Source organism: Glycine max, chromosome 1 (assembly GCF_000004515.6).
Source record: "Glycine max cultivar Williams 82 chromosome 1, Glycine_max_v4.0, whole genome shotgun sequence".
Lineage (NCBI taxonomy): Eukaryota > Viridiplantae > Streptophyta > Magnoliopsida > Fabales > Fabaceae > Glycine > Glycine max.
The window spans coordinates 47,728,393-47,789,340 of record NC_016088.4 but is presented as its reverse complement, the minus strand read 5'-3'; the positions used below and the strand labels follow the sequence as shown (position 1 = coordinate 47,789,340).

The 60,948-nt window shown below is 33.6% G+C and overlaps 3 protein-coding genes and 3 pseudogenes across 7 annotated transcripts; 4 read left to right on the top strand and 2 right to left on the bottom strand.

Annotated features, from left to right (window-relative positions):
• Positions 1-781: 781 nt before the first annotated feature.
• LOC100306594 (uncharacterized protein ycf20) lies at positions 782-3,620 on the bottom strand. Its single transcript, XM_003516988.4, has 3 exons — positions 3,423-3,620; positions 2,563-2,768; positions 782-1,886 (listed from the first exon to the last, which is right to left on the bottom strand). The coding sequence occupies exons 2-3, from the start codon at positions 2,751-2,753 to the stop codon at positions 1,484-1,486; spliced, it is 594 nt and encodes a 197-aa protein (XP_003517036.1). The 5' UTR covers positions 2,754-2,768; positions 3,423-3,620; the 3' UTR covers positions 782-1,483.
• A 3,663-nt stretch (positions 3,621-7,283) lies between these two features.
• On the bottom strand, positions 7,284-10,445 carry LOC100787144 (uncharacterized). 3 transcript variants are annotated; one of them, XM_006573362.4, is made up of 3 exons: positions 10,118-10,445; positions 9,221-9,639; positions 7,284-8,289 (listed from the first exon to the last, which is right to left on the bottom strand). In XM_006573362.4, exons 2-3 carry the CDS (start codon positions 9,607-9,609, stop codon positions 7,635-7,637), a joined length of 1,044 nt encoding a protein of 347 aa, XP_006573425.1. In that variant the 5' UTR covers positions 9,610-9,639; positions 10,118-10,445; the 3' UTR covers positions 7,284-7,634. The 3 variants fall into 3 exon arrangements, with proteins under 3 accessions (XP_006573425.1, XP_003517035.1, XP_014630610.1); XM_003516987.4 differs by having other exon boundaries at positions 9,221-9,647; positions 10,118-10,275; XM_014775124.3 differs by having other exon boundaries at positions 9,221-9,647; positions 10,013-10,235.
• Positions 10,446-16,869: 6,424 nt separating this feature from the next.
• On the top strand, positions 16,870-20,196 carry LOC100786595 (uncharacterized). Of its 3 annotated transcripts, none has more exons than NM_001361244.1 (3): positions 16,870-16,975; positions 17,262-17,319; positions 18,640-20,196. In NM_001361244.1, the coding sequence occupies exon 3, from the start codon at positions 18,676-18,678 to the stop codon at positions 19,933-19,935; it is 1,260 nt and encodes a 419-aa protein (NP_001348173.1). In that variant the 5' UTR covers positions 16,870-16,975; positions 17,262-17,319; positions 18,640-18,675; the 3' UTR covers positions 19,936-20,196. The 3 variants fall into 3 exon arrangements, with proteins under 3 accessions (NP_001348173.1, NP_001348172.1, NP_001276243.2); NM_001361243.1 differs by having other exon boundaries at positions 16,870-17,013; NM_001289314.2 differs by lacking the exon at positions 17,262-17,319.
• Positions 20,197-20,515: 319 nt separating this feature from the next.
• On the top strand, positions 20,516-21,487 carry LOC100812445 (receptor-like protein 57; annotated as a pseudogene).
• Positions 21,488-24,546: 3,059 nt separating this feature from the next.
• Positions 24,547-30,417, top strand: LOC100811895 (pectinesterase inhibitor 9-like; annotated as a pseudogene).
• An 11,566-nt stretch (positions 30,418-41,983) lies between these two features.
• LOC100786085 (pectinesterase inhibitor 9-like) lies at positions 41,984-43,175 on the top strand (annotated as a pseudogene).
• Positions 43,176-60,948: the final 17,773 nt, after the last annotated feature.

Here is a 60,948-nt window from a genome sequence, read left to right as displayed (position 1 = left end):
TGCAAGAAAGAAAAGGACTACCTATATAAGCATGAAGTTTAGCCGCTTCAAGAAGCTGGGACTTGGCTTTGATATGCTTATGAAGGATAGGGACACAGGCTAGTAAAACTAGTGTCGAGCAAGAGTAATGTTATAAACTATTGTGCAGATTATCTTCATGTATTCATTATGAATAGAAAGGGTTCAATCCTTAGTGACACCCTGATATTCGAATATTTGAAACGTGTAATTTGCTAAGATGAAATTCAATCGTCACGATATTTCATCTATGCAGTAGTTTGTGGTATGTTATGACTTTGGTGATTTGATCGGTAATTACACTAAAATGGGGGAGGTTTGTTGGACATTTTAGTGTAATTGATCTCTTTATTGTGTTAAAATAAGAGTGCACGCTTGTTTTAATGTAATAACGAGATGTTCGGTTTAGGCAAAGGTTGGAAGTTACATGGAAGTTACTAAAACTTCCATTAACGGTTGGAAGTTACATGGAAGTTACTAAAACTTCCATCAACGACAATTTTTTAAAAATAAATAACTTCCATCAACCGCCAATAACCACCTATTCTTTGATTATAAATAATCATCTTGGTTCAGAAAGCATAACATGTGAAAAAAAAAACTCACAAGACCAAAACAAAACTCTTGAATTATAATCTTCTGATTTTATCCGATTGAACAATTTTGGTTGAACCCCGAAATTTGATTCAATCTGAAAGTGTTTATACACGACTTCAGATTTATCCAGGATTATCTCGATTTTCAAAATTAACCAACACAAACAAACCAATAAATCAACAAATGGCATTATTCGCAGTTCTTGATGGAGCCTGGAACACATATATTGGTGACAATTTGCATTATTTTGTACAGAACTTAATTTAGTTATCACCGGTCAAGCAGCAGTCTGAGTTTCCTTGGTATGGAAGAGTCAGATCTTTCATGTTGTACAACAGTTCCATATTTTTTGAAAAAAGGCCCATAGTTCCACATCAATGTATACCATTATCTCAAAAGTTAACTTCTCTATGTTACAATTCCAGCAATTCCACTACTAGCAAGGATCTGATGCCAATACAGATGGAAGTATGTGAAACATAGGAATAAGGGGCTGAAGGAGCGTAATGTTGTTCAGGAAGGTGCTTGAACAGAAGTCAGTGGAGGTTTTTCTAAAATTTAAATTGCTGAATGTTTCCAAGTTCCCTAGTCAAAACTAGTGTTAAGTTGATCATAAATATGTATGATTCACCTCATAGCTTGAATGACATAGCTTCTGGATATGAGAACTGGCTTTCAAGGATTTTAACCTTAGAACTTGAACTAGCTCCAACTTTCATGCACTGAATTGTAACTTCTGCCTATATCAAACATAGAGAAACTGCAATGACAATGAGTCAATTGCATAAAAAATGCCAAGCATCATAAGAACACTGAGAAATTTCAATTTCACATGGAAGGGATTGCTGCATCCAATAATGAGATCAAATCAATATTTGAAGGAATCTAAGAAAAGTCCCAGTGTAAGACCAGCCTTCCAATAATTAAACAAGGAAATAAGGCTCCTACTCTTGCTAACTAAAGGAAGAGAAGCCCTGTACATGAGAGCCCCAATGCCTTCCACAACCGCCACAGCCAAAGCAGCAGACAGAATATCCCAGTCACCAGTTTGTCCAATAACAGTGGCAAAGGCCGTTGCGCAATAAAATCCAACCAAGAAGAAAAGCAGCTTCATCGGAAGATTTTTCTTTACCTCCTGAATTTTAGAACCTAACTTGGTCTGAAACTCTTGAATCACTCTAATTATGCGGGTCCTTCCATTAGAGCCATTTGAAGTGGAAGGACTAAAACTGCTGTCATTTAAGCTGCTTCTAACTGACCAAATCATCCTCCTGAAGAGGAACAAAAAGACTTAATATCCTAAGAAAAAGTTTAACAATAAAAAATGATTCTCTTTATATAATTAACTTGTGATATTTACCCCCGAGTGTTTGAAGTGTTTCAAACAGAATGCATTTGCGTCCAGACATGTACATGTTTCATATTTATATCTCAAAATAGCTGAAAAATATCAGCTTTTTTTATGATAAAGCAACATTTACCTACCCTTTTAGAATACAATCTTTGGAAGAATACAGATGTTACTTTATAATTTTCTCATCAAATTAAATCTATTAAGATTTTTGTAATGCAACGCATTTCATCGATCTTATGAAGATAACTGCACCATATCAGAAAAAAAAAAAAAAAAAAAAAACCTCTTCTCATCATCTGTTAAAGACCTTAAAAAGATCCTTTCTTATTACTTTCAATTAATCACACCCAATCAAAGAATTGGAAAGTCTAACCCAAAAAACACTAGAGTAGAACTGTCTAACAACAAAGACAGCTTTATAATATAATCCTGTATTATAATTTATAACTATGCATCTGAGCTCCATGTCAGCATTTATTTGGTAATTGGTACAGAAACTCCAACTATGCAACATATATCTAAAGTCATCTCATTATATGTCCTAGATTCTCTCGAGAATGGAATATCATAAGCATAAACTGCTGCTGACTTACTTGAAATTGACAGTTAAACAAGGTTGAGCAAAACCGAAGAAGCTTGGACAGCATTGCTTCTGGCCAAACGTGGTTTTGTAAAAGAATACAGCAAGACCAACTTTAGAAACTCCTGAACCGACACAATCGAGAGATTTAACTTGTGCACGAGTCATACAACTGGATGACCTCATTCTAGTTGCGAACAACATGTAAAGTCCTCACTCCTGGAGATAATACAAGATGTAAGAAACAAGAATAGGCAGGCAGATTACCACCAGATGCAGAGAATGACAACATACATAATCACAAACAACTGAAAAGTTCCAAATCAACTATATTGGATACACTGAATGGAACAATATGTAATTGGGAATTACCATTTTCTCGTGCGAGATTTTCACACAACATTACATAAAAAGAAAGATAGACACAAAGAACTTAAACAAGAACCACAAACTTTTCACAAGACAAGTTCATGTAAAACTCACATAAGAGAATCCCTTCATGTCAATAAAGTGCCAGGAGATGAAAATTTAATATACAGAAAATATGAAATACAAATAGTCTTATGCAAATCTTTGCTGAACATAACACAATTCAACAGCTACCGAACAGTGCCTTTCAATTTTTGGATTGGGTATTTTTTTCTATCACCTATGTATTTTACAGTAATCTGACTCAATTCAACTCCTCTGTAAAAGATTTTAACAAAAAAGAAATACATCCTAATTTGGGTTATGTTAATTGAAAATGAAGATTAAACTATCCAAAAAAATATATACAATTTTGAAATGGAGCCGAAATCATTGAAAGCAAAGAGCAAAATGGGTGTTTGAGTAATGAAAAGTTGAGGCTTAAAAGTGAAGTTAGAAGCTTACTGTGTGTATTGTTGGTGAGAGCAAAGTGAGAATTCAGTGTGAAATTAGGGTACGAAGTTGTTTCAATTGAAGCTCTTATCATTTCCGAAGAAAACGTACACTTCGGAAAGGAGTGTGTGAATACTGCCACTGGCGTGTGGTTTGGCCACCGGCCATCCCCCTTTCCATAATTCTTTAGTTTTTTTTTTTAATTAAGATAAATTATGTTTGTGGTCTTTGACTTTTTAACATTTATGGTTTTGGTCCTTCAATTTTTCCATCATATATTTTAGTTTTTGTTGTTTATTTTAACTATTAAGTAATAACATGACATTAAATTTATTATTATTTTATTAAATTTTTCGTGAGGTTTTTAACCGTTAGAAATTACTTGCTTAGGCATACAAAAAATTCTTATCTACAAATATCAAACCTAGAGACAACATTTTCAAAAAATTTCATCTCCATTGAATTGTGACTTAAGATCTATAGATCTCGTGAGAATGGATGTTGTAAGGGGTCGGATGTGTTTTGACTACAATCACCTAAAAGTCACTCACTCTTCTTCCTTTACACTCCACTTCACACACCCTTCTATCTCTCCATTTCACACCAAATCCTTCATCGTGTTGGAACACTTTCCAATCCTTCATCAACGAATTCAACCCCAACATCAACAATCGCACCTCTTGTAGTTTCAGAACCAAGTGGATCTCCAAGTCTGCCTTTGAGGTGTATAGTTTGTTTCTCTCAATGTGTTTGTGACGGTAATGTCATCTCTGATGCAAAGTGTCGCAACCTAAGCCACCACCACCTTCGCAGCCACCAAAACCAACCACCGCGCGCTAGACACCACCACCTTCATGACATCATAGCCACCAAAACCAACCACCACGCGCCAGACACTGTCACCTCTGTAAATGTGTGCGACCCTTCTCCCTACACCATTGTAATCGCGTGTGACCTGTCCCCTTACACCAGCATTTGCATGTGCCACCACCATCACCACCCCTCCGTAAACCTCAAAAGGTACTTGTGCGTGTGTTTGAATTTTGATTTTTGGTATAATGATTTGTGTGCTTGAGTTTGAAGTGGTTACATGGTGAATTTGGATTTGGGGATTTTGTGTGTATGTAAGTGTGTTCGGTTCTGAATTTTAAACTGTGTATGAAATAAATTTGGATTTTAGAATAATCAATTTTGGGATATAGCAAAATTTGACAGCTAAAAGTCACCAAAATATGTCTGACCTTTCAAAAAAAGTTATCTTAGCAATTTCTTGTGATTTTTAGTTGTCAAAAAATGATTCATATTAAAATAATAATAAAAAAGAGTGACAAATCATCACTTAACAGTCAAAATAAACGGCAATAACCAAAACATTAGATGGAAAAAAAGTTTTAGGACAAAGATTAATCTTAAAAAAGTTAAAGGACCAAAATCACAAAAGTTGAAAAGTTGATCAAAAACATATTTTACTCTTTTAATTATTTTTTTAAGTGTATCTCTTTCAGTGTTTTTAACTTTTTATTTAGAAAATTAAGCTTGGTCATAAAAAGGTTATTTATTTATTTTATGATAATGTAGGTGGATTCTACTAGGGCGGGTTTGTCATGGAGTAGTGTAAAATAATTTAATTTTATATTGTTATCCAATTATAAATTATCATTTGTACAAAGACAATTGTTACAATTTATAAAAATTAACAAATTTAACATACATGGTAATAGTTTGTGATTTGATTGATTGTGTAAAACTATTTTACATTATCACTATCACTATCAGTATATAATCTTTTTTCTCTTGGTATAAACATTAAAACATAGTTTGTAATGATATTATTGAATTAAATGCATATCTCATTAACCCAAGGGTTAACGCAATGGTATAAGGTCCCATTGTGTTCCCATGAGTCGAAACAATCTATTTAGCGGGAGAATTCATGTTCGATTTTCATTGTGTGCAAAATTTTATTGGACCAGTGACAGTTACACATCACAACCGAGATTAATCTCTGATTCAATAATACAACTAAATTGCCCTAAAACTTAGTCTATAATAAAACCAGTCTAACTAACTAAGCCTGTTTGATCTTGATAACTATTTAATATAACATGATATTATATTAATATTATATATCTTAAAATATATTAACTAAAATGAGGAATGCTAGCAAAATTATCATTCTGATAAAGTATTTAAAAAATATCAGAAAGAGTGTCGCTTATAATTTTGTTATGTACAATGTTAAAACTTATATACTAATAAACTAGGTTGATATGTTTTTATCTCTTATTATTGAGTCTTCATCGGATTGACTTTTAGTTTAAATTAATGGCTTGATCAAAATTTTAGGTCAAGCAAGAATAAAGATAAAAATGTCTTGTCTGATTTCAAGGAACACTCTTATTATGAAAAGGAAAAACTTCCCTAGGACATCTCCACCGATGTTATTCCTTAATCTTTCCAATAAGCACCACCACCTCTTAAAACACAATCGTTCGAGTGCAATCTTGTCAACCATCTAGCAATTCTACAAGCACCAATACCTTATTTACTTTTATGGGCCATATGTCGGCTTATGTCAGCTTTTGTGATAAAAAATAAAAAATAAAACTATATGTAGGGATATAATACACATTTAATAAATTTTTTATAGTTATCAAGTTGGAGATTCGTGCAACATAATATTCTGGTGATTCTAACATTATGTTTAGATTATTTAGATTTACTTTTTATTTTATTTATTTAATAAGTTTACTAATGAGTTGTTCTTTTTTTTCTTTCATTTTTTTAAATTTTGGTGGATCAATCTTATCTAACCCGCATCTCACCATGAATTAGATTAGATTGGGATTTTTAACCCAATCTTAAAATGGATTCAAACTCAACTCATTTTTTAGGGGATTAAAGCCAGATTGAGTTGGATTAGTTCATTTGACATCCCCAGACGCACGTCTTGATCCAAAACTTGAAACCAAAACTCCTTAGGGTGTGTTTAAATAAGCGTTGGATGTTCAATAAACGCAAATCCTTCAAATTTCTTCAGTCACATCTTGTTTCTAGGAAAGTGTGGAACGGAAGCTGGAACAGTAAAAGCACACTTAGATATAAAGGCTCGTCGTATCAGATTCTCTGTTGATAAAACTCAGTTTTGTGGAAGAAAAAAAAATATCATTCTATCCAACTAGGTTGCTGATTCGTGCTACAAAATTTTGGTGTTAAATATGAAGTTTCAAGTTCAACAACAATCGTTGCTTCAACCAACTATATAGTACTTAAAGGCACTCACTCGTCTCAGATTTCTCCCTTTGTCAGCAAAGCCTGCAAACCCGGGAGAGGGAAAGATTTGGAGAAATCTTTTGGGTCCCTTTGTGACAGTCTTTTTCCCCCACTGAGTGGTATATGCTCATTGAATTAAAATATGTCCAAACTAATCTCAACTATAGGTTTTACATTGAAACATGTGCCATAACAAGAAGAATTATGTATTTTTCATTCAAACAATGAGTTCGAACAGAAGATTTGATTTGTAGGATAAATCATGCTTAGGATGCAAAAGTAGATTAATTGATTTCGGCTGCATATGGGACTTTTCACCCTTATGTTTTGTCCACATGGAACAAGAACAAGGGTTAAAAGCTTAAAATTGCATAAATTGTTGATGTTGGCTTCCCATTTAAATGAAGGCATCACTAAAATTATATCCTCCAAAAATGCTTATTTGATATATTTCAATTAATGGAGAGGATATTTTGAAACATTCTGCAAAATACTTTTGTTACAACATCTAAACAATGCAAGTATTCAACATTGTATCATCATTGCACATGTTAGATAGCAGCTAGTGTAATAATGGTCAAAAGTCAAAACAACAATCGGTTGCAAGATAGTAAGACTGCTAAATACAACTATAATATGAGAATCTACATAGAAACAGAGTGAAAATGTAAACTTCAAGCTAGCACTATTACAAAAGGGCCCCAAAAAATAATACAAATCTCCTTGCCTTTGTAGAGTCCTCAATCAAAATTACATATGGTTCTTCTCTCTTTAGAATTAAGATTTCTGGCACGAGATGAACCACTGAGTAAAAAAAATGCCACCTCTTAGAACTCAAAGCAAGGATATCATCGAATTGCTGAAGATTTCTCGTGATGAACAAAGCACATTTAGTTCCATGAGGACATTTAGAGATGTTTCTGATGCCTCTTTATAGAATCAATCCAGATATTATGCCTTTGACCGTCTAAATTCAAACCATATCTCATAGTGATTGAATAGTAAGCTATCATGAGTATGCTTCCCAAGATACTCAAGCCCCAAACTTGCAAGCCTCTTTGTGCATTCCTCTCCTCCCAACCTTGAACAGAACTTTATATTATGTGATACAAAGATTCGTCCATCATAAGGTTTCAATTTAGATGCTAATCTTTCCAATCCAGTCCACACGAGTTTATCAGGCATGTGAAGAAATACAGCACTAGCATAAATCAAATCATACATTATGCCAGAATCAAACCTGCTGAAATCCATGTCATCCCCCTTAACAATCGAAGGCCGTTTGTATAAGAGGCCTTGGGCAGGAAGCTCATACCTAAATACAGCCATCAAAGAGAGCTCATCCCTTTCAAGACAATGAAAGTGTTCAGGATTTAAGTATCGAATGAAATGCAAACCAACTCGAAGAGTGCCACAGCCTATCTCTAGCACCTGTGAGTCTGATCTAAGTTGACTGGCTTCAGCAAGAAACTCAAACACATCTCTTCCCCCGGCCCAAGGTTCACCATAGTTGCTATGGTGCTCTTCAACTAGTAGTTCCCCAGGGCATGGCAAGGCTGTGTGATTATCTGAATCAGGTCCCTCATAGTGAGATATGCCCTTAAATCTGTACTTGGAAGAAATTGAAATTAGAAAACCCAAATGGACATTTATACATCCATGCTAAATCAAAATAAAATTAGAAATTACAACCAATCCTTTAAAAGTATATATATCTCCAAAGAGGCTACCAGAATACTGAGCCCCTTTATTTGGCATGTTATCAAGAGAAAGAGACAAAGACAGGGATAGAAACAAGGAACAAGAGTTCTAAAGTTAAAAAGGAAAACATAATGCAAAAACATAGCATTCTATAGTTCATTCATTATGATAAAAGGTTTGCTCTCCAAAAAAGAAAAGAAGTTTTTGAAGTTTGAACTACATTATATATGTGTTTGAATTTGAGCATCCCAACAATTATTGACAATCAAACAGATAAGTACGGCAAGGATCAGAGAGAGGGAAACCTCAAACATTATAAACTGCCAATTCAAAATTAATAAACACGTTGATTCTAAATATTGTGAAATCAATGTTTAATACAGACTTTCACAGAAAGATGGACATAAAGTAAACAAACTTCACTTTGAAGCATAGCCTCATGTAAATACTATTGGAGAGACAAAAAACAGCAGATTTCAGCACAATTTCAGTTTAACCCAGGAAAACCTATTTCTAATTGTTTTCATGCAACTTCTCTCCCTTTTGCTGACTCCAACACAATTTCAGTGCTATCCTACTGTTCAGCTAGTTAATTTATTTTTCTACATTGGCTAATACATGGAATCCATTTTGTTAGAACTTTTAGAACCAATGCTCCCACCCCATCCATGTGTCTACCAAAAACCAACTTCCAATGGCATCTAGAGGTGGCATGATTCCCATAAATTATCATTCTGAAGACTCTAATTAAATGAATAGGATTAAGAAATATTAATCCTAAAACAAAGGTATGCTCACATACACACACGTGAATGGAGAGCTTGGAAGGGTCTTACTGTCTAAGATCCTCAAGTTGCTGAGCCCGAGTGCGAGGGTTAATACCCTTGCGAAGCACATTGTCATGCATATGAAGCCCATTTGCTTGGATTTGATTCTTCACCCACTCAACATCCTCCTTCCTCGTTGATAACGGAATATTACTGCTGCTAGACTCCTTCCTTGTGGCTAACGGAACATTACCGCTGCTAGACTCAGGAACACCAATACCAACACCAACACTCCTAACATTGGAGGCAGAGATTTCTGAAGGAGTAGGGCAGGAGCAGGATGAAAGAGAGGACAAAAGGAAGAACAGGAAAACAGTAGCCACTAAAGCAGATAGAACCAGAACAGGCACAGATACCACCACACCCTTTGACATTGCCCGTGAAGCTGAGAGCGCCATCTATGACTAACCACAGCTCTTAGTACCAGCCTGTATAGCTAAGAGGCAAATAAAAAATAAGCAAACATGCCATTGCTCAATCAATGCCCAATTGCTCGTAGTTACAATTACATAAATACTAATTGTACCACAACACAAATAAAATTAAAATCCCAACTGAATGGCATCAAAGTTTATTTATTTACTTTAGCTAAGTAACATATCATACATAAAAACAGAATACAGCTAAACAGAACCCAATTGAAAATTCCATGTATGGTGTATATAGAATCATGAAATCCAGCAACTTTACACAACCTATTTGTGTATTAAAAAGTGACCCAGTTGGATAATGAATGCAATGGACAAAACAACACGCACAAATGGCATTATCAACAGTTACTTGAATCCAAATCCAACACACCCGAGACATTGAGCATAGATCATGAAAGTCTGAAGATGAAAAGGTAGAGACATGTTGGAATGCGTTGCAACGAATCGGACAAAGAAGGAAGGTAAAAATTCGTACCGGTTAGAGAGTAGATCTAGGAGGGTATAGCGCCACAGGGTTGGGATGCGTTGAAGGAGAGAGAAAGAGAGAAGAAAGAACAAAAGAACAGCAAGATACAGGGGTAGAAGTTAACCCATGTTTTGTGGTACCGGTCGTGAGTGAAATCATTAACAACAAAAATAATGGAATAAAAAAATGAGATAAAATAGAATAGAATAAAAATTATCCTGTCGCATATTTAAATTAAACAAATAGAAAAGTATAAAATAAAAATAAAAATGATTCAAGCGAACTTATAATCATTTATTTTACTCTTGTGATTTTTTTTCACGCTTAAGAGATGATGAGTGTTCCCAATTCCCTGAGACAGAAATAAATTTTATTCATGGTGTTCGTCATTACCGCGGAGGGAGTTTTGCGCAGGAAGAAAATTAAACCATACTCTCACTAAATAGAATAGCTCGTTATTCACGTATGAATACAACTAAATCTTACACACTGCATTATCTCTATGAGTTTAACTTGTAAATTTATTTTAACAATCTAAATATAAATTAAACATTTATTTTAACGGTCTAAATATAATTTAAACATATGAATTTCTTAAAAAAAAACTCTATTTTATAATTTTTGGTTATGATGTTTATGTATCGGGTTAAGGTGAATTTGACTAAATTCGTTATTTAACTCAATCAAAATTTCACAAGTTTGATTGATTTGTGCATTTTTATCATCAAACCTGAAATGAATCAACTCATTCATAAAATATGTTGTTTCAAGTTGGATCAATCAGGTCTAAACATTTAAAAATTATTTATTACTTTATAAAATTTTTAAAAAATAGAATAATAATTTATTTTTGCTTTAAGCTTTGCAAATATATAAAGATTAAATACTCTTTGAAGAGATCAAGTTGCAACATTATTTGATTAATAGAATGAATTGTTTCAAAACTAATATAGCATTTTGTTTTAGATAAAAAAAAAAACTACTGTATTGGTATGAAAAAGAAAGAAATAGAATAAAAAAATAAAAACAACTAAAAAGAGAAAAATGTAGTGTTTTATATTTTTTTAATTATATATATATATATATATATATATATATATATATATATATATATATATATATATATATATATATATATATATAGGCCATGGATTTGGTCAAGTCATAGGTTAAAAAATAGAACTCGTTACTCAAATTGTACTCTAACGAGTTAATTGGATTGGATCAAGTTTGACCTAAATTCTAAAAAAAATTAAACTTAGCTTATTGGATCGATTTGAGATGCTTGGGTTTGGCTTGAAACAAGAAAGTTATAAGTAAAGCAACTAAGAATATCATGGAGAGTTCAATCTTGGCTAAGGATGAATGTTAGCGACATGCCTTACACATACAAGTCAAACAAGAAGTGGTGTTTTCACTAACCAACCAGTGAGTAATGTGTAAGAACCTATCCTTGGGAGGAGAACAATAGTTAAAAACCGTAGGCAGACTGAGGAGCAAAAGGAGGAATATGCTAGAGGAGGGACTCGTACTTGATTAGCTAGTTGGTGAGACAATAACCTACCAAGGCGATCATCAGTAGCTAGTTTGAGAGGATGATCAGAATAACTTGTGAAGGCAAAATGACGTCATAGGGGTGGTTTTACAAACTTTTTTCTTCAGAGGGTCTATTTGCAAACATATTTCAGAGGGGGTCTTTTTTTAAGGGATCCCACCAACACCAATAGCGAGTTAACGTATCCCGCCAGTACGAACAACGGCTTCTCCATGCATGGGGTTCCGCCCCCATGCCCACCATCAATGCATCATCATCCATCCTGCGCACCATCATACCATAGCATTTGGAATTGTTGCTGCCCCGTACACGCCATTCAGAGTAGCGAGATTGGCTGCATAAATATTGGATTATATTTCTCTTCTCTTAAATTGTCTTCTTCACAAATGCCCAGTATTTTAATATCATGCATCTTTTAGAAACATTTGCTAACATGTTTGTGCAGTATTTACATAATAAACTATATAAGATATATACAATATTTTGTTTAACTAACACTTTAACCTTAAATTAATCTTAATTACCATATTTTGTTTGTGCATGAGGATTGATGATACACTGATCAAAGATATAATAATCTATATCCTATTAATAAAGAAAATATTTCTTTTTTACCCTCTACATGAAGCCAGCTCCTTTTTTTTTCTTTTTGAGATATATTCGTAGCACGTGTTTAGGCTTTGAGAAATATGCGTTAGCATTACTGTTAGTAATAAATCATTATGATTACTTTGGGGGGTTATTGATTTCTTTGACTCATTTATTTTGCATTACTGTTTCTAAAACTACCCCTCTGACGTCATTTTGCCAACTTGTAAACACCCTACTTTTAGTCCTTATTCTATACTTATGTAATTTTGGTCATTAAAATTATTTTATTGCACATTTAGTTTTCGAAGTTTTTAAAATTAAGCTATTTTGGTCCATTATTAGTTTGTCATTATTTTTTTAACATGAATTATTGATGTGACCTTGATATGCTAACGTGATAAATAATGCGACATGTCAATTTTTATCCTTAATGTCACATCAATACATTCTCAATTTCATGCAAGGGTGATAAAAAAAAATCAAAATTGATGAAAAATCGAGCTATCCAACTCTACTACCACTCAATAAGGCTGAAACCAAAGACACTTCACAATTGGGTATGGTCCAAAAATATTAATGTTCGATATTGAGTGTTTTAGGCTCAAAACCGACTGATGATTTACGTGTCATGTTAACATATTAGTATCACGTCATCATTAACATGTCATATCAATAATTTTTTCTAAAAAATTGACAATCGGCAAACAATAGATCAAAATTGTTAAATTTTAAAAATATGGAGATTAAATGTGCAATAAAAAAAATTTAGAGACCAAAATTGCACAATTGTGAAATTATAGAGACCAAAAGTGGATTTAAGATTTTTTTTTTAAAACTCAAGACTAATTTTTTAACACTTCCTACGTGTTATTTATAAGATTATTTTTTTCAATGTTTGTTCTTTTTTATAGGATTCTTTTTAAATTTTTTAAATGTATTGGTTATTTTTTTCTAAAGTAATTAACTATTTTTTCTTCAAACATTAATTATTAATTAATTGAATGAGAGAAACAATTAAGTAAAGAGAGATGATTAATTTTAAAAAATTAAGGGTACTTTCAGGGTGTATCCTAAGATTTTATGGGTCCATGACAAAATTTTAAATAAGACCCTCTTATATTTGAATATTTAAAAATAGACATGTAATATCATATATGAAAATATACATTTTATTTTACTAAACAAATAACATAATTTTAATAAATCTAAAAAAGATATATCATATTTTTTTATTTAATTTATTCTTATGTTATTATCTATTATTCAATTTATATCTCTAAAAAGATTACATAACATAAATATTTATATATAAGATAGGCATGACAAAAGAGCTTATCCAAAGATGAGTTTGACTCTTCTGGTCCTCGTCCCCACAAAAGATAAGAATGATTTCAAAGAGGTGATATTATATCTTTGAAACCAATTCATACTCTTGTCGAAATTTATCAACTTTGAATAAAATCGCATGAATATATTTTTTAAAAATATTAATTATATATATTTATGATTTAATTTATTTTTTTATATTTGATTTTACAAAGAAAATTCTCTAGCTCCATCATTATTATTCATCATTGACAAAATATCATTTAATATTAAAGCTTACATGTATTTTGTTCTTTATGAAAATACTAATTTTAGTTTTATTTTCTTTATAATTTTAATTTTTGTTTGTGTTTTTTCAATATGTTGATATATCATAGAGTTGAAAATTCAACCATTATGCATTTATGATTGTAAGACATTAGGAAAATTAATTAAATGAGTGTCACATTTTTTTTATGTGAACCAAGGTATTCCTCAATTGAAAGCTAATAACTAATCTTCTGAATTTTTGGGATCCATTTAAGGAGTTGATATTTTCCAACAAATGTTTTTTCATACACAGAGTCATAAATACTCGCTAACTCTTACGAGCTTACGAGTCCACTTGTCCTCTACAAGTTGACTCTTTAGTAAACTTTTTTTTAGTAAACTCTCTAAGTAAACTTGGTAGACTCTCGAGTTTACCACCAAGTCAATGAGTTAGCAAGTTAAAAAAATTAGACCAAAATGTAAGTTATTTTTTATTGTTTTTTGTCTGGTTAGCATTCAATATACTTTCATTTAGTGTGTTATTCTCAAATACAAAATTCTCACATCTAATAATATCAAATCCTTGTTATCTAATAACATCAAACCCTCGATAAAAATGATCTACCACTACTATAACTTTTATTATCTAGTAGTGATTCATTATTACTAGACTTGGTTATTTAAATATTCTGAACTTTATAATTTACTGTTTTACTTTATTATATTGTTGAAATGTTTAATTACTATGTTATTTATAGATATCTTGTTATTATTTTTATACGAAATAGACTCTTACGAGTCTACGAGTTAAGTCCACGAGTCGAATTTATGAAATTCTTACGAGTCTACATAAACTCTCGAGTTTGATAATCTCATTCGTGACTTATGCTTAATGTACATGGTTACCTACCAACCATGTCACACTATATTGGTGTTACATTTTAATTTCAATAAAAATAGACATAAAATAAATAATAACTTCAATTTATTTAGATAAATAATACAGAATAATATGAAAAATATATTACAAAACTATATATATATATATATATATATATATATATATATATATATATATATTGACGTAGTGTTTATCGTTGAAGTGTTTCAGACAAAGTTGACAAATTCATAACACTTATATTATACTATATATTTAAAATCAACTAAAATTACACTCATAAAAAAAAGAGCACGTTTATCACTTTATTATTGCTCTTGTAATAATTTACGTATTTTTTGGCTTTTGGTATTTTCCTAGACATAATTATGAAAATGATTCTTGGACTACAGTGATAATTAAGTAAACTCCTATTGAAGTAAAAAGAAAAAGCATTTAAATATATAGTTCATACTAAAATACTGAAATTTTAAAGATTAAAAAAAAATACACTATTTTAATTCACATACAAGTATTTTTTTTTTCAATCAAAATTTTAGAAAAAGAGATCATGTCCTACTTTAAGCAAAGCCTTAAAATATATATACTTACCTCAATTAGTGATGATTATTATGTTGATTCAATCCATGCAAAATATATTTTTGATAAGGAACCAGAAGCTTTAGCCTTTAAGAATGAGTAAATTTCCAAAAAAGACTCCCATATTAACTTGAAGGATAGAAGGGAATAACTCAATATTCCACCAAAAAGTTAAAGATGCTAATTACGATAATTAAAAACCGTAACTTATAAAGGTAAATCTCGTAAATCACGATATGATTACCAAATAGAAATTAAAAATTTATTTGATTTAAGAAAATATTTTTTATATTTGCATTTTCATTTACAAATAGTTGTAAAGCTACTATATTATTTTTAGTTGATTTCTATTTTAATATATATATATATATATAATAATAAAATATATTTTATTATTTTAATTATTTCCTATACAAATTTATAAGAAAAAATAAAGTGATACTCATATAATTATTTATAAAAACTAAAAATAAAAATTCATATAAACTAATACAGTAATACTCTGAATTTTAAGACACTAATAATTAAAATAATAAAAAATTTAAATAATACTTTTAACTTTTTTTTTGACAGAATAATACTCTTAACTAGGAATTCAATAATAAAATATTTTATTAAAATTAATTTAAAAATACACTTAAACCACGCTTAACATTTGTCATTTTAAAAGTTTTTTTTATATTTCAAATCAAAGAGTTCTTATTATCTCATTACTCATTCTAAACAATTTTTTTTTAGGTAGAAGTCTAAAATAGGCACAAAGGTTTAAAATAAGACCAAGATATTATAAAACTCTGTAACATATTCTATTTCTACATATAAAAAAAGAAAAAAAACTGCGCATTAATAATGTAATACAATATCATTTAATACTAAATCATCATTTATATAAATTTATTAATTTTAATAAAATTATTTAAAAAATTATACCAATTGTGAGTTATGATTAAATGATAATGTCACATTACAGTATCATCATATCACTATTAAACTTTTAAAATATTTCATAGAATCTCTACAACTTTTGAGGGTTAGTCTTGTAATGGTTGATTATGAATATTTTGTTTTTCAAAAAAAAATTCATGAACTATGGTTTATCCGATTGAGCTAGATCTCTTGATCATTTTATATTAAGCAAATTACAACAACATCCTCCAGATATTATATAATTTCACATAACTCCATCTTTTTATTTTTTGTTTTGTTATATTAATTTCCTTTTAAGTTTGAAAACATCATACTAACTTTTTGTCATATGTTTTAAAACATTAGATTGACATCTTCTCTAATTTTACACTAATTCCCCCAACAGAGGAGATAAAAATAATGGTTTAAAAAGAAATAAATACTAATATAATTACACGAAATCTCAAAAAATATTACTATAATTTACTCTTTTATATTTTTATACATCTAAACTAGCGAAAGGTCAAATTTTCGCTGCGAGGTGGGGAACATGTCTAAAAAAAAAAGGTGGGAAAGTGAAAAAAAATCTAGTAAAATGAAAATGGAACAAATAAAAACAAAAACGACAACTTGGTAAACGTTTCCGTTTCGTTTCGCATAGGGTTTTTTTTGTTTTGTAATGATACTCATTGTCACCACCAACACGCTTTCACTTTCCTGAACAACCACTTCATCTTCACTCTTCCTTCAATTTTCCAACAAGGTAACCCCAAATCAAATCCGAGTTGTTTCTTGTTTAAGGTTGTTTCTTTCGTGCCCACATGTTCTCTTCTCCTAAATCCACTATTTTTTTATCTTCCCCTTCATTATTTAGGGTTTGGTATTGTGATAGAGACACACGGATTTTTGGGAATTTCTTGTGACACGAGGAAGTTAGAGAATTTTGTTGTATTTTGCTTGTGAATTAGGGTTGGCTGATTCTTTTTGCAGCATTGAAGCTATCTACTCTCTTATTAATATTTTTTTGATTTATTTTTTGCTATATCTAGGGTTCAAGGGTATTATGCTTGCTGGATTCATTCTCTTGCTGAAATGCAGTCTTTCTAGGTAGAATGCTCATTCTCACAGTTTCATTTGTTTACTAAATGAATGCCTTTTCTTTTTGTTTTTTTATACGAAGTTTTGATTTCTTGGTTTGAATATTTATAATTTGATCTTGATGTTGTGAAATTATAGAATTTTGCTGACTATTTAGCCTTTCTGATATGAACTTCACGTGCCTTAGGATTAGAAACTAGAAACCTCTGAGAAAGCTGTTTTAGTTCTTCTCGTAAGCTAATAGTAGTAGCTTCTGAAAAAGAAAAAAAAAACACTCTGAAAAAAGGCTGAATCACATTACTTTTTATTTTATTTTATTAAGTTTACAAAAGCAGAGCACAGACCACAAAAAGATCCTTGGTGATATACTTCCAAGATTTCTGGACATGTGGCTTGTTCATGTTTGAAATGAATTGGTGTAAGAAGATATAAGACTCAATTTAAATAGGTTATTAATTGCCATTTAGTTTAGTTATTTGATTTTTTTTTCGAACAGCAAACAAGAATTTGAATTTATAAATATGTTTTTGGGGGTATAGGCAAATGATCCAGTGAGTCGGCCTCTCTGAATCAAATTACCATGTAAATCCCTTGTGGGGTTGAAATAATGGAACTCATTTTCTGTATATTATATGCCTGGCATCAACATTTTTGACATACTAGAAGTTGTAGTTGTAAGGTGAAGAACAATGAGAACCTTCAGTTTTAAACATGCTATACTACGATAGGATTGAACGGTTGTACTAGACTTGTAGTTGTAGGGTGATATAAGTTAAGAAACCTTAATTTTTTTGTTCTTGATTTGTTATATTATATACTTTGTCGATAATGTTGTAATTATTTGCTTCAGTGATTGTCTCTCCTTTTGTGTTAATGGACTTCTGTATGATATTATCTCTATTTCCTCATACTAGGGTGCCCCTACTTTCCATTTATACATTATTAGATATATCTTTGAAGTCCTGGATCATGGTTGGATGAGTTTTTACTTTTTAACTTATAAAGTCCCAAAATACTACTCAAAGCCCACTGAGTGTAATGATACAAGTGTTAGATTACTGGAAAAAAATAATATGTAATTGCATTTGCACATTGCTTTTAGCATGTGCTCATTTCTTTTAAGTTGAATATTTCATGTGTTCTCAATCTTTTTAGTCATGTTGTAACGGAATCTGTTTTCTTTACCTGCTGATTGTAAGCCCTCCAGTTTTGGAATATGAATTGAAATCTCATGTAATGTAGAAAAAAATATTATTTCTGCACTGAACAAGTTGATTGAACTTCTTTGAAAGCTTGCGGGTTGTAAGTTAATTTTGGTTCTGTTGACAGAAAGTTTGTTCAACTGTCCCATTATTGGCGTTAGCTATGCTACCCACTGGAGCAAAAGAGACCCAATTACGTGAGAGCAACAGTCAGAAGGTCCATCCTCAACCAATAGAAGAGGCCATGAATCAGAATCCAGAAGCAATGGAAACCCTAATATCTAAAGTTTTTATGAATATCTCTTCCTTGAAGTCAGCTTATATTGAGCTTCAAGCTGCTCATACTCCCTACGACCCTGATAAAATTCACACTGCTGATAAACTTGTTATTAGTGAGCTGAAAAATCTGTCTGAACTCAAGCATTTCTACAGGGAGAACAACCCAAAACCAGTGTGTGTTTCTCCCCAAGACTCACGTTTAGCTGCAGAAATTCAAGAACAACAGAGCCTTCTGAAAACTTATGAGGTCATGGTGAAGAAGTTCCAATCTGAAATCCAGAATAAAGATTCAGAGATCCATCAATTACAGCAGCAGATTGAGGAGGCTAGCCAGAAGCGAGCAAAACTAGAGAAAAATCTGAAGCTTAGAGGTTTGTCAACCAAAGAATCGGAAGATGAAAATGGCTTTTTCCCTGTTGATCTAACTCCAGATCTCTTCACCTCTGCTGTGGAAGTGGCTGCAAAAGCCATTCATGATTTTTCTAAACCTTTGATCAACATGATGAAAGCAGCTGGGTGGGACCTTGATGCTGCTGCCAACTCAATCGAACCTGATGTTGTTTACGCAAAGAGAGCTCATAAGAAATATGCATTTGAGTCTTACATATGCCAAAGAATGTTCAGTGGCTTTGAGCAGGAAAACTTCTCTGTCAAATTAGACAATACTACTGCAACTAAAGAGAGCTTCTTCCACCAGTTTCTCGCTTTAAGAGAGATGGATCCCTTGGATATGCTGGGGCAAAATCCAGATTCCATTTTTGGGAAATTTTGCAGGAGCAAATACCTGGTGGTAGTTCATCCCAAGATGGAGGCATCGTTCTTTGGAAATTTAGATCAGCGAAATTATGTGATGGGTGGAGGGCATCCAAGGACTCCTTTTTACCAGGCTTTTCTTAAACTGACCAAGTCAATTTGGCTTTTACACAGGTTGGCTTATTCTTTTGAGCCGAATGTTAAGGTATTTCAGGTTAAAGGAGGGAGTGAGTTCTCTGATGTTTATATGGAAAGTGTGGTCAAGAATCTGATAATGGATGACAATGATGAAAAACCCAAAATTGGTTTGATGGTTATGCCTGGATTTTGGATTGGGGGAAGTTTGATTCAGAGTAAAGTCTATCTCTCTGGTATGAAGGCGGCTGAATGATTCCTGAACACAGTCAAGACTTTCAGAAAATGCATAGTTGATTGTATGTGGTTTGTTTGAATTGTCGTTTCTTTATCTTGTAAGAAAATGCTGTTGTCTGTAATTTTTAATATCCTTTTTAGTGGTTGTAAGAGTAAATGAGCCCTTTATCCTTTGTTTACATTCAAGTCCCTTCTTGTATTGTGAAAACATCCTGCACCGAATTCTAGTGTTTATGGGAGGGGAATAGGAAGGTATATAAAAGAAGTCCCTTTTTTTTAGGAGTTTCGATGCTTTGGGGGAGAAGCAAAGTTCTTGCGTATGCATTCCAACAGTTGAGTGCACTAAACTAATCAACAAGAGATGCTTTTTGACTTAAAAGTATTAAACTTTTGTGTAGCTTATAGTTATGTTATCATTGATTTAAAGTTGAAAACTATAAAGCAGAAATTTGATGGTGAGACAAGAAAAAAAGAATAACAACCTTTAAATATAAAGGCAAAATTGCAAATTTGGTTTCCTATTTTGTCTCCAATTTCGGATTTTGTCTCTCGGTAAATTAATTCACAAATTTTGTTCTCATATTTATTAAAATCACGCAATGTTGGTCCCCTAGACCACAATTGGAGATTGACCGTTAACAAGTGACGTTGATTGACATGTATCAATATTTGAGAGACACGTCAATATTAATGTGCAAAGTCCTAGGAAGACCCAAACAAACTGCTCCATAACTAGAAGGAAGAGAACTTTGCCAATCCCTCCAATGACTCCACCTCGAATCTTCGAGGTGCAATCTGCAACAACGAATGCATCTACAAGCTCTCCCTCAACAACCTCTCTCTTTGCGTCACCATATCCCCTTTCCTCTCAAACTGCACCAATCTCCAAACCCTAGACCTCTCCTCCAACTTCCTCACAGGCCTAATCCCCTAGAACTACAGTCCCTGGTCAACCTCGTCGTTCTGAACCTCTCTTCGAACAGTCTCCAAGGGGTCATCCCCCCGGTGCTCATAATGTGCGCCTACCTCAACATTATTGACCTCTATGATAATTTGCTTACTGGGCCCATCCCTCAGCAATTTGGCCTGCTCGTTCGCCTCTCCGCTTTCGATGTGTCCAATAATTGCCTCTCAGGGACTATCCTGGCTTCGCTTTCCAACCGGAGCGGGAACTTGCCCAAATTCAACGCTAGCTCATTCCTAGGGAATAAGGATCTCTACAGTTACCCATTGTCGCCGCTTAGGAATAGAGGGTTGTCCGTTTTGGCCATTGTTGGGATTGGCTTGGGAAGTGGCCTTGCTAGCTTGGTGCTTAGCTTCACCGGGGTTTGTATTTGGTTGAAATTTGGGTTTGGGTAAGACCAGTGCTGCAAATGATTTGCACTTGGATTCTGCAATTATTTATTCAATGTTAATGCGCTATTTATTTACTTTCATTTATCTTATAATTTGCAGGATTTGAGATCTCCCTTTGTAGTCATGAACTTAAGGTGGGCATGGGTTCAGTAGTTGCTGCTGAAGTGTTTGAAGCACATCGCATATCTGTAGTTGGCGTGTCTCTTAGACGTTGACACGTGTTAGTCAACGTCATTTGCTAACGGTCAACGTCCAATTGTGACCTGAAGGATCAACATTGCGTGATTTTAATAAATACGAGAACAAAATTTGTGAATCAATTTACCGGGGGACAAAATCCAAAATTGGAGACAAAATGGGAGATCAAATTTATAATTTTGCCAAATATAAAAATGATCCAAACCGTATCCTACTTATGGAGCATGCTAATGTTAGTTTTTAATTGAGAATTTTCAAATCATGATTTATCCCGTTATGGTTTTGGGCTTTTCAATGGAAAAACCTAATATGCACGCAAATAAAACATACATTGTCAATACATTTCAATAAAATTAAGCTCTTTTGTGAATGAAAGACATTTTATATAATAAAATACCACCGAGACGTAAAATTGTTTGCGTTTATTTTTTTTAATTCACAAAACTCGAGATATGAAATAACTAAGGTCCTTCACCCTGCATGCTTTTATCAACATTTTAAATGGATTAGGTATAGAAAACATGTTAATATTCAGTAGATAATTTTTATTGGTTATTATGTTATTGGTGTGAAGTATTCATTGATTTTTTTGATAACGAGTTTTTGTTAAAAAATCTGACTAATCATCTTTGGTGAGGTCTATTATTTTAATCACATTTTTTCATTCACATTTATGAGTCTAGTACCATTCAGAACATGTTAATAATGGATAATTTATTTATAAATTCTTACCTTATTTTATTGGACCTTATACTATTATATCATTACTTTAATAATTTTCGCTCTAATGATAAGCTCACTTAAAAACTTAAATTAAGCCTTACAATATACTGTTTTAATATTTATTTTGTTTCAAGATAATAAGCCATTTGTATTTTAATTTTGAAATAATAAATATGCTAAAAAATATTTTATTTCAATAATTTCTTTTAACAAAAAAAAATTAATTTAAGCTTTGGAATAAAATCTCAAACAATAAAGAAATGGAGGGTGTCACATTGTTGGAGTGTCCAACTATGATTGCCCTTTCTCATAAGTTTTGTTTGATCAATAATTATAATATTAATTTCCCATTATGGTTTCCATCCCATTTAAGTAAAAATTTCAAACTAAAAATTAAAATGTTCAATTCTAAAAATTAAATATATACTGCATTTTAATTAAAAAATTACTTTAAAATTTAAAATAGATAAAAAATAATGTAGATTAAAATTAATAATAACTTTTAAAATACATGTAGAAACATAAAATAATGTGCTATTAAAATAGAGTTCAAAATTATTCTTGCATCTACAACGTTTTCAAGTAGGGACTATTAAATCCACTTGAAGATAACAATGTATCTCTTTTTTTGACAAAAATGCACACTCCTTTCTAAGTATCTTTAAAATTGGGATGAGGATCATAGTAAACTTCAACGGATGTCATTGTTTGGGTGATCATATGAAAAAATAATATTGTTAGTAGTTCTTCTTCAATAATCATATTCTGTAATATTATGTATGCATAGTTATCTGCTTTGATGTATTCATAGTCCAAGATTGAGCCAAGTCACATATAATAATTACAAATTATGATTGAAACACTTCAAAAGCTCTCTCTACGCATTTTCTTGTTGCTTCCATAAAATGAGAAATGAGAACCATTAATAGGGATCATTATATTATAATTAACGGATGAGATAATTGTCATCGCTACCCTTACAGTCATCATTGTCATTATTATCACTATCTTGATAATTATTCTAACCACTACCGTCATGATTGTTACCACTACTATCGTCTTTGTCAACACCATTACTTTATGATTATTGTCATCATTGTCACTACTACTTCTATGTCCATACATCATTATCACCACCTTTGCTGCAATTACTACAATGATTACCGTTGGAACAACTCTCATGACCGTCATCACAACCTCTACATCCGATGCCGGTGAGCTGTGATGGGGACAATGGATCATGATGATGGTGGTAACAATCACGATACTGATGGCGTTGACAATCATAATAATGGTGATGACAACCATTTAATCTCATTTGTTAATTATTTTCAATTGTAATCCAAATTACTCATATTAATAGTTCTCATTTTAAAAATGTTTAGAACCAATAACGAACCATAGATGATGCACGTGTCATTAATAGTTTTAGTAATCCAAATTATGTCTCCCGGAATCTTCTTTGTGTTGGGGTTTGTAATTATGTTTTGCAAGCCCATTGATCAATCACGGACATGTGTCTTTCATTTTTCTTCTTTCCTTCTTTTCCAGTAAACATTAACCCACTAGTGTCGCCTTAAAAACTCCAAGTTGCACACCTTGAGCCAGCCTACATATCATCAACACAATCTATGTTTAAACCATCCCTAATCATTCAAATTTCATACATTTCCTCAACTTAAGCATTATATTAATTATACTTTCCTTTTTTCCATTTTTTATTCATAAAAGTCAAACTTAGGTATTAAGAAGTTTAGAAAAACTCACACATATAGTCAATTAAGTAATTAAAATCCCCTTAGTATACAACATATTAATTATCCTTCCCTTTGATTTTTATCTTTCCCTTTTTTTCCCCTCTCCCGCCACTTTATTAGAATTTTTTGCTATCTAAGTTCGAAAAGTCCTACTCTTTTGAACGTGTAATTAACAATCCAAGTTTGGACCACATTATTACTTCACATACCACCTCACTCAAATAAAACTTCTTAAACAAAGGTTTACTACAAGGTATTATCGTGATATCAGGCTGGAGTTATGAATATATATATTATCATCTACAGATAAGATAATATAATATATTATACGTTAATGCTAATTAATAATCTCTGACTTTATTGACCGACTAGTTCGAATGTAAAATTTTCTAAAGCTCTTCATCTTTGTTCATAGTGCAACTCATTGCACATATAAAAGACATAAAATAACGTAACAAATGGAAAAATTATATACCTATGCATGTAATTATATAAAGAACTCTATATATAATTAAGCACTAAACCCCATCGGTCCATTGCCATTTTCATCAACAAAAAAAATCTCCTATCATTGAAAGCTCTCTATTAGACCCAACATGGCACAACTCAACCTCACGTTGCTACTCATTTTCCTCTCTCTTCTCTTTTCATTTCTTGTCACCCCAATTGAGCCATCATCATTGACAAGGCATAAAAATTCTCAAACAATGACCTACATAGAGTCCTCTTGCAGTAGCACCCTATACTCAAATCTTTGCATCCGTTGCCTTGCCAAATATGTCAAATCCACCCTAAATGGACCCGGACACTTAGCCCAATATACCTTGTCAATGAGCCTCTCTAGAGCTATTCACACAAGAGGGTACCTTTTAAAAGTGGTCAAGGAAATGAAGGCCAAGGGTGTCAAGAACAACAAAAGGGAGTACTTAATCGTGCAAGATTGTGTGAACCAAATCACTGATAGTGTGAAACAACTTAGCCAAGCCACGAAAGAACTACGCAGGTTGAACCAAATGATGAATTTTGTACACCAAAACAACATAACAATATATTTAATTTAATTAAGTTACTAACCTCCATCCATAGCTCTTTCCATAATTCAGAAGATGAATTTGACAACACTTGTAGTTTCAATTGCAAAGAATGCTTCTAGCCTTTAACACAATAACTGATTCCATAATATCAGGATGCAAATATACTCTTAACAATGTAATTAAAACTAAAATGTTGTTACCAAATATGACTAAGTCAAGTGGTTGAGAAAACAAAAAAATGGGTGAAAAAAATTAGGACCACTTTAATTTGATTTCAAAATCAAAACTAACATTCTCCTACTTGGTCCAATGTTTCTCACACTTTATGATATCTACAACACTGATAACTTTATGCTCACACCCAAGATGCTAACCATATGAATCTTGGAGGTAGGTTCTCTAAAAATGATTATTACCTTCCATATATTACAATGTAATCACTCTTAGTAAAAACAACAATTTAACCGAATGAACATGTTCAATATTTATTGAGTCCAAATTACACATCTTTCTCAACAAAAATGTATACAACAAAATGAGAAGACAAACAAATAACTAAAGTTTCACTACAAAAGGAGCTTTACATGATAGAATCAAGTCCCATACTATTAACATGATCCTTAAATGACTTTGTTTGCATGCCATTTGTCAATGGATCTGCAATCATTAGTTCAATACTGATGTTTTCGAAGATGATTTCATTTGCTTTGACACATTCCTTCATGGCTAAATACTTAATGTCGATGTGCTTGCTTCGACTTCCACTTTTATTGTTTTTAGCTAGAAAAACAGCAGCTGAATTATCACAATATATCTTTAATGGTCTATGAATAGAATCCATCACTTGTAGACCGACTATGAAACTTTTTAACCAAATACCCTGTGATGCCACTTCAAATAATGAAATAAGCTCAGCCTCCATGGTAGAAGTAGAAACTAATGATTGTTTTGCACTTCTCAAAGATATTGCTCCATTAGCCATCATGAAGATGTATCCAGATGCCGACCTGCGAGAGTCAACGCAACTAGCAAAATCCGAGTCTGAGTAGCCAACAACTTCTAAATTGTCAGATCTTTGATATATAAGCTTGTAATCTTTGATTCCTTGAAGATATCTTAAAACTTTCTTTGCAGCTGTCCAGTGCTCTATTCTTCTTTGATATCTCCCAAGCATTCCAACCACAAAAGCAATGTCAGGTCTTGTACACACATGTGCATACCCAAGGCTTCCTACAATGGAAGCATATGGAATGTTTCTCTTTTGTTCCCTTTCAAGCTCATTTTTAGGACATTGATTCAAATTGAATCTATCACCTTTCACAATAGGTGGCATGTTGGGTGAACAATCTTTCATCCAAATTTTTTCTAGAACTTTATTAATATAGGCCTTTTGAGGCAAGCCGAGAATCCCTTGAGATCAGTTTCTATGGATCTCTATGCTAATGACATATGTTGCCTCACCCATATCCTTCATGTCAAAATTCTTAGAAAGGTATGGTTTCACTTCATGTAAGATCCCAAAATCATTGGTTGCAAGAAGTATATCATCCACATATAAGAAAAAATATTATTTTACTCCCACTGACCTTGTGGAATATGCATTTATCTATACTATTCTCAACAAAACCAAATGATGAGATGACAATATGGAATTTCAAATACCATTGATGTGATGCTTGTTTTAGTCCATATATTGATTTCTTGAGCTTGCAAACCAAGTAAGCCCCATCACTAGAGGAAAAACCTTCGGGTTGTGTCATATAAGCTTCTTCTTCTAAGTCACCATTTAGAAAAGCCGTTTTTACATCCATTTGATGTAATTCCAAGTTAAAATAAGCAACTAATGCCATTATGATGCGAAAGGAATCTTTCATGGATACAGGAGAAAAGGTTTCTTTGTAGTCAACTCTTTCCCTTCGAGCGAATCCTTTGGCAACCAATCAGGTCTTGTGTCTCTCAATGTTACCTAATGAATCCTTCTTGGTTTTGAAAATCCATTTACATCCAATAGGCTTTATCCCATTAGGACATTCAACAAGATCCCATACTTTATTATTTTCCATAGATTCCAATTCATCTTTCATAGCATCGTACCATAGCTTAGAATTACAATTGTTAATCGCTTGCAAAAATGACTCAGGATCATTTTCAACTCCAAAGTCATATTGAGACTCTAAATACACTTGATAATCACTAGGAATTGCAGGTTTCTTTATTCTAGCTGATCTTCTCAATGTTACATCCACGCCTTTTGGTTGTTGTTCAACAGGTTGTTCAACATCTTGTGTTTGATGTTGTTTAACAAGTTGCTCAACATTTTGTGTTTGATGTTGTTCAACTGGATCTTCTAGGATAAGATCAACTTGATGTGGAGCTTGTGTTACACGATTTTGGTGAGTATCGCCAAAAACCACTAGCTTATAACTTGATGTGGGAACTACTCCTTCACATTGATTTTTCTTAAGATCAATGCCTTGAGTTAAATCACTCTCACTAGCCACATCATTTTCTAGAAACTTTGCATTTCTTGACTCAATAATTCTAGTGCTATGAGTTGGAAAATAAAATCTATACTCCTTAGACCTTTTAGCATAACCAATGAAATATACACTAATGGTCCTTGCGTCCAACTTCTTTTCATTTGGATTATAAATCCTAACTTCAGCTGGGCAACCCCAAACACACACATGTTTTAAACTTGGCTTCCAACTTTTCAATAATTCAAATGGGATTTTAGGGACCACCTTTGCTGGTGCCTGATTTAGTATGTATGTAGCTGTCTTAAGAGCCTCATTCCATAATGAATGGGGAAGTTTGGAATTGCTAAGCATACTTCTTACCATGTCCATTAATGTTCAATTTCTTCTTTCAACCACACTATTTTAATTCGGCGAGCCAAGCATGGTGTATTGGGCCACAATACCATGCTCTTGAAGAAACTTTGCAAAAGGACCAGGTGCTTGTCCATTTTCAGTGTATTTGCCATAAAATTCGCCTCCTCTATCTGATCTCACAAGCATGGTGTATTCGAGCCAAGTAGACTTAAATAATAAATCAAATCCGGATGCGTTAAAGTTTATTGAATAACCTAAAGGAACAAGTCTAGAAACATAAATTAAATTCCTGGAAAATTCAGGAATATAAAAGACATTATTCAATTCAAAAACAAATCCAGATCCTAAATTAAGTTTACATGTGCGAATGACAGCCATATATGAACGCATCTGATTCCCAGAGTAGATGAATCATTCACCTTCATTTGGCTCCCTCTGGCTTAAGAAGCCCTGCATGGTATTAGAAATATGAATCGTAGATCCAGAGTCAATAAATCATGTATCATGACAAATATCGACAATATTAGATTCCAAACATACAAAGGAAAAATAATTATCCTTCTTTCCAAGCCAAGCCTTATGTTTATAGCAGTCCTTCTTCACGTGTCCTTTCTTTTTACAGAAAAAACACCTAGACTCCTTCTTAATTTTGACAATAGAAGGTATATGGTTCTTTTCCTTCCTTTCCTTCTCCCCTTATCTAGAGTCACGGTAAGAGCACCTTCACCAAATTCTTGAGCAAGTCTCCTTTCCTCCTGGACACACATGGTCAGAAGTTCATTGATTGACCATTTCTCTTTATGTGTGTTGTATGATATTTTGAAGGGACCATACTGTGATGAGGTGAATTCAAAATTAGGTGCAACATGAATGACTCAGAAATTTCAACCTGGAGCGACTTAAGCTGAGCCTCATAGATGACAACTTAGACATTAGGCTGCTAGCCAAGGCCTTCTTAGAACTTTCAAATTGTTCATCTATGGTTTTCATGAAATCTTTAACCTTTTGACATTCCGAAATTGAACCACAGATACTAGCAGAGATACATGTCTTGATGAACATAATGGAAAGACAGTTAGATCTTTCCCATTGTTCATATAACACAATATCTTATGAAGTGATAGAATCCATAAGCTCAACTGGCTCATCCTTATGAAGAGCATAGTCAAGGTCAGCAACCCCTAAATGGAGAAGAACTCATTCCTTTCATTGCTTATAGTTTTCCCTGTCAATATGGGAACCTTATTTTTATCATCGGATATTATCAAAGATTGAACTATAACATGTAACCAAATATCAGTGCTTATAATAATTTAAAATGCATGTGAATCAATACATCATCAAAATCTACCTATGGGTTAAAATTCTAACATAGAAAAATTCACTTTATTTCTTTATGATGAAACTAATAAATTATCATTGCATCTCCTAATACCTGTGGGTTAATTAAGAGACAAGTTTATTTCATCCTAATTGATCATGAAAATTATAATAAATTCCCGTGGGAAAATTCAATATAATAAACACAATCAATTACAAGTTATCATATTAATCTTCATATGATTCCTGTAAGTATAATCTTAAAATGGATGCTATGGCTACTCCATAAAGTATACCATCACTAATATGATATACAATAGCGGAAACACATGTACATAATATAATGCCAAAAGGAAAATCCTTTTACGCTTTGAAAAGGCAATAAATACTTTTAATGGAATCAATCATGCTTGTATGTTTTAAAGGAACAACACACACTTGATTAATACAATATAAAATATATAAACAAAAGCCATATATATTTAATGCAGTATAGAAGCCTCACAGAAATAGAAAACAAACAATTTGATTTTTTTTAAAGAAACATTGCAATCGTAATTTAAAAACTATCAGCGCTTAACACATACAACTAGGCAGAGGAAAACCAAGCTCTGATACCAAATGATGAATTTTGTACACCAAAACAACATAACAATATATTTAATTTAATTAGGTTACTAACCTCTAGCCATAGCTCTTTCCATAATTCAACAGATGAATTTGACAACACTCGCAGTTTCAATTGTAAAGAATGCTTCTAGCCTTTAACATAATCACTTTAGATGGAATGAATATTGTTTTCTGATGTGTTTAGACTAGGGCTCTATGCCTATTTATATAGATCAAATTCGGTCCATCATGAAAAATGATTTCATTATAGCAAGATCCAAATGTACTCTCAACAACTTTATAATTAAAACTAAAATGTTGTTACCAAATATGACTAAGTCAAGTGGTTGAGAAAACAGAAAAAGTGGGTGAGAAAAATTAGGACCACTTTAATTTGATTTCTAAATCAAAACTAACGCCAATGTGGCTCTACCATCCATGATGACTTATTGTGGTGCATAAGTAATGTTGAGAATGGGTGAGCACTGCCTTAGCAGATTCTAGTAATTGTGCATACTCATTTCCTAGTCATAAGATGAGTAAGAGAGAAACTTCTATTAAGGTTAAGGCCATGAATGTGGCAGAGGTTACTAGTAATGCACTTGCCTTGTTTCATAGATATGCATCTAGGTATCGACAAGTAGAAACAAGAACCATTAAGAAGCTCTAGAAGCTAATAAGCCTATACTATTACCACCCACTGTTTGTTCATGTGCATATATGTACATATTTTTTAGTTGGGTGGGTTATGGTTGCTATTGATTTGATATATCTATTTCTATAAATTTAATTTCATTATTACTTGTGTTCATAGAAAATCGTGTTAATTGTAGTATTTTGTCATTGATTATTATGGCGTGGCTTAAGACATTTATATAGGCAAATAAGTGGCGTACATAATGCCAAATTATGTGTGGCAAAAAAAATCGTAATATGTGTTTTGAAAAAATTATTATTGAATGAAGAACAATTTTATAAATATATTATTAATTTTAAAAACTTATACTTAAAATATTAACTACGATCAAATATAGTCATTAATAGTTCATTATTGAATTTAATAATAATATATCTTTATAACTAGAAAAGATAACTACTATTTTCTTTTGTAATAATTACAAGAGAAAATAGATTATGCATTCATAGTGTTAAAATAATTCTACTTATCATCCAATTATGATATATTACTTGATGTTTATAATAACTATATTAAAAGGCAAGTAATAATATTAATATTTTCTAATGAATTTATTTTGTAAAAGTTTGGATAAATATGTATTTCCGGAAAGTGTGAGGAGTTAACAGATGGATTCTTGAAAGATGAAAAAATTCAAATGTAATTTAGAGTTAATGTGCAAAAAGTGTGAAAAATTATGGATGCTGTTTTCTCTCCCCTATTATCCCTAACTGTGAACCTATGTGACACCTTTAGTAGTGACATGATAGCTGACCTTTAGTAATGACATGATAGATGGCGATTGTAATGTGTCATTCATGTGTCATTTACGTGATTGTTACATGTCTAAAGATTTTTCAATTTAGTCTCTAATCATGAAATTAATAACTTACTATCATTTTAGTCACTAAACTTAATTACTTACTGATATTTCAATTTCTAAACTTAACCATGCATTCTCATTTTGGCTCCTAAAAACACTTTCAATTTTTCACTTAAATTTCATGTTTCATGTAAATTATTAACATAAACATTATCTATTTCATCATATATATTCTTTATCTCTCATATGTGCTATTTAAATTATACTACAAAGACGAGTTCCTAATATTTCTCATACTATAAATATGAAACTAATTTTATTAGTCATGACAGAAGTTAGTAGATAAATTTGTTTCTTGTGTATAATACGTTATAATCAAATTTTATAATCTTAACTTCACCTCTTTCCATTGACCACCACAAACTTCATTAGAGTTTGCAAGATGAAGAATTAGGTCAAATAAAAATGTAATTTCACTATTGGTGTTCAAAGAAGTTGCATATGAAAATTGAATTTGAGTAAAAGGATATATATTGCTATTATTTAATTTGGTGGATTCATTTTATTTAAGATTACAAATATGAGAGGTATATAGGAAAAGTCCAAGTTGGTCATGTAAAACAATCTACTGTATATATTAGGAATAGAGGGTGATCACACTTAGTCATCATCAGGAAACAATCACTATAAATAGAGAAAAAGTACTTATATTTTCTTCAAGGGTCATATTTGAACACAGACTTACTAAGAGGTTTCTCTTGAGACATCTAGTCTCCTTCTTTGACAGTGACGTTCTCTTACGTGAATGGTTAACATTTCAAATTTCAAAATTATCCTATGCAAGATTACCTTAGTTTCAAGATAGATATGGTAGAGGTAGCAACACATAACTTGCCAAAGGGAATGTAAGGTTTTATTTCAAGAATCTTCATCTTCTAATCATCATTAATCCTTAATCGATATCAGTCCCTACCTACCTCCCAAAGTTGGAAGTTGTAGGAAAAAGAGAAATTTGACGTGAACTCTTCTAACGATCAGGGCATGTGATACCACAATGCCATAATGGAAGTTGAATTTAGCAACAAAAGAAGCTAGCTAGCAGCTAACACCTTCAACCATAAGACTACATTGCCATAATATTTCACTAAAATTAAACCAAAATTTATGATAAAAGAATGGAGCTACAATATTCTAATTTATGAAATTTGCTAAAATATTTTTAACGTTATTAAGTAACATAATAAGTATTTATATATATAAATATATATATATATATATATATATATGTATATATATTTGTCTATATATATATATATATATATATATATATATATATATATATATATATATATATATATATATATATATATATATATATATATATATATATATATAGGTATAATTAGGTTTCACAACTATTATAATATTTTATAACTTTCAACTAAAAAATATTTTCTTAAAACTCACCATTAGATTAAAAGTTCATTCGCTACTACAAATAAGATATTTGATGACAGTTTTGTAGTATCTTTCATGACAATTTTTAACCGTCATGAAATTCATCTACGTTGAATGTGAATTGCTTTCTACGACAATTTTTATGTGTAGTTTATGATGACTTTTCTACAAAAATCGTCATAGAAAATCTATTTTGCATGATAGTTGTCTGAGAATCGTCATAGAAATCATCATAAAAAATCAAGTTTCTATAATGGTTTTTTTTAGAAAAAAATCATCATAGAAGATAAAATTTTTACGACGATTTTCTAGGAATTGTCATGAAATACTTTTTTTCAATGTTCCTTTTGTTTTTAAAAACATTCGACTTGTAATTTAACAAACAACAATCCAATCTAAAACAAATATACTTAGGCAATCCAGACCAAATTATAAGTTAATTAATTAATATCAATAAATTAAATATGACATAAATGATGTAAAATATTATCAAACATTGTTCGATTAATACATGCATTGTTTTTATATTTTAAAAAGTATATTGTCCATTCCTTGCGAATTGTTGTAATCTTCTCCAATTCCAATGGTGTTCCATCACTAAACCACCACAACATATAATAAACACAAGTTAATCACATTAAATCATGAAAAGTGTAATAATTAAAATCGTGAAAGTAAACTAGTATATTATTAAACACAAGTTAATGAAATTTTATAATAAAAAGTATAATAATTGAAACTTGGTAAAGTAAACTAGTATATCATGTTCCATTCATTCTTCAAACCCTATGACTATAACCCACATCTAGTGCATGACATAATAGTCACACTCATAGCCTCCGATTTGAATATGACTTTAAATTCAATATGAAATATAGTTAAATCTTATAATTACAAAGTTATAAAATATCATCAATAATATTAAAGTATTAATTGATTAAATGACATACCTTTACTTCAATCTAGTGAGGTGCAAGTAATTGTGATGGATTACCATGGAATCTCTCCAATTCTTTCATAGCACTGGTTAAAAAAAACATGCATGTATATTGTAAGATCAAAGATTCATGTGTATCCATTCTAAGAATTAATAATGTAAAATTTTTAGAAATTCAAAGTTAACTTATTAACTAGAACTTTCATGTGAACATCAGGCTTTTTACGCAAGAAATAAAACCATATAACAACATCGTCCCTAGGACATATAAGAAGGAGCTGCCAATGGCCCATGTGTTGGAGAATAATAATTAGTGATAATGCAAATATTATTTAAAAGCATTATTTAACTTTTACTTACTGATTCAAGTAAGCTCTTAGGTATATCTCTCTTTGTGATAACTTTAGTCATGTTTGAAGGTAAAGTTGACATTCATCATGTCTATCCTTTACATTGTGTATGAATTGAGGCTTAAGGAATCCATACACAATCATGACCCAAGTTTATTGACAATTCATTCAGAAACCTATTTTTGTTTAAACAAATGGAAATCATTAATCATATCATAAGTAATTAGATAATGAACAAGGAAATACACTTACGTTGTCCACAACTGTAATATATAGATGTTCAAACATTGTTGGGATGAGATTATTTCATTTACATTAGTTAACATTATGAACAAGGAAACATCATTATTGTGAACCTCAAATGTAGTCTCATCCTACAACACTTGGAGAGGCTTCGTGTAAAGATCAAGCAAATTCTTAATCAAATCAACTAAGGGATCACTAATGGGCTTGACCTATGAACAGATTCAACCTATTTCTTTGGACATCTATGTGAATCTTATTTAGTTAATAAATAACACAAGTTAATGTTAATAAATTTTTTTTGCCAATATAAGAATTTCTTAGTACAAATAAACATAACTTAAGTAAATATCTCATGTGAAATAGGGTTCACAAGATGTCTCAACCATGATATAAAGGTGTTGAGGGCCTGCGCCACACACTAAGCCTCTGAAGTGGGAAAAGGGACTTGAGCATCAACATCTCAAACTTCTTCAATAGCCACATCTATGATGGTGGAAGAAACTCTAAGCTTGTACCACATTTCATTACATAGAGAAGACAAATAGCAAACTACACGTTAGCCACCCATGAAAATGGAGAAGCAACATAACTTTCAGTTAAATACCACTATTTGCTAGCTTGGCTCACTTCCTAGAATACATTGACAAATACTTTAATTATAAGTTGATTTATTTTATATAGTAAGTTAGCAAAAATGCTTGAAATGGTGTAAGGTTGATTAAAAGGAGACAATGTGTCAATAAAATTTCTAAATCTAGCTTATCTCCACTAAATTTTTGGTGTTTGCCTTGTTACAATAGAAAGTCGTACAGTTGAACCTGTTTGAATTTTACTAATCCCCAATTGTTTAATGCAAATTATTAGAAAGTTGATATTAACAGTGTGATAAATATGTGATATTTTTACCAAGGTCTAGCATGATTGGTAAATAATTGAGTCTTGATTATGTGTATGAAAAAGGCTTTGTTAGTAGAGATTTACCTACTTTGGTGATTTGTCTTAAAAGGGATTAGTTTTTTATACCCTTTATGCATACAAAAAAGAGAGTAATATTTCATCAATAGAGTTATAGTCATTGCAATCATTTTTCTTATGGTTGCTTGATTACTTTTTTCAGAATATGCTTATACCATGAAGGTGACCGAGAAGTGACATCTATAGCTTTGGGGTAGTTTTGCTGGAACTAGTTACAGGGAGGTCACCTGTTTAACCTTTGAAACAAGGTGTTGATTTAGTGACTTGTGTGAGGAGAAATTCAGGCATCAATACCAACACAGCTCAACTAGAGGTATTAATGTCATGTGTTTTATACTGTGGCATATTTCCAATCACATACACATATGTCTTACATGATTTTTCATATTGCAATTAAATTTTGAACTTTCTTCACAATTCTCATTCAAAAACAACATGCAAGATTTTATTATTAATTAAGAAGTAGATGTCTTTGACAGTTTCTTATTTCTTCACCAGCCACACAATTAAAGTTTAATTTTTAAATTTACAATAATCATAGCATATGGTTTACAAGCAATGTAGACTCTTCAAACGACAATGAATCATACTCATTCAATAATTACCAATTGGGAGGTTTCTTGACTACACATATCATATGTGCCTCTATTAAACTATATACTAATAAAAATCATATAGAAATGCAATGCCAGATCACAGGAATAGGTTAAAAAAAGATGAAACTTACTTGAACAGAACTGCAGAACCTACAAGAGTCTATGAGAGCAGTTGCTGCAAGAATCCAAGAAATACAAGTTCTTCTCACACTTAGTGGGTGCACTAGCAAAAAGGAAATTATTAACTAATTTATCATCCTTCTAGACTTCCAAACACTACCCACCATAAAAGTAAATAAATACCCTAATATACACTCACCAAAACAATAAGCTTGGAATGAGAGTAGAGGAACTTAAATCACAAGAATAAAAAGTTGATCACAACAATAAGAAACTACAATTGAAAGTTCAAATAAAGTCAGATATGCTAGGAGAAAAATGTTATACTCAAAGTATTCACATGGACATGCTACTTTGCTCATATTCCTATAAGTCTACACTATATTGCAATCCTCTTCATTCTGGAGTCCTAAAACATGTGAGAAAGTGGATTAAGCAGCCCTACAATTATAAGGCATCTTGGGTGTTTATACCACATAGCATGCAAACAAAACAGGATATTTATAGCATAATTGTTTTCAAAACGGGAGCTTGAACTACACAAACTAATCATTATGCTTGGTTTCATGTTTCCTAACAGCAGCTTAAACATATTTATCCAACACATGATTGCTAGGAACTTAAAAACTATCGAATAAAGAAATGCAATATATGACAATTTAAATAAAACAAATATCTAAACAAATCTAGGAGTTAACAACTCTTTTTTTTAACATAAATAAATTAACTTCAGGGATAGAATTTTGGTATTTCTCCCTTCACCATTCTAACATGTCACATTATTATAAAAGCCTTACATGTACAATGAAGCAGGTTTCCAAACTCTAGTAAGTAACAAACTCTAGTAAGCCAATTTTTTCAGTCGAGGGGGGAATACTTTATACAAATTTGACCTGTAACATGATATGTTTAACCATAATTTAGAAATCTAATTATTAAGTTTAATATTTCCTTTCAACATGTGACTTTAATGGCATGCAAACACACACAACTTATCATATTTGATATGAGGGAGAAAGGAAAGCCACTAATGTAACAATACGGCTCATTTTCCACTAGCTAGAAAGTAAACGCAATTAAGATATGATCATGTTTGGTTTGGCTTCACTTTTGCCATAATCAATTCATATTTTCCATGAAGTATGATGTGGATATCACATGCAAAAATGGTTTTATATAAGATTTAGTTTTTAATTATTAAAAATAATTAAGTAACTCATTATATTCAGTTTTTAAAAAAATAAAGTAACAACTTATGCAAGTTACTTTATATCTATAAGAGTTGTATTGTTAATGTAATAATTACTATCGTGACATAATAAAATATTAAGATCCATAACTTTTGACTGTGTTCCATTAGAGATACTCAAAGAATATAGCTTTTAATCAGAATTATTAGTTTGTGTTTAATTTATTAATTATTTTTACATACATTCCAAGTCAGTTACATGAGAAAATATGTCTCGCAATATATTAACTTCAATGGCCTACCAACAAATATCCAAACATACTACCAATAGTAGTTCCATCAAATGCCAATTAATTGAATTATATCAAAACTGAATTTTTTCTTTTAAACATATTTTTTAAAAAATTATTAACACTTAGTTACTATTGTCGCGTGGATGAATATATAGGATTAAAACCTTAAGGCTATCAAATTATAGTCTGATATTTTGAATACAGACGAGTTGCATTGAAAAATGTATTCGTGGCTCCAGAAAATAGTCTTGGCAGATAAATAATTAGAGGAATTAGAATTGCATCATTGGGACAAGAACATAAAATTACGTCTAATAATTCCATGTAATAATCTCCAAATATTCGTACCCAAGGATGTCTATATTCATCTGAACAAATACATAAACCATTTATAATTAAGAAAATCAAATAAAATATCTACCCCAAAATTTTTTTACTTCTACTTCACATGCAAACTATCAGAAAAATGAGGAGACGTGCAAGTAATACTAAATTGGTGTGGCCAAAGATCATAGATCTCAAAGAATAGAAAAGGATTACTATAGAAGTAACTCATTGTATAATTAATTGATTTAAAAAGATATTGCTATAGTGTGCAAGTGGTTATTTACAGAGTTTATTTCTATCAAGCTAATTACTCTTAACACAAGCTACCATCAAACTAATCTTGAATATGACATCGGGTTAGTGATAATAAATTTAAATAATTTATACAAGATTCGAATCTCATTTTCATCATTGGGACTACATAAGAAACTCACATAAGCCATGTTTTGTTAAAAGTTGAAGAGAGGTTTAGGCTACACCACCAAAGGAATTCGTCCCTTGATTAAAGCTATTCCCACTTGACTGGATGTAAGAAACTGCTGCCCAAATCACACGCATGACTAGAATTGCAGTAAATACAATACCTTCAAGAATGCAGATGACCTAAAATCCATATTCAAATATTACCTATGTATGCATTGTGCATTAAAGAGTGTGCAAATAACATTTCAATACAAGATTTCTGCAAAAACAAGTTGCAAGTTGTGTAAGAAATGAGCATAATGTTTTTTTTCTACTAGTCACTGTAAGAGAGGTATTATTTGCTTGCACAACCCCTATTCTTAACCTTTCCTTATATCTCTTATTTACACCTCAGGAAAAGAATTGATTCAATATTTCAATTCAAACAGTGTTTATAACAGGGAAATGTTAGGGAAAATAATAATAGGAAAGGTAAGGTAAAAGAAACTGAGATTTCAACTTCAACTAATGAGAAGTAATACCTCAAGAAGTGCTTTGACAACAGAAAGTGAAACAAGTAGTAGTGTCTCATCAACCTCACAAGAAACCTGAATTTCCCTCGACAAACTGAATTTCCAATTTTTAGGGGACAAAAACTGGCGGGGAGCACAACATATCACCATTATAAAAAGCACCTTAAGGATTAATACAATGACTTTGAAATAATGGGCAACAAAGAAAATTGACTCAAAAGATTCGATGCTCTATTACAAGAACAAAGAAGGGACAATGAGTAGGTTTCCCACTCACTACTAGTCCATTGATACATTGATAGAGACTACGATAGTGCCAATAAGAGATCCAAATGGAAGTTCAGCTGACATGATTAAGGGTTCTTACCTTCGACGTCGTTGCATGGTAGAGGCGAAAGTGAGAGTGAGGGTTCATAGCTTCAACATCGACAATGACATAAGCGCACGAGAGCGGGGGCACGACACGACAACACAAAGGTGAAAGTACAACAGCACAAGGGTGAGGGGTTTCAGGTCGAGGCACAATAGGTTTCGGGGCTGCAAGGCTTGGGCATGAAAGTGAGGGGTTTCAGTGAGGCACGATTGAGAACTAAAAATTTTAACTTTTAGATCAAACAACCAGGACGGTTTTACAAAACCCTCCTTAACTCACTACTCAAGGTTTTCAAAAAACTGTCCATAACTCACAAATCTTAACAATTTTTCTAAAATCATCGTTAACGCGTCCAATTAATTACAAAAATGTCACCACACATTTTTAAGACGATTTTAGAAAAACCGTTGTTAATCTAGCGACATGAAAAACATTTTTTCTAATAGTGATTTCACATAGATCAAATATAAAAATTTTCATATTAATAAAAAGTCATTTGCTATCTCATTTGTATATATTAAAATCAACATGATATAAACATTTTAAAATATACTAAAACATGAATTATTTGATTACTTTCTTATTGTTTTTAAACTTTGACATAGTCAATTTTGGTAATATGTACTTATAATTTAACAATTGGATAAATAAAAATCACTTTTTATATCAAGTTACAAATGATGTAATAATTGTTAAAGTTATATCTTTATAATTTGATCATCATTTTTTTAGAAGAATATGTTAGCAAGCTGTACCTAGGAAATATCTTAAGATACACAATGGTGTAACTTACTAATAGACTCATACTAAAAAATAAAGGTGTGTATGTTAGCAATTTACTAATGTACACACTCTTATTTTTTAGTTTGAGTATGCTAACATGCTATAACTATATAATATCTTAAAATATATTAATAGTGTAACTTACTAATGCACCCATACTAAAAAATATGAATGTGTATGTTAATATATATATATATATATATATATATATATATATATATATATATATATATATATATATATAAAATTTATCAATATTTCTAAAAAACTTATTGATAACTCCTTTGTTTATCTTTCTAAAAAGTAAATCATAAAGGAATAAGAGAATTAGTATGTAATAATGATTTTAAGTTTTTAACAACATGCATGTTGATGTGGGGTTATAGTCGAGTCTTCAACTTTATCCTTAAGACAACATTGCTTGTTGCAAGTAATATAATACTGAGACAACTGATAGGGGAGTTATCTCGATTGATCCTAATCACGTTGAACATAAAGGATAAAATTGTTTCAGGAAACATAAGGGCTGATAAATCAGACGCAACAACGACATCACGATTAACTTGGATATATATGTTAGGATAACAGATATAATCGCACTTAAATAACAAAAACTTACTAGGCGCATGGCCACATGTCCTCCTATGTGAAACCTAACCAATCTAACAAATTTTTCCCCTAGGCACATGTATAATTATGGAGACTACCCTCATGTATGTATAACTTACTCATCTTTTCACTATTCCTCAAATCTTTTAACGTGAGCGTCAAAGTCTCTGTCACTCAAACACAAGATAAATCTTTGTTATCACTGAAGTCACTCAAACACAAGATAAGTCTCAGCTGTTACCAACGAAGTCATTCAAACATAAGATCTACCGTATCTTCCATTGTGTTGCTGACTAGAATCCTATCCCTCAAACTCACATCACAACACATCATGTAAGAGTGTTTATAGTATAAGAGAGTGAGAAGATCGAGTAGATCGTGCTCACTAGTTCAAAACATGAAAGGTTAAAATTAAATCACAAATTAAGTCATGTATTTTTTTAATTGGTCATATTGTTAGACAATTTTTAATCCAACCATTCATGCATGCATAGTTATATGATCCAGGTTTACTAGTTTCATCTTTTCATAGAGACACATTTTCATTAAATAACAAAGTCAATGGATTGGTATTTTTTTTTTTGTTACGTTTCTGGCTAGCTGTTGCTGGAATACCACTCTCCATGTCCCACTTGCAAAACTCAAGAACCAATACCTAATCATAGAATGATGCATCATTATAGTATATATCGTCCAACTTGTGTCTCCTGGAAACTTCTAAAGCAACATTCTGGGACTTCTTATATATTAATTTTATGCCTTGCTTAAATCTTCTAAATTACACATTTTTGTTTTCCCCTTCTTCTCCAGGGGACATAGCGCCGCTGGAGTCGCCTTAAAAGTTTCATGTTGAACCTTGATTCAGCCTGCAGAATCATCGAATTCTCTAATCAAGTTATCCCCCCAATCATTCAAATTCCATACATTTTTCCTTACTAATTAAGCATCATACCATTTTTTTTTTTTACTTTGCTTTTGGTTCTCTCACCACCTGATCGGAGTCCTTACAATCTAATTTAAAAAAATCTAACCATTTTAAAAGTGTAATAACAAAAGTTTGAGCCACGTTACTTCTCATACCGCCACCGCCCTCAAATACGAAAAACAAGCTTCTTAAACTAGTTTTACACCATTGGGTGTTTTCTTGATAACGGGCCGGTTGACTATCTTTGATACGAATCTATTATTATCTACACATAAGATAATAATTAAGATAATGTATTTGCTTACGACAGTATGCTAATGCCAATTTTATAATCTGATTTTATATTAATTTCACCGACAAGCTCCAATTAAATTTTGCTAGATTAATATCCTATATCATTCTGCTTCGTTATTAGCACAACTCATTGCACGTACAAAGCACATAAAATAACGTAAGGAAAAAAAAATTAAATATACCTATGCATGTGATGATGTGAAGAATTCTCTATATAAGCACCACATCCCATTGCCATTTTCATCAACCAAAAAACTCGTTTGAAGCTTTTAAAGCTCTCTTCTATTAGGCTCTCGCAGCCAACCAAAGCTTCAATTGTGACCCAACATGGCACAACTTAACCTCACATTGCTAGCCATTTTCCTCTCTCTCCTCTTTTCAATTCTGGCCACCCCGGCTAGTTGAACCGTCAAGGCACAAGAATTCTCAAACAATGACCTGTTGGAATTTTAAGGGATCCTTATAAAATATTAATAACCACTATGAACACATTACATTATATTATCAAGAAGAGTTTTAGGAATATCTGAATACATAATGATTGGTCAAACAAACGCAACGAAATTTGAATTTGTAGGTGATTTCTGATCTATGTGTTTTTTTTAAGATCTGTTACGAAATATTGTAGAGATAATGAATAACCGACTAACAGCGTAATCGGGGACTTCATGATTCTTCCTCAACCAAATTTTTTTTATTTCTCTTTAGATGAGGAAAAGAGAAACTATGTGTGTGACGACTCGGTATATTGGGGACCATAACATTCTCATAGCGTGTTAACATAGGTTTCTCATTATCCCCTAATGGGTCAACACTGACATTTGTTCATTTAAATCTATATTATCTAATTTATTTGTCTAACAAACTTACTTAATTTGATCATATAAAATAAAACTCACTAATAATAAATAATTAATATAATGATCTTATAATATTAACCCACATTAATTATTAATAGAAAATTTCAACATGACCTTCATAGAGTTTTCTTGCAATGACACCCTATACCCAAATCTTTGCATTCGTTGCCTTGCCAGATATGCCAAATCCACCCTAAATGACCCTCAACACTTATCCCAATATACCTTGTGAGTGAGCCTCTCTAGAGCAATTCACACAAGAGGGTACCTTTTGAAAGTGACTAAGCAAATTAAGGCCAAGGGTGTCAAGAACAATAAAAGGGAGTACTTAGCCGTGCAAGATTGTGTGAACCAAATCATTGATAGTGTGGAGTAACTTAATTAGCCAAGCCATCAAAGAACTACGCAGGTTGAACCAACGTGGCTCCACCATCAATGATGACATGTTGTGGCGCATAAGCAATGATGAGACATGGGTGAGCACTGCATTAACAGATGCTAGTAGTTGTGTGTACTCATTTCCTGGTCATTGGATTAACAAGAGAGCAGCTTAGGTTAAGGCCATGAATGTGGCAGAAGTTACTAATAATGCGCTTGCCTTGTTTCATAGATATGCATCTAGGTATCGACAAGCAGCCACTAAAACCACAAAGCCCTAGTTAGAAATATAAGCTATTTACCACCTGTTGTTATTCATGTACTTGATACATGTTTTTTCTTTGGGTGGTTTATGATTTTATTAATCCGATGTAATCTTAATTTTTCCAATATAATTTCATAATTATGTATGTTCATCCGTGTTAGTTGCAATTTATTATTAAAAAAACTAAGGTTCTAAATTGTGGACCGCAACACCTGTTGCGGCCACAATATTGGAGCTATCCACAATGGCAACAACCAGCAATTATGCTGTGAATTTAAATCATATGAAATGTTGCAACAGAGCTAGCTGCAGTTAAATCACAATTGGGCCACAACAGAACCTCAAACACCATTGGGTACTATCATATAAGTGTGGTCGTGTGGGATGTTGGGAGAGCGCGGGAGTCTTAGGATGATGACAAACAATACAAAATTTTAGATCTTATAATAAAAGATACATCAATAAATAGTATAACTATAGAATTCTTTTATGCATTAGGTGCTATCATATAATAATTTTATGTTACAATGACTGCAATTCGCATTGCAATGTTTGAGACCGCAACAACAATTTAGAACTATGGTGCTAATAATGCTTTTTAATTAATATGTTCTTTTTAATATATTTTTTTATTGGTTAAAATTTATTGCAGATTAAAATTTTTGGAGAGATGGTCATTAAATAAGAGGTGAAACCCTCTAAAATATATAATTTTCAATCAAAATAATAAAATGTGCATTCAAAAAAGTGTGTAGTCAACATTTTCTTGTTATTAATTATCCGGGTCTAATAGTAAAAATGTTAGTAGTATAGTTTGAGATTGATAGGATTCTACAGAAACAAAATTGGACTTTAATATATATTGGTTACATGAGGAATCGATTTTCAAAGTGAATTTCTTGATTGATCCCTCGTACAATCAATGTAGAAATTTAGGTCTAGAATTTTAAGAAAAATGAAAATACATTAACATTCTCTTCCCACTGTCTTGTGAATTGATGTAAAATGTTTTGTCTACATTTGTTAAAACTAAATCAATCTAGAAAGTTTGGTCTAGGATTTATAAAATTTGAATAAGCATCCACATTCTACATTGGTTGCTATAGAATCGAATCGATGTAGGAAGTACTTTTTATATTGTTTATAGTCCCAATCAATTTAACATGTTTGTCTTGATATTAAAAAAATATCACTATCTCACATAATAAATCAGTTTCACGGAAACTCTTTTGGAAGGGTGATTTGAAAAGGGTTTCTATATATACTAGTGTGGAAACTTTTATCTAACACATAATCATAGTACAAACATTACAGTGGAACAACCTACTTTTATAACTACTTATTTGGCTTAAGAAGAATAGCATTTAAAGTTATCTTTAATGATATCCAACATTAAAATCAAAGCACTCTTTGTTAGAACAGATTTTTGCTTTTAACAACTACTATTTTCCAATGTTTAAAAAATATTACTTCATCCATTCTAAAATAATAGTCATTTAAGGTTGTGACGCACTCATTAAGTAACATTCAATTAATACAAATTTTGACCATAATATCCCAAAATTTTTAACTACTTTTGTTATAAATTATCTCACTAAGTATCAATTACAATACATTCTACTATTCACCAACTTATTTTTATAATAAACTTCTCTTTTCAATGCAAGTATTAATTATACCTAGGGATATTGTTAACTCATTAGTAAGTGCACAAAATTATCTCAAATAATGAAGTACTCGTAAATCTGAGTCTCAAATTTACAGGGACTTTGTTTGTACTTAGATTGATTCAAACCCAATTTACAAGCAAGAGATAAGAAATTCAAAATAAAAAATAAAGAGAGATAGGAGATAAGATAAAGATTTAAAATAAAAGATAAGAGATTTAAAGATAAAAAATAGAAGATAAAATAAATAAGAAATTTTAATGTAAAAGATAAGAAAAGTAAAAGATAAAAATGATGATAAAAAAAGATAAATTTAAAATTTAAATATGTTGGAGCCTAACATGCCAAAACTACTTATGATGCAATGTTAATGATTTTCTCTATCTAATGGTATCCTAATTTCCACCTACATTTACTATGACACTCTATCTTTAGTTTCCCGCACAGGAAGAGCCTAATTTATCTATTCTTCTCTCCCAAATTTCTTTGCAAAGATCAAAATAATAAATCACATTAAGATTAGAGATACATGAAATAGGTTAAATGAATATCAATCTATTTCTGGCAATGATTTCATTTAGATACTCTTTCCTAGTTCTTTAGAGAATTACCATTTTTCAATGCATTATCCCCTAAACACTATATGGATGACCAAACCATAATAAACAATCAGACACAAAAAAGAGCAATGGAAACAAAATTACATTAGATAGATAATAAGAAAGAGTTATATTACAAGAGTTGGCCTACTAGGCTTCCAACAATGGGGGTTTAGTCTCTCATAGTCATGAGAGACTTTACACTTCAGAGGCTAATGTGGATGGAAGAAGGGATTAGATTGCTAAAGGAAAGAAAAGGAAGAATGGGTAAAGAAGGAGGGTTTCCCCTATTAGAGGTGCTCAGTGAAATTCTGATACTGGGGACAGATGTCGTACCGGATGTCACGACATCACGCTTCAGAACATGCAGATTATATGTGTCCGTATGAACAGATTAAACAAGTAAATAACACAAGAGAATTGTTAACCCAGTTCGGTGCAACCTCACCTACATCTGGGGGCTACCAAGCCAGGGAGGAAATCCACTAAAATAGTGTTAGTTCAAGGTCTAACAGCCACTGTTTACAACCTTCTCACCTAACCACTACCCGTGCAATCTCTACCTAAGAGCCACTCTTAGATATGAGAACCCCGCTCACTCCCTCTCAATCACACTCCCGTGTTTACAAATAAATCAAAGACACACCAGAGATCAACTCTGAACAAAAGGGATCAACCCTACACACTAGAGATCAACTCTACACACAAGAGATCAACTCTACACACTAGAGATCAACTCTACACACTCAGGTCCAACACTTGATGTTAGAGTAACATCAAGGTGGCTCACAAAACACTCAAGTCCCAAAACTCACAAAATAACTCTTCAATCCCGGACTTGGTACAGAACTCGTGCAGCCTCCATGTTTATAAAGCAGTGTGCGTATCTGGGCTGCAACTACTTGTGCTGGATGAGATCTATCATTATCCTGAAAAATCTGCAGTTAAAGAACTAAAAGATAACGTTTGATCTTTTAGTTTGAATCTTTAATCTTTAATCTTTAATCCCTGAACGAACTCTTCTAGTTTGTAATTCGAACTTTAATGATCTTTTAATTCGTTCCTAAAGATAGATCATCTTATCTCTTGCTAACTGCACAATAATCTGTTAAAGATATAACAGATTTATATGTCCAGTATTTTCGGGCCAGATGTCCTGGACATCGTATCCGACATCGTGGATCCTGCAGCTTCAATGCTTTTAGCAACTCCAGTATTTTCGGGCAGGATGTCCTGGACATTGTATCCGACATCGTGGATCCTGCAGCTTCAATGCTTTTAGCAATTCCAGTATTTTCAGGCAGGATGTCCTGGACATTGTATCCGACATCGTGAATCCTGCAGCTTCAATTCTTCATTTGACATTTCATCTTGCCTTGTGCATTGTGCAGCCCGATCTTATTCTTTGACATAACGTTGGACATCATGTGCAGCAACTCCAGCTTTCCTTCATTGTCTAAGTGCTTATGTTTTAACAAAATCTTAGCCAATCTTTTAAAACTCAGTAGAGCTAAGCACTAACAATCTCCCCCTTTGGCAAATTTTGTCTAAAACATACTTAGACACTTCCTGAGCAGGTACGAGCAGTTATGCAAGTGGGATCAGCAACTTCCATTATCAGAGTAATCAAGCACAGCGGAATCTGTAGTTTAGACAAGTTGCAAGTCTTTTCCAGGATGTCAAGACATCTCACGTGACATCAGCTTTCTGCTTCTGCTCCCCCTGTCTCCATGCTTACTGCAGCATCTTCTATCAGCTACTAGTCTTCTCCAGGATGTCAAGACATCTCATGTGACATCAGCTATCTGCTCCCCCTGTCTCCATGCTCTTACTGCAGCATCTTCTAGTAGCTTCCATCAGTCATCATCAGCAGCAGCAGTAGTCTCCCCCTCAAAATCATATACATGCAACTCCCCCTCAAAGTCATGAATCATGCATACATCGTATCCTACTACTATTGCATACATAGTATCTTACTACTCAAAATCATGCATAATACATACATACTACTACTCCCCCTTTTTAGACATAAATTTGGCAAAAGTAGAATGCATGAAATTAATGTGCAAATATTACAGACCAATAACAATCAATTGTTCAAAGGGACATGCCCTTAGAACTAGTAAAAGTAAAAAGCAAAAGTAAAGGTTTGATGGTCATGGGGTGGCTTCAGAATCATCATCTGATTCAGTATCCTCTGCTGCATCTTCCTCTTCCTCAGCCGCTTCTTCTTCTTCCTCGGCTGCTTCTACCTCTTCCTCAGCTGCTTTATCTTCTTGCTCAGCTGCTTCATCTTCTTGCTCAGCTGCTTCTCCATCATCAATGCCACTTTCTGAGAGCCTTTTGATCAGCCGTTCCAGCTCCATCTTCTTCTCTGTGGTGGCTTTGATGGTTGCTTCCAGCACTTTGCATGTGTCCCTGAGTTCAGCAATCAAAGCATCCTTGGACACAGCACCTGAAGCAGCAGCTTTCCCTGATGTCGAGACAATGTCTGGGACATGTGTCCCCTCAAACAGTTTGTAATGCAGGGATAGAGGAGATTCTCTCTTCATCACAGAGTCAGTGAGGTTTAAAATATTGGGATGTTGACTCAACATAATGCCACACAATACAGTTGGGAAGGCAATGGGTAATTTGACAGCAAATGATTCTGAATGCTTAACAGTTTGATCAAAAATGTAGTTTCCAAAATTAAATTTGGACTTGGTTCCAACAGCATACAGAAATTTACCCAAACCTGTGGCAACAGTGGAAGTATGATTGGTGGGTACCCAGTTTGCAGCTCCAATCCTGTGCAGGATTGCATATTTCACACTCAGCTTCCCTGCAGACAGCTTCCCTTTCTTTGGCCAATGCTGGACTTGTTTGGCAGTGATTTCCTTGGCAATTTGATGCTCAGAAACAGCAATATCCACTACTCCATCAGTTGGTCTGCCCAGGTATTTGTTGATCACAGCAGGGGAGAATCTAACACATTTTCCTCTGACAAATACTCTTTGATACTCATCACTCTTTCTGTTTGTTATGTCAGAGGGAATGTTGACAATGAATTCCCTGACTAGGCTTTCATAATAGTCTCCCAACTTGGTGACTGTCTTCAGTAGTCCAGCAGCCTTGATGAGGTCCATGATCTCCTTGCATGCCAAGGCATCTCTTCCCAGTTCTCTTTCAACAGCAAGTCTGCGTTGATATACATATTTCCACCTTTCAACATTGCCAATGGAGCGGAATGAGATGTTGTCCAATGGTGCATCAGGGACATTTTCAGGCACCTTTTTCCCTGATTTCTTGGCCCTCTTTGATGTCGAGACATCTAGTTCGACATCATCATCAGAATCAGATGAGGAAATTTCTTTCCTCTTCTTGGAAGGGATTGCAACTTTGCTCCGTCTGGATGTGGTAGGAGTGATTGGAGTGCTCTTCTTCTGTGCCATAGTCTTGATTCGTCCAGACCTCTTCATGGGGGTTTTTCCCTTTCTGCTTTGTAATCTTTCGGCAATGCCAGGTGCCAACCTGTTGGCAATGGGTTCCTCATCAGATTCTACTTCTTCCAGGTCAATGAGGTCACCTGGAGCAGGTTCTGGTGCCCTTGGTGCAGGGGTCTCCTTTGTGGCTTGATCCTCTTCCTCTGTTGATTCCTCTTCACTGGGTGAAGGGAGGACTTCAGCATTTGGGGTGGAAGATGTTGGAACATCTTTCTCAGCATCAGGCACAGACACATTTGGGGTGGAAGATGTTGGAACATCTTTCTCAGCATCAGGCACAGAAGCATCTTTCAGAATGCTACTCACAATACTGCGGATTTTCTTGTCCATCTCCGTGTCTACTTCCCTAGGACTTGTTGCAAGGCTAGGGTTTTCAGCAATCTTCACTCCCTGTTGTCTTCTGGGAGCCAGTTTCTCAGGAGCAGAGGCTTGACCAGGAATTATTTGTATGGGTTGGATGTTGAATTCAGGTTGTTCCTGGTGCGGAGATGATGGTACAGCGGGTGAACCAGGAGCTGAAGTTTCTTTTGGTGAGGTAGCCATGGAGAAGCAGAGCGTTTGGAATGGTTTCGCAAATTTCTGAGAGCTGTTGGGGAATGCTGAAAACGAGATTACCACGAAAATATAAGTTTGAATGAGGAATGTAGAGGGACGTGTGAAGCAACGGTCGAATTTGCTTTGGTTCAGTAGTGAACGTGCTATTAATGTTAAGTGATTCGTTTGGGCACGTTCAGATTGCAGTAGCTGCTATAATTCCTCTAGCAGACAAATGCCCAGCTTGCCCCTCAGTTTTTCAAACTGATTTGCATCCAATGCCTTTGTGAAAATATCTGCTATTTGTTCCTCAGTGTCAACATGCTCCAGTGTGATAACTTTATCATCAACAAGCTCTCTGATATAGTGATGTCTAATGTCAATGTGCTTGGTTCTGCTGTGTTGCACAGGATTTTTAGAAATATTAATAGCACTCAAGTTGTCACAGTATAATGTCATGACATCTTGTTCGACATTGTACTCCTTGAGCATCTGCTTCATCCAAACTAGTTGTGAACAGCTGCTTCCTGCTGCAATATACTCGGCTTCTGCAGTAGATAGGGACACACAGTTCTGCTTCTTGCTGAACCATGAAATAAGGTTGTTGCCCAGATAGAAGCATCCACCAGAAGTGCTTTTTCTGTCATCTGCACTTCCAGCCCAATCAGCATCACAATACCCAACCAGCATTGATTCTGAGCAATGACAGTACATAATCCCATAGTCACTGGTGCCATTTACATATTTCAGAATTCTCTTTACTTGAGTCAAGTGACTTATCTTGGGATTGGCTTGATATCTTGCACAAACACCTACTGCATAGGTGATGTCAGGTCTGCTAGCTGTTAAATATAGTAAGCTCCCAATCATGCTTCTGTACATACTTTGATCAACACTGGTGCCAGCTTCATCTTTTGACAGCTTCAAGTGAGTAGGTGCAGGTGTTCTTTTATGGCTGGCATTCTCCATCCCAAACTTCTTGACAATGTTCTTTGCATACTTGCTTTGTGAGAGGAATATGGAGTCTTCCATCTGCTTCACTTGGAGTCCCAGAAAATAAGTCAGCTCTCCAACAAGACTCATCTCAAATTCAGATTGCATCTGTTGGACAAAATGTCGAAGCATCTCATTCGACATCCCTCCAAACACAATGTCATCAACATATATCTGTGCTATCATCAAGTTTTCAGCATCTTGTTTGACAAAGAGAGTCTTGTCAATTCCTCCCTTCCTATACCCTTGCTGAGTAAGGAACTCTGTTAGCCTTTCATACCAAGCTCTTGGAGCTTGCTTCAATCCATAGAGAGCCTTCTTGAGCCTGTATACATGATCTGGATGAGTTGGATCTACAAATCCCTTTGGCTGCTCCACATAGGCTTCTTCATTCAGGTATCCATTCAGAAACACGCTCTTCACATCCATTTGGTACAGCTTGAATTTGAGGATGCAAGCTACACCAAGTAACAATCTGATGGACTCAAGTCTAGCAACAGGAGCGAACGTTTCATCAAAGTCTACGCCTTCAATTTGAGTGTAGCCTTGAGCAACAAGTCTGGCCTTGTTTCTGGTTATAACACCTTCTTCATTGGTTTTATTCTTGAAGATCCACTTGGTGCCAATCACATTAGTTCCCTCGGGTCTCGGAACTAGCTCCCAGACTTCATTCCTTTTGAATTGCTCCAATTCTTCTTGCATAGCATTGATCCAGAACTCATCAGTCAGTGCCTCTTTCACATTCTTGGGCTCAATTTTGGAGACAAAACATGAGTTGGAGACAATCTCAATCTCCCTTGATCTTGTAGTGACTCCTCTGTTTGGATCTCCTATAATCAGCTCCTTGGGGTGCATCTTCTGGATTCTAATGGAGGGTCTCTTGTCAGGTTGGTTGATGTTTGATTCATCTGTAGCAGAATCAGAGTTTTCTGCATTTTCTGCACTTTTAGCTGTATCTGCTACATTGTCTCCCGATGTTCTGACATCTTCTTCGACATCCTTCTTTCTTGCTGGAGTTAGATCATCAACAACCACATTGATGGATTCCATCACAGTTCTGGTTCTGGAGTTGAATACTCTATATGCTCTGCTGTTTGTAGAGTATCCCAGGAATATCCCTGCATCACTCTTGGGATCCATCTTTCTCCTTTGCTCTCTATCTGCCAAAATGTAACATGGACTTCCAAAGATGTGGAAGTGCTTGACAGTTGGCTTCCTCCCTTTCCAGATTTCATACAGTGTGGTTGGAGTCCCTCTTCTCAGTGTGACTCTGTTATGGATGTAGCATGCTGTGTTCATGGCTTCAGCCCAGAGATTATAGGGAAGTTCTTTGGCATGAAGCATGACCCTAGCAGCCTCTTGCAAAGTCCTGTTTTTCCTCTCAACTATGCCATTCTGTTGTGGTGTAATGGCTGCAGAGAACTCATGAGTGATGCCTTCAGATGTGCAGAATTCAGTAAACCTGCTGTTTTCAAACTCTCTGCCATGGTCACTCCTGATTCTCTTGATGACACAGTCTTTTTCTCTTTGAAGTCTTAGACTCAACTCCTTGAATACTTCAAAGGTGTCTGATTTTTCTCTGATAAAGTTGACCCAGGTAAATCTGGAGAAATCATCCACAACAACATAGGCATACCTCTTTCCTCCAAGGCTTTCAACTTGCATCGGCCCCATCAAGTCCATGTGAAGTAGTTCCAGCACCCTGGAAGTGGTCTGATGTTGAAGCTTCTGGTGGGACATCTTGACTTGCTTTCCAATCTGACATTCACCACAAATTCTGCCTTCTTCTATTTTCAGATTGGGAATGCCTCTAACAGCACCTTTGTCAATGATTTTCTTCATGCCTCTTAAGTGCAGATGCCCAAATCTTTGATGCCATATTCTGACTTCATCTTCTTTGGAGGATAGACATGTGGAGGAGTAACTGGTTTCTTGAGGTGTCCATAGGTAGCAGTTGTCCTTTGATCTGCAGCCCTTCATTAGAACTTCACTCTTCTCATTTGTCACCAAGCATTCTGACTTTGTGAAGTTTACATTGAATCCTTCATCACACAGCTGACTGATGCTGATCAAGTTTGCAGTCAGTCCCTTCACCAGCAGAACTTTGTCCAGACTAGGAAGTCCATCATGGACTAGCTTTCCCATTCCAGTGATCTTTCCTTTAGAGCCATCTCCAAATGTCACATAGCTAGTGGAGCAAGGTTCAATGTTCACCAGGAATTCTTTAACTCCTGTCATGTGTCTGGAACAGCCGCTATCTAGGTACCAATCTTCCTTAGCTGATGCTCTAAGTGAAGTATGAACAACAAGACTAACAGTCTTGTGTTTTGGAACCCACACCATCTTCCTTCCACTGCTGCTACTTTGAGTTCCATGATGTGGATGGCCATGTAAATGATAGCAAAAGGGCTTTATGTGACCATACTTGCCACAGTAGTGACACCTCCACTTCTTTCTTTTGCTCCTTTTCTGCTGCGTTCCATGATGTCGAGACCGATGTTGTGACATCGTGGCTCCAGTGCTGTTTTTGGCAGGAACAAATTCTGTCATGGTTGTTCTGCCAACAGACTTAGGATTAAATCCAAGTCCTCTCTGGTTTCCAACATTCTTTCCAAGCTGTAGCACCTCATCAAGCGTATCTGAGCCTTTATTCAGCATCTTTATTGATTTTGTCATGTTTTCCAGTTTAGAGTTCAGAAAACCAACTTCTCCTTTAAGCTCAGAGATCTCCTCTTCATGTGCCTCCTTTTCAGCCTCCAGATTTGCAATGACCTTCTTCAGTTGTGCTTCTTGCTGAAGAATCTTCTCACTTTTGATGCATAGTTCTCTATAGGATGTGGCAAGCTCATCAAAAGTGATTTCACTGTCTGTATCACTTGAATCTTCAGCAGATTCAAATCTCCCAGTGAGTGCATTCACATCTTTGTCAGAATCACTTTCTTGTTCACTCTCTGTATCATCAGATCGACATACAGAAAGACCTTTCCTCTGCTTCTTGAGATGAGTGGGACATTCAACTTTGATATGTCCAAAGCCTTCACACCCACGGCATTGAATTCCTTTGCTGTGACTGGGCTTTTCATCTGACTTTTTCTGGTATTCACTACCTTTCCTGATGTCGAAAGGGATGTTCTGGACATGTGGTTTCTGCCTCCTGTCCATTCTGTTCATCACTTTGTTGAACTGTTTTCCAAGGAGCACAACTGCATTAGTCAGACCTTCATCAGTATCCAGGTCATACTCATATTCTTCTCCTTCATCATTGGACACGAACGCCAGATTCTTGCTCTTCTTTTCAGCCCTATCCGAGAGTCCTAGCTCAAAGGTTTGAAGGGAACCAATGAGTTCTTCTACTCTCATGTTGCAGATGTCTTGGGCCTCCTCTATTGCAGTGACTTTCATGTCAAATCTCTTAGGCAAAGATCTGAGGATCTTTCTCACCAGCTTTTCATCTGTCATCCTCTCTCCCAAGGCAGTGCAAGCATTGGCAATTTCAAGAATGTTCATGTGGAAGTCATGAATACATTCTTCCTCCTTCATCTTCAGATTTTCGAATTTTGTAGCCAACAGTTGCAATCTGGACATCTTCACTTTGGAGGTTCCTTCATGAGAGGTTTTTAGGATCTCCCATGCATCCTTGGCCACTGTGCATGTGTTGATCAGTCTAAAGATATTCTTGTCAACTCCATTGAATAGAGCATTCAAGGCTTTGGAGTTTCCAAGTGCCAATTCGTCTTCTTCTTTTGTCCAGTCTTCTTCTGGCTTCAATTCATTAGTGGGCTTTCCTTCTGTGTCCAGCATCTTGGGATGTTCCCAGCCTTTGATGACAGCTTTCCAGGTTCTGCTATCCAGTGATTTGAGAAAGGCCACCATTCTTGCTTTCCAGTATTCATAGTTGGTTCCATCAAGAATTGGTGGTCTGTTCACTGGTCCTCCTTCTTTCTCCATGTTCATCAGAATTTATCTCCCTAGATCTCACTCAGTGATTTCGAGTGCCTGCTCTGATACCAATTGAAATTCTGATACTGGGGACAGATGTCGTACCGGATGTCACGACATCACGCTTCAGAACATGCAGATTATATGTGTCCGTATGAACAGATTAAACAAGTAAATAACACAAGAGAATTGTTAACCCAGTTCGGTGCAACCTCACCTACATCTGGGGGCTACCAAGCCAGGGAGGAAATCCACTAAAATAGTGTTAGTTCAAGGTCTAACAGCCACTGTTTACAACCTTCTCACCTAACCACTACCCGTGCAATCTCTACCTAAGAGCCACTCTTAGATATGAGAACCCCGCTCACTCCCTCTCAATCACACTCCCGTGTTTACAAATAAATCAAAGACACACCAGAGATCAACTCTGAACAAAAGGGATCAACCCTACACACTAGAGATCAACTCTACACACAAGAGATCAACTCTACACACTAGAGATCAACTCTACACACTCAGGTCCAACACTTGATGTTAGAGTAACATCAAGGTGGCTCACAAAACACTCAAGTCCCAAAACTCACAAAATAACTCTTCAATCCCGGACTTGGTACAGAACTCGTGCAGCCTCCATGTTTATAAAGCAGTGTGCGTATCTGGGCTGCAACTACTTGTGCTGGATGAGATCTATCATTATCCTGAAAAATCTGCAGTTAAAGAACTAAAAGATAACGTTTGATCTTTTAGTTTGAATCTTTAATCTTTAATCTTTAATCCCTGAACGAACTCTTCTAGTTTGTAATTCGAACTTTAATGATCTTTTAATTCGTTCCTAAAGATAGATCATCTTATCTCTTGCTAACTGCACAATAATCTGTTAAAGATATAACAGATTTATATGTCCAGTATTTTCGGGCCAGATGTCCTGGACATCGTATCCGACATCGTGGATCCTGCAGCTTCAATGCTTTTAGCAACTCCAGTATTTTCGGGCAGGATGTCCTGGACATTGTATCCGACATCGTGGATCCTGCAGCTTCAATGCTTTTAGCAATTCCAGTATTTTCAGGCAGGATGTCCTGGACATTGTATCCGACATCGTGAATCCTGCAGCTTCAATTCTTCATTTGACATTTCATCTTGCCTTGTGCATTGTGCAGCCCGATCTTATTCTTTGACATAACGTTGGACATCATGTGCAGCAACTCCAGCTTTCCTTCATTGTCTAAGTGCTTATGTTTTAACAAAATCTTAGCCAATCTTTTAAAACTCAGTAGAGCTAAGCACTAACACTCAGGAGTTGAATTTCTTCACTAGAGAGCTCTGAGACTCGGTGTGTAGGAATATCTTCTCCTTTGCTACCCACTCTTTTTATAGGCCTAAGGTAGCTTAATTTTCACGTGACCTCGTGCTTAGTGCAGGCTTTCATGCTAAGCATGCCTTTGAGCTTCTCCATGCTAAGCATGAACTGACCGCTAAGCGAGGAAACGCGCTGAGCCTGTCTTGTACGCTAAACGAGCTGTCCCAATCTTCAACCTTTCTTCACGTTTTTACATCAATTTTTCTCCAAAGCACTTGAAATTTTCTTCTTTTGATTCATGCTGGTAAAAAATTACAATGATATTATTTTTTTTACATTATTTCATTAAAAACAACGGTAAAGTGAAGAAATTGTAATCATTCTTAGACAAAATTGACTATCAAATTAACTCAAACTTCGCAGTTATCAACTCCCCAAATTAAAATCTTTGCTTGTCCTCAAGCAAAAGACTAGTTCTGAATGTACCGACACATGAGATAACTGCAAACCCTTTCAAACCTTTTAATGACTGACCCTGAGCTTTGCATTTGCCTTGATCTTGTGATGAAAGCATGAAGGAATGCACATGGAGATAGAAAAAGTTAGCAAATAAAAATTTCATCAAAGCAAAATTATCACACTTCATTCCTCATAAGGCTAGTGTTTCTCTCAGCGCACAAAGGTCTCGACTAAGAGTGTTTTTAAATTCACAAATGAACTAATGTTCCCAAATTTGCACTTCTTCTAAGTTAAGGTAATCATACATATATATTGTGGATCACTAAAGGATTTTTAGGCTTGTAACGTGGCTGGGCTAACAAGGAACTCATGGTTTTTCTTTGGATTCAAAGTTAGGTTCTAAGAGAGCAAGTACCTCATATTTTTCTGATAACCCATACCTTTATATTTCACAGCCCCAACTTTCATGTCTTCCATTCTTAATAGCACACAAAATTTCTTTGGTACATAGTTGCTATCAACTTTTTATTTGAAGCATAATTTTTTTAGCAATAGAAACTATAAAAATTGAATTACACTGGTACTGTAGCAACTGATCACATAATGCAATTTCCTCTGGATGTGTGTTGTTATTAGTGTTCCTGAAACAAAAATTTTGACCCAAGAATCCTCCTTCCTCAAATTAGGGGTAAATTTGTCTTAACCCGTGCTCTCCTACAACCTAAGATAAGGTGGTTATTAATTTCATTAGACTCAGATTTCAAAGACAATTTATTCACATTAGGCTCAATAGGGTGCAAGGGATTTATTCTAGTAACAAGTTGACTATTTGGCTCAGTGGCTAAGAAAACCAAAACAAGGCCTTGATCATTTCCATCTTATGTATGTACTCAACAGTCCAAGAATCATGCAAAATCAGGAAATTAAGGACAATCATTCTCTCACAGTTATAAGTTCCCACATCTCACTGGACATTTATGAAGTGCTCGGCTTACCATACCATGATTTCCATTTAGACATGCTAACCTCTTTATTCTTGTGCTTTCGATTCATACTTCATCACTCACAATAATGTCTGCTCAAACAATAATCAAAATTTTCACAATCATCTCATCAGTACACAATATATCTCATTCATCAATTAATCCAAAACAAGTCGTAGCCAATTACTGATTTTCTATGTCTCTATCATTCAATTTTTATTCAATGACTAAAATTAAACTACTGGAATTAAACTGTTGAATTTAAACTGCACGAAATCAAAATAAAATAAAGATAAGAAATAACACAATTATCCTAAAAAACACAAACAATGCAATTAACTAAAAGAGATATAGGACAAGAAATCCTGGGTTGTCTCCCAATAAGCGATTCTTTAACGTCATTACCTTGACGGGTCCAACGCCTTCAAGGTGGCATGAAGGTAACATAGAACACATCTTCCTTGCATTTTCACCTCTTAGCTAGAGACTCCATGAAACTCATGTATCCTGAAAATGCCTTCCATATCATTGCAAGAGGAGTGCTGGTGATCAAGGAGAGAATGACACTTAAAGATTTATCATGTTCTCCATGCCTCTCTTTCTTGACAATCAGTTGATGAGGAGGGATATTGACTTAGAGAATACTTTTTTGTTGAATTTCTACTTGTGAGCACTTCTCCCGTTGTTGTTGTGTTCTCTCCTCACTTTTTTCTTCATCTTTTTCTCTTGAACCATGCTCTTCTACAAGACTTTCCTCATGAGACCTCTACAAAGTTTTCTTCCTTTATGACCAAAAATGGTAATTTATTCTTCTTCATATTGATTGTAAGGTTGTAACTCTTGCTCCCACCGACAATTTTCCATAAGTTTTCTTCATCTTTTGAATTGCGTGCTGAGTAACTTCATATGTTTGCATGAGTTGCATCAACACATTATCAAGATTAGAAATTCATTCTTCATCATATTGATTGTAAGGTTGTAACTCTTGCTCCCACCGACAATTTTCCATGGAGTAACTCTTGCCAACCTGAATTTCCAGATTTTGAATTGAGTTTTGATTGGCTTTGAAGCTAGCTTGGGACATTTCCATGGTTTGCATAAACACATTCTCCTTATTAGAAAGTCTTTTTTCTTCATATTGATTGTAAGAGTGTAACTCTTGTCCCCACCAAGAATTTTTCATGGAGTAGAGATGATAGTTATTATTGAAATGCTCTCCTTCACAAAAATCACAATTTATCGGTGGTGGGTGACTGACCCGTAATTGCATGCTTTCAACATGCTCAGACCACCTCTTTAAAATATCTTTCATGGATTAAGTTCTTCTAAGGTTTCACCCTGCAAGCATAGATTCACAAGAAATTCACAAGAAAAAGATACTTCTTCCCTTTTTTTTTGTTAAAAAAATATAAGAGTGAATAAAGAAAAATTGAAAATTAGTTTTTTAAAATAAAAATAAAAATAAAAAGTTAAAGATAAAAATCAATTGCTTTAAAATTGGAATATGCAAACAACTAAGTACGAAGAAAAAAGTCCCCGGCAACGGCACCAAAAACTTGTTAACTCATTGGCAAGGACACCAAAGTAAAGTTCTCGGAAGTCTGAGTGTCGAATCCACAAGAACTTTATTTGTACTTAGATTGATTCAAACCCAATTTACAAGCAAGAGATAAGGAATTTAAAACAGAAGATAAAGAGAGGTAGGAGATAAGATAAAGATTTAAAATAAAAGATAGAGAATTAAAGATAAAAAAGTAGAAGATAAAATAAATAAGAGATTTTAATGTAAAAGATAAGAAAAGTAAAAGATAAAAATGATGATAAAAAAAGATAAATTTAGAATTTAAATATGTTGGGGCCTAGCATGCCAAAATTACTTGGTATGCAATGTTAATGATTTTCTCTATCTAATGGTATCCCAGTTTCCACCCACATCTACTATGATATTCTATCTTTGTTTTCCCGCACGAAGAACCTAATTTATCTATTCTTCTCTCCCAAATTTCTTTGCGAAGATAAAAATAATAAATCATATTATGATTAGAGATGCATGAAACAGACTAAACGAATATCAATATATTTCTAACAATGATTTCATCTAGCTACCTTTTCCCAGTTTTTTAGAAAATAACCATTTTTCAATGCATTATCCCCTAAACGCTATATGGATGGCCAAACCATAATAAACAATTAAGCACAAAAAATAGCAATAGAAACAAAATTGCATTAGATAGATAATAAAAAAGAGTTACATTACAAGAGTTGGTTTGCCAACCTCCTAAGGGGGTTTAGCCTCTCATAGCCATGAGCGACTTTACACTTTAGGGGCTAATGTGGATGGAAGAAGGGATTGGATGACTAAAGGAAAGAAAAGGAAAAATGGCTAAAGAAGGAGGGCTTTCCTATTAGAGATGCTCGAGATTTGAATTTCTTCACTAGAGAGCTCCGAGACTTGGTGTGTAAGAATGTCTTCTCATTTGCTTCCTACTCTTTTTATAGGCCTAAGGTAGTTTATTTTCCACACGACCTTGCGCTTAGCGCAGGCTCTCACGCTATGCGCGCCATTGAGCTTTTTCATGGGCATTTTTCGTGCTATGCGTGAACAGGTCGCTAAGTAAGAAGACGTGTTGGGTCTGTCTTGTGCGCTAAACAAGCTGTCTCAATCTTCAACTTTCTCTTCAAGACTTTTTCTTTACGATTTTACGTCAATTTTCCTTCAAAGAAATTTTCTTCCTTTGATTCCTGTTGGTAAAAAAATTACAATGATATTAATTTCTTTATTATTTCATTAAAAACAATGATAAAGTAAAGAAATTGTAATCATTTTTAGCCAAAATTAACTATTAAATTAACTCAAATTTCGCAGGTATGAGATATTGTTGAAAAAATAGTTTGAAAAAAATTAAAAGGACTTTTGTTTTGGAACAAAAATAAAAAGCTAAAAGGAGTAATCCATTTGGTCTTAGCTAGGAACAAGATTGATTGCTAGCGTTATTGCCAGCATTTATTTAATTTGAATCATTGAAAGCACAAACATTTTCTAAACACATTGTTAATATTGGGAGTTTTCTTAAAGGCCATCTTTATTTATTGTAATTGTTCTTTCATGGACGTACAATAATCTTTGGTTACTATTTCTTTAAACACATGGGTTAATGTGTTGAGCCTAAAGATTCTTGCTTAAAAAATACTTGACAAAGTGCATGGAGAGACTAGCATAAATACTAATTATATAGAGGAAAAATAGTTTTATTAATTTACTTGTAACCTTTGTTTAATTAGTATAATATAGGTGGAACGCCAAGAATTAGATGTATTTTTTTATTTGAGACCAACCAGTATAAAAGTTCATGCGCTGTATTCTTTCTTCTATTCCTTTAATTATTTACATATTTTTTTGTCAGTAACATACAAGAAGGGAAATTAATTTTATGTTTGCAAATTAACTTTGCTTTTATATGAGAGTTTTAACTACAAAATGCTGTCACTGTTGCACGATTCATCAGACGAAACATCATGCTACCCCGACCTTAGTGTAATTAAAGATATATATAGTATTAGCTACTACACGTCAAATATTAGGCAGCATAAAAACTTATCATTTTTTAATCTTATTTCCTTTATTTTTATCTAATTTTTATATCTTATCCTAACTACCACGCGAACCTTAAATTATCCAAATTGTGTCTCGTGGAATCTTCTAAAGTATCATTTTGCCTAAATTTTCTAAATTACGTCAGTCTTCTGTTCTATCCCCCTCCCTCTCTTGTCCACCAATCCCAGGGGACATAGAGCCGCTTGAATCGCCTTAATATGTTTCAAGTTGATCC

What these genes read in the sequence shown, in the direction of transcription:
- LOC100306594 (XM_003516988.4), bottom strand. Translation starts at nt 2,753, where the DNA reads ATGTTGTTCGCAACTAGAATGAGGTCATCCAGTTGTATGACTCGTGCA. An exon ending in TGTTTAACTGTCAATTTCAA is followed by an intron (nt 1,887 to 2,562) that starts GTAAGTCAGCAG and finishes GTTCCTCTTCAG; the next exon opens with GAGGATGATTTGGTCAGTTA.
- LOC100787144 (XM_006573362.4), bottom strand. Translation starts at nt 9,609, where the DNA reads ATGGCGCTCTCAGCTTCACGGGCAATGTCAAAGGGTGTGGTGGTATCT. An exon ending in CAACTTGAGGATCTTAGACA is followed by an intron (nt 8,290 to 9,220) that starts GTAAGACCCTTC and finishes TTCCAAGTACAG; the next exon opens with ATTTAAGGGCATATCTCACT.
- LOC100786595 (NM_001289314.2), top strand. Translation starts at nt 18,676, where the DNA reads ATGCTACCCACTGGAGCAAAAGAGACCCAATTACGTGAGAGCAACAGT.